This window comes from Sprattus sprattus (assembly GCF_963457725.1).
Source record: "Sprattus sprattus genome assembly, chromosome: 5".
NCBI classification, from domain to species: Eukaryota; Metazoa; Chordata; class Actinopteri; order Clupeiformes; family Clupeidae; genus Sprattus; species Sprattus sprattus.
The window spans coordinates 40,126,018-40,198,106 of NC_137924.1; the positions used below are offsets into that span (position 1 = coordinate 40,126,018).

General features: G+C 42.1%; 4 protein-coding genes across 4 annotated transcripts in view; all 4 read right to left on the minus strand.

Annotated features, from left to right (window-relative positions):
• Positions 1 to 19,252: 19,252 nt before the first annotated feature.
• On the minus strand, positions 19,253 to 20,598 carry LOC308366193 (C-type natriuretic peptide 2-like; the record flags this gene model as incomplete). The annotated part of the gene is made up of 2 exons (XM_080839828.1): positions 19,253 to 19,525; positions 20,476 to 20,598. The coding sequence occupies 2 exons, from the start codon at positions 20,596 to 20,598 to the stop codon at positions 19,253 to 19,255; spliced, it is 396 nt and encodes a 131-aa protein (XP_080695954.1).
• A 3,696-nt stretch (positions 20,599 to 24,294) lies between these two features.
• LOC308366194 (zona pellucida sperm-binding protein 3-like) lies at positions 24,295 to 27,814 on the minus strand (the record flags this gene model as incomplete). Its single annotated transcript, XM_080839829.1, has 7 exons — positions 24,295 to 24,463; positions 24,914 to 25,005; positions 25,757 to 25,868; positions 26,330 to 26,507; positions 26,777 to 26,907; positions 27,299 to 27,399; positions 27,614 to 27,814. The coding sequence occupies 7 exons, from the start codon at positions 27,812 to 27,814 to the stop codon at positions 24,295 to 24,297; spliced, it is 984 nt and encodes a 327-aa protein (XP_080695955.1).
• A 28,502-nt stretch (positions 27,815 to 56,316) lies between these two features.
• On the minus strand, positions 56,317 to 65,222 carry eno3 (enolase 3, (beta, muscle)). Its single transcript, XM_080838332.1, has 12 exons — positions 65,155 to 65,222; positions 61,345 to 61,434; positions 60,589 to 60,684; positions 60,199 to 60,257; positions 59,787 to 59,856; positions 59,524 to 59,657; positions 59,107 to 59,329; positions 58,527 to 58,724; positions 58,192 to 58,393; positions 57,273 to 57,381; positions 56,844 to 56,902; positions 56,317 to 56,552 (listed from the first exon to the last, which is right to left on the minus strand). Exons 2-12 carry the CDS (start codon positions 61,427 to 61,429, stop codon positions 56,486 to 56,488), a joined length of 1,302 nt encoding a protein of 433 aa, XP_080694458.1. The 5' UTR covers positions 61,430 to 61,434; positions 65,155 to 65,222; the 3' UTR covers positions 56,317 to 56,485.
• Positions 65,223 to 68,669: 3,447 nt separating this feature from the next.
• pfn1 (profilin 1) overlaps positions 68,670 to 72,089 on the minus strand; it is a 3,742-nt gene continuing 322 nt past the window's right edge. The window contains exons 2-4 of the mRNA XM_080838349.1: positions 71,989 to 72,089; positions 69,519 to 69,714; positions 68,670 to 69,068 (exon numbers count right to left, since the gene is read on the minus strand). The exon at positions 71,989 to 72,089 is cut by the window's right edge and continues 52 nt beyond it. Of these exons, the coding sequence (XP_080694475.1) occupies positions 68,971 to 69,068; positions 69,519 to 69,714; positions 71,989 to 72,089 (395 nt within the window). The 3' untranslated portion in view covers positions 68,670 to 68,970. The remainder of the gene's footprint in view (positions 69,069 to 69,518; positions 69,715 to 71,988) is intronic.

Here is a 72,089-nt window from a genome sequence, read left to right on the forward strand (position 1 = left end):
ACACTTCAAATGAGACATTAGACTATCATTTTAACTAAAATGTTCTCACTTAAATTTGGGCGGTATATATTATTAATGTCTGAAAAGCAGATTTGGTGGGCTTAATAGGTACGTTTACCCTACTTGATTTGTCTACGCGTTTAAACGAGTACCAGGCTATTACTTGATTTGTCTACGCATTTAAACGAGTACCAGTAGAACGCGGGGCCTCGGGAAAGCAGACAACAGCATTGGTTTTGAAAGCTCAACTTGTTTGTGTTGCATCTCGAATATAATAATATTAATATTATTATTGATAAACCGGTGCGGTTGAAAACTGTCGTTCCACTGCGAGGGCCAGCCCGACGTACACAAATACACCTGTACAAATGCACATTAAATTTCCACTCAAAATACTGTCAAAAGTTTGATTATTGATTTCAAACGCAGCCTCCATTGGTGAAAATGGTATGTAGGTTTGTATAATAAACATGAATAGCCTAGTAATAATAGATAAACTTGACTTTCATAATTTGTGTGTTCCATTTCTGACCACTGGTTAGTTCTAGATTCTATTGACAAGATTTCAGTAGTTTGCATATACGAGGTTAGCCTGGTGACACCAGCCTACGTATTTCCGCCTGAATTGATTTCAAGCTCATACTCAGTCTGGCCCAGCCCCATTGACAATCGTTTCCAGAACTCAAAATTTTGCCGGACCAATCAGCGAACAGTTCAGAGCTGTGACGCAAAACTCCTTGCCGAGTTGCATGTAGTCCAGCCGAGTTTGTAGTTTAACAGTATAGCAAAAATTGCTACGGAGGAAGAGACACGAAAAGCTATCGGAGAAGTTGTCTCAACTCTCGAGAACATCAGAAAATTAAAAGGAGAACAAGAGTATTTTCTTGTAAGTTTTATGATTGGAAAGGACGTCGTAGCTCTTCTCCCAACTCGCTTTGGGAAGAGTTTAATCTACCGAATGCTTACTAAACGTTGCTGATTGGTTAAGGGAACTCCAATGATTTTAAACCTCAAGATAAGCACCCGCCCATCTCGGAAACCAAAATGCATTGGGTTGGCCCAGACTTACTGACGGAATTAAATGGAGTCACAGTCTGGTAACGGCCAGGCTAATACGAGGTAAACCTTGATCTTGAATCTTTGAATCATATCTCTTAGGACTATTATCAATATATTAGCCTATCTATTTGAATTTAAAGTGGAAGCAAAATGATAACCTCAAGCATAGCCTCCATTATTTATGAAGGTTATTATCGTTAACGAAAACTAACGAAAAAACAAAAAAGGTGTGATTTTTTTTGTCGTTAACTGAAATAAAAATAAAACGAGGCTTTATAAAAAAAACGATAACTAACTGAAACTGTATTGTGTCTTTACAAAACTAACTCAAATAAAATAGAATTATAGTGAAAATGTCCTTAGTTTTCGTTTTTGTCAATGTATTTCATAGATGTCAATTTATTTCATACAAAGCCTAGTAGTTCATTTTCCGCTGTACCACTTTGCTGCTATCATGCGGCAAAAGTCGGTAGAAAGCGAGAATCCTATTTGGCAGTGACGTGCAGTGTGGTTCGTGTCTGGTGAGGCACTGACTCCTTCAGAGTTAGATTTACAAACACATATCACCATTCAATTGGCAGCTTGCACATTGACTACTGGGCCCTGTTCGGCGTACAACTGAAGCTAAGATAATTAATTTAGCTCGCGACTGGAGATTAACTAGCTCGCTAATTGAGAACAGGGCAAGCCCGTCTTGCGACGGGCGCTTATTTATTTTAACCTCTCGTTAATTTGTCCAAGGCTAAAATCATCAGCTAAATTGCGCGTGCACATCCTGCTTCAAAAGGCAGGATAGGTCGATCACCAAAACCATGATTTTCTTTTCCCGAACAAAAGTCTAAACTCAAAGAAAAAGACTATTTTTTTTCTCCGCTAAGGCAGGATATGACCATGAACGCGTTATGAAGAATTCAAGACCATAATCATGTCAAAATTCAACACTGCCTCGTCTGTGACAGCAATATAAGAAACTGTCTTTAGGCTGTCTAAGTTGTGATATATTTCATGTCTAATATGTGACTCTGGTGCAATGGGTAGAACTCATGTTTTGCATGCTACAGTTCGCTAGTTCGAACCCCTTTGCTTCACTAGAAATTGTAGTTTTACATCTCCTTGTAAATAGCTTTGAATAAACCGTCTGCAAAATGACTAAATGTAAATGTATTAATAAGAAATGAAATAAATTGAAGCATGAAAATATATTGCGTGCATTTCTCTCTTCTTATCATGCATCCACCTTTTCTACAAAAAATATATGCTGTGAAGTAGACTGAGGTAGACTTTATTAACAGGCTACTGCACAAAAACTAGACACGTTTGCAAAACTATACGTTTGCAATGATGTCAGTTGCATTTGTTGATGACGTATGGTTAATAACATCGTGATTGTGGGACAAGATCTTAAACAACTTTCGCCAATATCTCCGTAATGGAGATGGGTTATGTGCTCAAATCTCCTGGGATCAAAGAAAACGTTAGTAGGCTATTCATGTGCAAACTAAAAATCACGTCTCAGGCTGCGAATGAAAGTTATTTCGGGTTTATCAACCGTACCAATGTCATATAATTATGAGTGCATCGCCGACATTACAAAAAGTGAAGACATGCAATGATCTACGGTGGTGTATGCAATAAATGACTCGAGAAGGTCTTCTAAATTAATTATTCCTTGTCGGGTGGATTGGTAGCGCTCATACAAGAACTCATCATGATGGAAAAATGGATCTTCTTGGCGATCGCAAAGAACTTTTCCTACGCTAATCAAACTTTATGACTCCTTGTCAATGGGATCCCTCCTTTTGTCGTGGGTGTGGCAAGTTTAGCCAGCTAAACTTTGGTTAGCCTGCCCTGGAGCAGGTTAGTGCTAAGCGATTGGTTACCATGGTTATTAATAAAAAAGTTGCTTCAGCGAACTCGCTAAAGGGATGTTGTCTTTTTTTTGCCTGGAATTTAGCTCGCTAAACCGCTTAGCAAGCGTCGCCGAACAGTACCCTGGTTGTTTTCCATAGCAGCATTCTTTACACAAACACAGACAGGTACAAACAGTTGGCAGCTACTAGCTCGTGATGAACTCGTGTGAATATGCACGTAGAATATGAACTCTTTCATAGTTGCACAGGCACCATGGGGGTTTCTTACTTTTCCCATAATCATTTGAAGGCGACTATAGATAAAGCTAATTTCATGCAAATTAAACTCCACGATTTAAAATCATTAAGGTTATTATCGCCAAGTGTCTTTAGCTAGCTTATAAGCTAGCGTAGCAACTTCATAACCATAGCAACCAGGAAACACAACTTCAATAGCTGCAATTTAAGTTTATTTTCTCAAAATCAGCTCACCAATACAAAGCAGTCTTGGTTCAGAGTAGGGCTGCAACGATTGCTCGAGTTACTCGATTACAAAAAATGATCGAGGATTTTTTTTTGCCTCGAGGGTTCGTTTAGTTCATATCATGCTCTGGTGTCACCATTTCATACGGACTTTTATTATTGACGTGCGCGCGCATTCAAAGATTTACGTTCTCTGTAAACAGCAGCTCCGTCAGTCTAGGTTTCAGTATGGTAGTGAGCAGTTTAGTTAAGCACACAAGATTCACATACACGTAGAACAATAATGATGTAAGCACTCGAAACTTATTCGTCACAGTATGGTGGAGAACTATTTTAGGCATTGTGTGCCTACCTTATGATAGTACGTAGTTTCATGAAGTGCAGGGTAAGTTATAGTAGCGATAGCGGGCTAAGCGGAAATTTAGCTATGTTCTGCTCTTATGTTGATTCGATGTAGTAAGGATGGGTTCATCCTTATAAGTTTATATTTCGACTTTTTAATGTATTATGGATGATATCATGTTGCCTAGTGTGTCCACTATCTGTTAATATTAGTTGTGTAATTGTTATCATGTAGCAATAACTCATGTTAATGTAATTCAGTGCAGTGCTGATTTGCCCAGGCTATTCTCATTGAACACACATATTGTACGATCGTACGCATCGTCATGTAATGGAAATTGATGAATTAAATGGAGATAAAGAATACTGCTTTGGTAATCGTGGGTGTTCTAACAGTCACTGCCCGAGCGATACAACCAAGAACCTAGAACCCGCAAAAACAGTTCTTTAACTCATTAACGTTAACAGTTCACCATGTGGAGCCACTTCAATGTAACGTAAATGTTGATGCTAGCTGATTTACGATTGCTAGATACTATGGACACAAGCGTAAGTTTGAATTTACGGTGTGTGAGGTTATTTGTAGACTATACTATGAGTCATAGTGATGCTAGGCATGATGTTACAGTAAGTAGCAGAGCGAGTACAAATGCACCAAGATCTCATGTCATGCACGTCTCTCCTCCCGCACGCGCGGTCACATACACACAGCTGCTGAGTTTTGACCCAATTAAAGTGTTGGATTAAAAAATGTTTTCTTTTGTCAGGAATAACAGCCAATTGCTTATTATAACTAAATTATTGCAGGCTGCAACTGTCTCTAAACCCAATGTACTGGTAGCCTACATTGTCTCTATAACGCTCGCATGGTGTTTCCATGGCAGCAGTCTAAAGTTTGCAACGCAAACCAGTGAGCAGCATTTATCATAGCAAGCACACACAGAAACACACACGAACATTACTCCCAAAACAGCACTATAATGCTTATAATTTGAATGCAATGGGGTTAGTTACTTTGATGACATTTTGGAGGTTTTGATAACGCGATCGCGGCAACTGCGTGATGCTAGTCGGTCGGATACGTTAGCATGGCGGCTAATAATGCGAGTCACTATTGACATGACGTTGTTGAAAACGCAAAATTACTTTAATCCGATTACTCGATTAATCGATGAATTCTTGATAGAATACTCGATTACAAAAATATTCGATAGTTGCAGCCCTAGTTCAGAGTGATCACAACCACTTGTGTGATGTAAAATGGCTTCACATAGACATTAGCCTAAACAATCCTAAGAGAAATAATGGGAAATCAACGCAAGGGCTTACTCTGATATCAATGTAATGTTAGCGAATAAGGGGTGAGAAGCCTCCCCTTCCCCTGGCTAATATTTAGTCTCCGCTGTACGTCCAAAACCAAATCTATTCTTGAGGTTCCAAAAATGTTCAAAGCAATTTGGCTTTGAATGTGACTAGTCGATCGAATTTTCTTCTGTTCCGTCGTTCCGTTTGAAGATTACCTTTTAGCTCCGGCATTGGTCTCCCATTATTGATCACTTCACATTTTGATTGTAAGTCCACATTTGAGAAATGTCTTAGCTTAGCTATAGAATCTTCAATATTCGCTAGAATAAGAGCAACGTGAGAAATGGCATACACCCGACCGGTGGGCTCCTGCACGCCCATTTCATTGCGGCAGATGCACTGTTTCCACTATGTGTTTTTTCACTGCGCTTTTATGTCAGATCAGCAAGACTAAATAGCTTCTACGCATGCGCTCAACCCAGTTTGTGATCGATTGCGCAATCTGAGTTGAGGCACAGCTGGTCGCCGCCTCAACATCTCGCTGTTTCCTTACTGTTTGAACAGGACATGCGCAAATTCAGCGATTTTGATTATAAAAATGCTCCACGATTGGAATCATGCAGGAATTACATTTATAGCACAGATCAGTAGAAAAATATTTATATATGCCTGCCCCACCCCCACTGACCGCACATCCCTGTCATAGATGTCAATGTATTTCATACATAGCCTAAATCTATTTTAGTACACGCCCCTCGTTTTGATTCATGGCGGCCAAAGTAGGGAGAAAGCAACAAAGTCCAATTTGGGATTACTTTTAGGGGGGGTGATAATGGGGGTTAAATAAAAAAAATTGGAATTTGATTACGTCCACTTCAGGGGTGATTCATTGGGTAATTTGGGAGATATTTTGTATAGGGACTTGGTATCTCTTGTGGAAAAAAAAAACCCACCTCCTCCAAAAAACTAAATCTGCACTATACAGCCTATACAAGCTGGCCGCATACCTTGCATTTGGTTCTTGCCTTTGATGTTTTGATTGCTCAGTGTACTTTCTGCAGCTTTAGACCTCTCATCTACTGTATATCATCATGAGGCCTCTGCTCTGACCCTTTTTTAACATTTTGTTTATTAACAACCAGGTAGTACAGTCATAACAAATGAAAATACACAGTTGTGAACTTTTCAACCCGCTGCTCCACTCTGACTCTTCTTTGTCCTAATCTCGATCCTGTTGTGGCTTCATACATATTCAGTGCAGTTCATACAAGTTATCACATAAGTTGTTTCTCAAAGTAGAGAGAGGTCAAAATGGCGTGCAGTCCTTCGACTAGATCTAGAGATAAGGAGTTTGATGCAGACAAAGACTTTCCTCCATCCAAGAAATTCCAGCCAGCCACCAAACTGCCCACACTGCATAGTGTGATAGGGATGTTGAGGTACCACTTGGAGGGGAAGGTGTCCACTGATGTAGCAGTGCGAGAGGTGGCAAAGCAGATATATGCCAAGTACTATCATGACACTGTGTACTGTGTGTCTCTGAGCACTATCCAGAGGAGGGTGGAGGCACTTAGGAAAAGCTTCAGTGAGGGGAGGAAGAGATATGGCCAGAAGGGCAAGGAGAACACAAAGGCTGTGAAAGACTACAAGAAGCTTTTCGAGGAGAAAAGTCAACTCTTCGATGTCTTTGCAGAGGACCCTGTGAGAAGGAAGGCCCTGGAGAAAGAGTGGGGGGTGAGCATGAGTGAGATGGAGTATCAGTATTACAATGACCAGAAGACAGAGAGAAAGATGCTGTGCTGTAAAGGCGTGGATCCTGTGTGGTACCACAGTACCATGAGAGCTCAGAGACTGAGGGAGAGGCAGGAGGATTACAGGAGGGAAAGGGACCAGCAATTTCAATACAAAACCATAGACCAAATCTCTGAGATGCTGGTTGAGGCTGGTGAGATTCCCACCACCACTGCCAGCAGCAGTGAGGATGAGGATGGGAGAATCCACAAGAAAGGGAAGCCTGATGATGAGGAACAGCAGGATGAAGATGTGGAGAGTGCAGCGACTGAGGTTATTGAGATTGAGTCTGAAGGGCACAGGACAAATAAAAGAAAGCTGTTCAAGAAAGTGGCTGAGCCTAAAGATGATCCTCTGCCTTAAGAGTACCAGCACATCAGGATTTCGGAGCGGAAAGTGCGTGATGACTTTTATAAAACGGTGGCCAATCTCTCAGGGAGAGGACTATCACTTATTGAAGCGTCTTCTGCTGTGATCGAGGTTGGAAACACGCTTTTCGCACGGAAGTGGAAGAGCCCTGAAAACACAGAAGAAATCTTTGACATAGACACTGTGCCAACTGACCGGAATATTAGAACAGCACTGCAGCAAATTGAGGCCCAGAGCCTGTATCTCGTGGTGGACAAGCTTGAAGTGGAAAAGCAGAAGGGGAGGATGGTGACACATGCCTCAGACAGCACAACCAAGAAGGGGGTGGGCCAGTTTATGGTGCAGGGACTTCACGTGGGTCAGGAAAGTCCCTTCCCTCTGCCAATCCATGGAGAGACAACTGAGGACATAGCAATGCAGGTGGACATGGGGTTTGAGGTGCTGGCATCAGTGAGAGGAGTACAAGTGCAAGAGGTGTACAAACTTGTGGACACGCACATGACTGACAGCACAGCGCACAACAAGGGTTTTGCTGAGCTTCTGGCAGAGATGTACAACTTGGATGCACCTGCAGGGCAGCTCTTTTGTGGCACCCACACTACACTGGGCTTCAGCAGTGCGATGAACAAAGTAATGAGGCTGTTGGAGGCAGATATGAAGATGGAACAGGTTCTGAAGGGTTTCATGGTGGATCTGGAGATAGACAGCAAGAACGCCAGTCTGGCTGGGCAGGCATTGGACATGTGTCTAAAGTTAGTGGCACCTGAATTCTCCCACAAGCCCTGGAACCGCTACAGGGAGTTCATCCTCTTCCTCAAACAAAGGCAGGTCTCCAGTGTCCTGTTTGCCTATAAGGATAGCAGGTTTGGATGTCTCTTGAGGGCAGCAGCAGTCTTAGTCCACAACTACGACCACCTGGCTGAGTTTCTGAGCCAGAATCCACACATTAACAACCGCCTGGCCTGCCTAGTCAGAGAGGTGATGGAACTCCCCTACCTGAAGGTGGTCCTTGTGGTGCTGATCTGATGCTGCCCCACCTGCAGACTGTCTTGGCCAGACAGAGAAGAGACTATGGCATCGATGAGGAGGCTTTCCCTGTGGAGTACCCAGTGAGTGAGCAGGCTCCAGATATCGACCAGACCCCAGTCCATAACATAAGCATGGAGAGACAATGTGGCAAGGTTGACTACAGATTGAAAAAGCTTGGCACCTTACAATCTGTGAGCAGGTCCATTATTCTGCAAAGATGCCAGCAGCTGAGGGCCGGACAGATTCCCTCCTTCAGGGGATTCCAGGCAGCCGCCCAGGCAAAGAGGGAGGTAGAACTCTCCTGGAGTGAGCACACAAGGGCTAACTTTGCGAAGGGGTCTTCTGAGAGGCAGGAGATTGCTCAGAGGAATGAGAGGAAGAGGCTGGACATGCTGGACAATCTCAAAGCCAAAGGAGGCCCCTTCACAGACAGCAGAGAAGTTGAGCAGTTCCTGGTTGACCCAGCTATGGATGACAAGGGGAAGAAGCAGCGAATGAAAGAGGAGATGAGGTTCACCAGGGAGAGCACCACGCTGCTCCCGAAAGCTGATCCTCTTTTCAGGATCCAAGTTGCCCTGCCCAGTGGGAGGAGGAGAATGAAGACGGCACATGAATTTGCAGATGCCCTGATGTGTTACTTGGGCAGGAGAAGTGACAGAATCACCCTGCAATACAATACATTTCAACAGAGCTTGGACAAGCTATCAACAGTAGAGTAGTAGGACATAGTATGGCCTGTTTTAAGTATTTGTGGCTATGTTAGGCTCAGCACAGTATTAAAAAAAATTAAGTTTTCAACTCACAATAGGTGTACATCATCAAAAAGGCACATTAAAGCAAAAACGGGCATAAAAAACACATGTTATTTTTCAATTTCAAGAGGTGGGTTTTTTTTTTTTTTAGATAGAGGGGTAGTTCCAATGACAAAGTTGCTTAGTTTAGGGGTCTTAATCAGCACCCAAGTGGACATCTTGAAATGTTTACCCCACACTTTATCACCCCCCCCTATTACTTTGATTATGAATCTGTCGAAAATAAAAGCAAGTGCCTTGCAATGGAAAATGGAAAGATATGTAGAGTATTTATCAAGGGGAAAATTCCACAAATCATGTGTGGCTCATGAATGGGTTTAATACATGCTGTTCACATGTGTCTTTAGTTAATTGGCTATTGCATCTTGTGAAGACTGTTTACATATTTGTACTAGGGCCGGGATTCGATTAAAAAAAATAATCTAATTAATTAGAGGCTTTGTAATTAATTAATCGAAATGAATCGCATTTTAATCGCATATAAATATTTGACCTGAGAACAATGAGAAGTAATTTTTTTCACATGGATTATTAGTATACCATTGAATAATGACTGAATACATAAGCTTAAGCAACACAAATATTGTTTATTTTTGTTCAAGTCCAACAGACCAGTGCAATTTTTGCCATTAAGTGTAGCAATACCATATTTAGAAATGTAGTACATTTCAGAAATTCAGGTAGCCTATAGATAGGTAGACCTTCTGTAAACTATAATACTTTGGGTTTTTTAAAGGGGCCATATTATGAAAATTCCACCTTTTTAGTGCTTCTACACGTTAATTTGAGTATCTGGCATGTCTACCGACCCAAAAACTCCGGAAAAAAACAAGTCTCGCGATCTGTTATTGTTCTCGTAGGTCAGAAACGTCATGCTTGAGTGACTGCCAATGAAATCCTTATCATTTCGACGTCATACTGATTTGGGCCCGTCCCCCCATCTCATTCCCCCGCCCCCCCTACACTCATTAAAGATGCGATATTTTTCAATTCACTTCACTCTATTTCTGCCCACCTGGGATTCACTTGGAATAGCGAAGTAGCAGCATGAAGCCAACGACGCCCTCAAGATGCTCTGTGGTCGGTTGTACATTTCAGCACAGATCTGTACATAATCTCCCGGCCTCAGAAGAAACAAGAGAGAAATGGATTGAATTCATATTCAATGGTAATGTGCCGGAAAGAATTGGCAAATGTCTGTTGGTGTACTGTTTTACGAATCTGGGCCAATATAACGCTGGACTGGCAACAAGATTGAAATTGCAAGCGGGATCTGTACCATCTATTCGTTGCAGTTCAGTCGCGGGAATTGTAAGTATCTCTAAGTAATTATTTTGACCGTTAATGTGGGGAGGTTAGAGATGTTACCATTGTTGCGTTATGGGGAAATGTGTATGTAGTTTTCGCTAACAATAACTTGTAACATTAGCGTGTAAGACCTTGCCTCGTAGCCAGCTGGTGTAAAAAGCTTAGTAGTTTGCTAGAATTGTGGCCAATGTGTGGAGGCTTTTTGTAAAAAGCATCCATTACATAGGGAATGTATTTCACGTATGTGTAGAACCTATTTGGAATGGCTGGCCTTATATACAACGGCGGGGAAAAGAGTCTGGAGGCAAGCATTACTTGTGCTTCATCAGCTTACTAACGTTACACTTATTAGCATCAATTTAGCAGCGAGGCTAGCGAGCTAGCTACTATGCTTCCATAGGTCTAAGCGCTAGCATATGGTGACATGTTAAATCGTGAAGGAATATCCGACAATCGTGTAGTGTGAACCGGCCATAAGACCTTGCCTCTGAGCCAGCTGGTGTATGTAGCGTGCCGTATGCCGTTAGTAGTTCGTGGTGTACAATTTAGTGACATTGTGTAGGAGCCAGCTGACACATCAATTGCTAAAGTGGCAAACGAATTTTTGTGTGAACAGTTAGGCTAGCCTATTTAATCTTGGTTAACAGTAGATGGTTCGTTTGTATGTCTATGAAGGGGAATTTGTGTCAAAGTATATAGTGTCTTTACGAAAAATGGTTTTCTCATACACAACATTCCCTTGTGAAAATGCTTTGTGTTGGGGCGGAGGGAGGTGTAAATAGTCCCCTGCAAATACGAAGGCAAATAGTCCTGCTGGTGACATCTTCGACACAACAATGATGGGGTCATACATGTTAAATGGGCACTTAATTGTTCATGAACGACGTGATTAGCAGCTAAGAGACCCACCTGCATTTACCAAAACATGCATAACATTGCTGCTCTCTTATTGTTTAGGCAAGCACCTCTACTCAGGGCACCTCTACTCAGGGTGCTAGGGTACATCACGTGGCCTGCCAGACGGACCCACCACACAAGATGTGCACCGTTGGCACGCAGCTTTCTGTGAAAACACTGCGACCACACTACAAAAGTCAAGGTTTGTTTACCCTCAGTTACTTTGTCATGTCATGGACTGTGTCTCCTTGTTAAAGTTGTAGCAGCATCTCATTGTTTACAATTTCTTGTGACTCCAAGGATACTGAATGTGTTTTATTATAGGCACACAGAAAACTGTTCAGTGCACTGATGTTGGTGTTGGAACCTCAGCTGTGGCCTTCAAAACATCACAGCCATTCCTAACATCGACACCAATTAAGAGGCCAAGTAAGAGACCTCGCTTAGATGTGGAAGAGGAAGAGGACAGTCCTTTTGAGGGAACTTCAAGTATGGACTTAGGAGAGCCACATGACTCTACCATGACCCTGATGACTCAGTCACAGTCTTGACTGAGTCAGAAGATGTGACGTGAGTGACTTAGTATTTAATCTAAACATTTTAATAATCAGATGGATTACATTCATACTTATTTTATGATACATTTTTTGATGAAATCTTTGTCTTTCTAATAGGATGGAATCCAACCCTGTTCATAAGACACCAACATATATTGTCTACGAAAACTGCCTCCTGGAGCTGTTTGAGGTGTGCCCTATGTGTCAGCGGGTGACAGATGTGCAAAAAAGAAGGGTTGGCACATTCCTCTCTGTAGAACAGAAGTGCCCACACTGTGAGTTCTACAGAAAATGGAATAGTCAGCCTATTCTTGGTAGCACTCCTGTTGGGAACCTGCAACTGTCAGCTGCAGTGTATGCCACTGGTGCATCTTTTTTCAAATTGGAGAAGGTAATTGTTAATTGACTTTACTTTTATTCACAACTAAATTCACTGAACATGGAATATTATCATCTGAATTTTCTGAAGTGAAACATTCAATTTCTAGTCTTTTTTACACGTAGTAAGTTTCAATAACTCCATACCATTACATATCGTCATTCAAGGAGCAAAGATGAGACGTCATTGTGTGGTGAGAACTGATAGAAAATCGTAAACAACAACAATCGCCGGGGGGGAGAGGCCATTTTTCCATTGACTGGAAGCCTGCTGTATTTATTGTAGGTTACAAAAAATAAAGAAAATGGCGGCGATTGTTGTTGTTTACGATTTTCTATCAGTTCTCACCACACAACGACGTCTCATCTTTGCTCCTTGAATGTCGATATGGAATGGTATGGAGTTATTGAAACTTACTACGTTTAAAAAAGACTAGAAATTGAATGTTTATTTTTAAGCCTCGAAAGTTGCACTGGGTGCCTTTAATAAACAAAAAGACAAAACATGTTTATTTGTCTTGTCTATTTTTTTTATTTTTTTTTGCTGATCCGAAAAATGATCCGATCCGTGACTCTGATCCGAGGAACGATCCGAACCGTGAGTTTTTTGATCCGTTGCACCCCTAATGTAATGTGAAGTCAAAATTAGGCAATTAATTAGCTAATTAATGATAAAAAACTGAACTGTTTGGGTGATGGTGTGTCGTGACTCATGATATTCTGGGGTCCGTGTAAGGCTTTTAAGTTCAATTTTTTAATCACAGAGGAACACTTGGAATAGCAGCAAATGTGGTGCAAATAGACTATGAGAAGTTGACATAAATGATTTCCTTTAACACTTGTGATTGCTTTAGCCCGGTCTGATTGTGGAGGAAGGGGCTGCTTAAATGCCGCGGTGATGAGCGGTTGTTGAGCCGCTTTCGGTTTCACTCCTGTCAGTGAAACACCGGGGTGATGTCGCTGTAAATGCGTGGCCGTGCTCGATGTGTTTCCACTGCATGTTGTATGGCTTTCTTGTGCCACAGTGCTACTGCCTACACACCGTCACGGTTTTATCCACCAACCTCTTTCCTTCTGCATTCAATTTGACAGGGAAGCCAAAATGCTCCCAAACAGGGGATTTAAATGTGGGGCGTTCAAGTTTTTCTGTTCCTCCGCTCGCCATTACCACGCTGTGTTGCAGGTTTTTCTTTATGTTAGCAATCGCTATGTCAGCTACGTGTTACGTCTGTGTGGTAACCTAGGCGACAGGTTTGTGTGGCAGCGCGAGTATATGGAAACAGACGTAGCACTAGAGGCAGCAGTTATCGTTACAGTAGTCACCGAAGTCTAGCCTACTTTTATTTTCCATGCCCACTGTTCTACATGTTGTACGCTGAGGACAATAAATCACAACGAGCCATAGGACTGTTTGCTTATTGAAAAGGGAACTGTTGCAGACTTTTACCCAGAGCGTGTTAAGTAGCTCTGTCCCTGGAACTAGCAGGAATGGTTACGGCTGTGTGTGGACTGAACATGCGCACGATTTTTTTTTTTTCATAAATCAATCCGTGGATCATGCGTGTGCCGAACCGAAATAGATGATCCGAACGGATCACGGATCAATGATGATCCGTTGCACCCCTACATTACATGCATACACATTTTACATTCTTACACAGTTAGCATTGATTAGCTCATTTCCAGTCACTATGTACCAGGGCCTAGTTTCCCGAACGCTAAAAAGGACTTGAAATCGGTCGTAAGAGGGATATTGCAGAGCGGTTTCCCGACGCCGCACTTACGGCTATGATGATTCTACGATGTCGCCAAAATCCACGTAGGCCGTTAAGATACGTCGTTATCGGGAAACGAGGCCCAGTGCAGCTGGTGGTTTTTAAAGTGAGGGAGGAAGGACTGCGCGCATGGTTGCCATTGGCCCGTTTGTACTGTTGGTGGCATAAGTATGTGATACTCAAGTTGTTTCAGGGTGTTTTGGTGAACTACAGCACAAAATAGCCGGAAGGGATAATTATGTGAATAAAATAAAAAAGTTCACCAGTGGCAGCATTGTACTTTGAAAGCTGGTGGGCAGCATGTCTTTGATGGACTAGTCCAGGCCAGAAGGAAAGGATGCAAAGCCAATTAGTCAAATCAGGCCTACTCTTGATTTGTAAAACTAAATAAAAGATTCTGGGCCAATTGTAATAAGCCTCCAACTTATACAGAACGCTGCTGCTCGTACACTCACCAGAACTAAAAAGTATGAACACATCTCACCGGTACTCGCCTCTTTGCATTGGCTCCCCTTCAAAAGTAGAATCGATTTCAAAGTACTCCTGCTAACTTATAAAGCCCTAAACGACCTGGCTCCAAACTACCTCAAGGAACTAGTAGTCCCCTATTGCCCTCCAAGGCTGCTCCGTTCCCAGAGTGCAGTCCTCCTGGTAATTCCAAGAATATCGAAAACCACAATAGGAGGCAGAGCCTTTAGCTACCGAGCCCCCCTCCTCTGGAATAATCTGCCTGCCTCCATCCGAGATGCAGACACCGTACCTATATTCAAATCAAAGCTAAAGACATTCCTCTTTAGTGCATCCTTTAGCCAAAAGTTATTGCGTCGACAAACCCATCACCTGCTGCGCTAGCCACCCAGATATATCCGAACACAAATAATGTTCTAATAAAAAAATAATAAAAATTTCATCTGTGTGTGTGCAGGTTGCAAGTTGCAGGCAGTGTATGTTGCACTGTGAAAGAGTGCTATAACAGATCTCGGGTGTGACATGCAGCTGTCCTCACTCACCAGAACTAAAAAAGAAAACTTACGACTGATATCTCCATAAATATACTATCAAACTAAATAACAAATGCCAGTATTACTATACATATCTTCTCCCTTTCTCTTTCTCTCTCTCTCTCTCCTTCCATACCATAGGCCTATTGCTTATGCCTATATTAACACTGATAAAATAGCCATATTGCCTTCTGTTAAATCTACTGCCCAAATGTTTCTCCCTATCTGTTTCTGAAATTGATGTCTACTAACATAAATGTTCTCTCTCCCTTATAGCATGTTCCAATCGCTGATGGAAGTGGAACTATTGCTCCTCACCCCCACTATCTCCGCTATGGGACGCTGCTGAAGTCTCTCCACCTGGTCTACCTGGAGAAACCCTTGGCCAATCGCACCCACCACCACTGCATTGCCGTACACCTACTCTACCCAATACCCTATGCTAGCATTTATATACAATATACATTATTGCCACCACTGAAATGTTTCTCTGTCCCTACATCCCTTACCCCTGTAACAGTAACCCTATTGGTACAGTAATCTGGTCTTGCCTGTATTATGTATTTACCACCGGATGTCTGTATACATACTATGTCCAGCGACCAAATGCTGGCTGTGTATAACCCCTGTTGCTTCCTTTCCCCTTCTACCACACAACCCTCCCCCTTCCCACCTTCCTGTCTCCACCTGGCCGACCTCAAGCAGATGGGTCCCCCCTTATGTGCCGTGGTTCTGCCTAAGGTTTCTTCCTGCCTAACAGGGAGTTTTTTCTTGCCCCTGTTGCCATTGTGCATGCACTAAGGGGGTTTAGGCTCTGGGCTCTAGAGGCAATTGTATTGTTATGGTGCTATACAAATAAAATTTAATTGAAATGAATTGAATTGAATTATGAGCAATGTCCACCCAAATTGGTCAACTTTATTCTACAGTTTGAATCAATCCACATCAATCACGTTTTTCATTTGGCCAGTCAAAATCAGAGCCAAAAGTAATTTTCCAAGTAATAATTGTGAGCGGTATTTAATATGAACCATGGGCACGTAAGTGAGAACATATATAGTTACAGCATCGAGACGTTGGAGAAACCAGTGGAGATGGCGAGAACGGATTAATGAACCTGTCCGAAATGCCCAAGACTCAAAATGATGATAAAATATTATGAATATATAAATATTAATAATCCTAAAGCGGGTGGGTATCTTTTGCTGTACCACCAGCATCGAGTAATGTGTTTTGTCAAATTAAATTTTAAATGCATTAACACGTTTTTGACACCTCTCATCTCTGCTTTTTTTTTTCTAGCCGTCTCGTCCATTTTTACATTTGCCTTGCCATAGGCTAATCACCAAAGGGGGGCTTGAAGAAAAAAGCCAGTTATTTTGGAGATGTGAACAGATTAAGTAATAAATGTGTTATTTGGCCATAATTGCCAAAGGGGTGTTTAGAGAAGAAAGGCAGCATTTTATGAGAAGAACCCCTTAACGACAATATGTGGGTCCACTAAATGTGGTCCACTAAATATCATAAAGATAGAGTAATTTAAACCATACCTCTAATTGCATCATAAAGTATTACATTAGCTTTTGGATTCCTTGCAGTCCCAAATCTTAAACAGAATCGAAAAACGGTGGGTAAAAAACAAATGTGTGACAATTTATAAATAAGTATATTCTGTTTCAGAGGGAGGGTTTTGGGAACATAATCTTAAACTCAAAAATACATAAAACATGGGGAGAGGAAAAAAAATACACAACAATATTTCAAAATGTCCTGGGCCCAGTTTCCCGAACGCTAAAAAGGACTTGAAATCGGTCGTAAGAGGGATATTGCAGAGCGGTTTCCCGACGCCGCACTTACGGCAATGATGAGTCTATGATGTCGCCAAAATCCACGTGGGCCATTAAGATACGTCGTTATCGGGAAACTAGGCCCTGAGCAGTCGCGAGATGATTTTTTATTTTATTTTTTCAAATTGGCAAGCATCTCAAATGTAACCATTTTTTGAAGTAATTTAATCAAATTTAAACAAAAGTTGTAAGGGCAAAGTAAGATAGCTATGGATATGGGCCTAGTTTCCCGAACGCTAAAAAGGACTTGAAATCGGTCGTAAGAGGGATCCTTGCAGAGCGGTTTCCCGACGCCGCACTTACGGCCAAAATCCACGTAGGCCGTTAAGATACGTCGTTATCGGGAAACGAGGCTCTGATAGCTAGCTACTGTAACTTTAGCTGACCAGATGGAATCAATTTGTTTATCACCACACGGGCTTTGACTTCGTTTGGTCGGTACATAGTTGAAACTTTTACATTTTGTGACAATCCATGTGAAACTTTTGAGTATCATAAACATTTAGCCATTCGTTAACTGTAGTGACACTAACCGACATACCCGTTTCATCTTCTTTTCCTCAGAGTAGGTTTCCCTCATCTCTCGAAGGGCCTCTACATGGTCATAATCCTCACAAATGTAGTATTCCTGTGGGTGAGCTCTTTGGACCCTCTCTGAGTTTGTCGGTAATCGAACCCTTTGCCTAACATTACCTTCCATGTTGAATTAAGCCTTCTCCGTTTAAAGTTAATAGATTGGGGTCCGTTAGCTATCTACTGACCTTCAGGAAGTTAACGTTAAACTAACGTGCTGGCTAGTTTAATGTCAAGTTCAATGGTTGCCAGTTGACAAACATTAGCTCGAGGGCTCCAAACTTCGAGTTGCCAACTTTAAGGCTGACTTGGCGTTACAATCGGTGACATTGACAAAGATTGACCAAAATAATCGTGAGATGCACTGAAGTCAGTCGATTTTTTTCCCTATGCTAACGCGAGACATAAAAGCGCGTGTCTCACGCAAAATACAAGTTGGCAACCCTGCAAGCCACTCCACCGTTAGCTGTTAGAATTTGAAATGACTCGATATCGAAATCACCAGCCTACGTAGGCCCCTACTTAAATTCCATTGGTTAAAAAGAACCATGTCTATGTAAGGGTAGTGGTTTAAAGGCACCCAGTGCAACTTTATGTAAACATTCAATGAAAAATAAACATTCAATTTCTAGTCTTTTTTACACGAAGTAAGTTTCAATAACTCCATACCATTACATATCGACATTCAAGGAGCAAAGATGAGACGTCGTTGTGTGGTGAGAACTGATAGAAAATCGTAAACTACAACAATCGCCGGTGGGGAGAAGCCATTTTTCCATTGACTGGAAGCCTGATTTATTTGTTACAAAAAAATAAAGAAAATGGCGGCGATTGTTGTTGTTATCGATTTTCTATCAGTTCTCACCACACAACGACGTCTCATCTTTGCTGCTTGAATGTCGGTATGTAATGGTATGGAGTTATTGAAACTTACTACGTGTAAAAAAGACTAGAAATTGAATGTTTATTTTTAAGCCTCGAAAGTTGCACTGGGTGCCTTTAACTAACCCCCATCAGTAGTATGGAGCTGTCCCCATTGTAGTAGGAATGTAACCCTTTCAGATTTTATCAGACCAGTGACCACAGAATAAATAAGTATGGTTCGAGGAAATTGACTTACCACACAAAGATTTATTCAAACGCTGCGTCTCATGTACCAATGGAAGAATTATATCAGTGACCATTTATCAATCATTGGTCATTTCACTTGTGAAAGCAAATCTAGTTTGTTTTTCATTTAGATATTGAATACATCTCAAATAAATAACATGTACACACTTGACACAGTTATTAGGTTTAAACTCGTGTTAAAGTGATATTGAGGAGAGGAGAGGACAGGAAACCATCCACACATTCATCACACATTTCACAGCAGAATCTCTGCCAGGTCAGGTGTTAACATAAACACAACACAAAGCATGAGAAAAATCTCACTGGTTGAAAAGAAAAGGAAAAACATTGGCTGACTCTGGGCCTGATCTGGGGCGACCTGATGACTTTGGTCGATTCAAATCAGATCAACGCCAGGTCCGTTTCAAGCCAGCTGCTAGCTTTAAAAGCTAGGTGTCACACCTGCTATTAACATAAACAGTACTACCTCTAATGAGGAAGAACATACACACACAGATACAGACACGGACACATACCCTAAGGCCTTAAACAAGAAAGAGCCCCTGGTCATAAACAAATACGGTGTACCGATACCAGATTTCAGTAATGGGCTCAGGTAGTGGTTTGAGAAGAGTGCTGTGAAGTGCTGTTTTAGGGTTGTTTTTGAAGCACTCTCTCTCCCACCTTTCATCTTAATTTGTTGGTAAATGAGCTCAGCTTAGATTAGTTTGTCACCATGAAAGACAATATGTTGCCATGCTGTTGTTCAGCAGCCCAATCCACTCATGATTCCAATGCGGTCCATCTTCAAGCCAAAACAGCCACGCGCTGACGATTTCCTACTCCGCCCGTTGAACTTCGTCTGATGACTTAGGAACTTCAGGAAGTGGTGTGGCACGGGGTGTTGCGGAACAGCACTCTGAGATGGGCCGTGTCCGCCATTGGGTGAAAGTGTGGGGCTGTATGCTGACCCCTCAGTGACCTCTGGGCGAGCCTGTAGGAGAGCAGAGATCTTTGGGCCAAATAGGTCTCGCAGAATCTGTGCCGATGTGAGAAAACAACTGTTAGCAGACAACATACACAGAAACCAGCAGACATAGGTTAGCCTGTACCCAAGAAAACACATAGGCATGTCTATTATGGAGCTTGTACTTGTGACACATGAAGGGTATATAATTATACATACATATACATACACACAGGAGCAGATGTATGTTTGTATTTAAACACCCAAAAAAACTACTGTTCTCAAACACAAACAACCATAACCCCCAGATGTGTCTTAGTAGCTTATGACACACTCACAACAGATTCAACTTTTGTTAACCTGTTGTTGTTTTAGTAAAAAACATTTGTTGGTCTAGTTTCTAGTCTTACACTGTGAAAAGTTTGTGGTTTTCCTCAAAGCAGTGTGTGTGGAGCTCTAGAGAAACAGATGCCAATGCAAGAGCTAAATTAGCCTTTTTCATATGGGATACAATTTGCATGTGCCTTTCCAATTCTCCATTCACAATATAAAGTATAAACTGTGGATATTGGACAAGGACTTAATAATCTTGTGAATTGTTGAATCCATTTGTGTAGGTCCTACACTGTAGGATGCCACAGAAAAGCTAATGTAGTTAGATCTTCTAACTCTATGTTCCTCTGACTTTATCTTCTACACTATTATTCTTAAACCCATGGAAACACCAACTTGAGTGATCACAAGTCTTGCACAGCCAAACACTCAAATAGGACAGCGAAGTAAAAATCAAAGTTGAAAATGAATCATACCTCACATATACGGACTATTTACTTCATGTCTATCTATTTCCTTTATTCCCCATAGTGTTCTATGTGCAGTAACGTGACTGTTATTTGAAGGCCATTCTTATTTGATCTACACAATTTATTATTTATTTATTTTCCCAATAGTGAGAGTGTGAACCACCAGCTGAGAGAGACAGTATCACTGAGAATTTAGGCAGATGAAGTTTTCCAGCTCACCTGGCCATCTAATCTCAGTGGCGGTGGTCGGCTCTCCACCTGCACAGCAGCGAAGAAGAGGATGAGGAAGACGATGCACGGCAAACACAAGGAAGATTTGGAGGTAGAAGATGAAGAAGCCATCCTGTTGTCGGTTTTTTATAAAATATGCAAAGGTTTGAGATCAAAATCTTCGGATTTCAATAAGCAGGTATGTTCCTGGTGCGTTGGTCAATGTTCTAGTCGTCAAAGCGCCGGCCGGGTTGCAGGTTCTGTCCTGTATGGGTCAGGACTGGTCTAGACTGAGTGAGTCTGATGAGCATGGGGCCTTAAGAGTAGCTCCGCCGTGATGTCACGCATTCCAGACCGTCTCCCATGGCGATAATGTACCCTCAACCAACTCTTGAGTTTCCCTGTCTTTCTCTCTTATCTCCTTTTTTTCCTAAGCCATTGCTCACCAGGCTTTAGCCTCTGTCCTTCATTCTTTAATTTAATCATTCCGTCCGTTTATTTCGTCTTCATCCTGGGTGTCGGATCTGATCAGTGCACCCAGGTTCCCACGCCTGTCTGTCCACCACATTCTCAGGGCCTTGCATCCTCTGTTGCCATGGAGATAAACTGCCCACGAAAGATGTTGAAGTGTGCATATTCTCCCTGCCTGGTAAGAAAGGTCTTACATATTTTCTTGCAGATGAGGTGTGATCCACAGACAAATCTGAATGCATATATTTGTCTGTGTGTGTGTGTGGGAGGGGGGGTAAGTGAGTGAATGTGTTTAAGGTAATTGTCAATGACACTACAGAAGTGTTCCACTAACATGGAGTGGAATAAGAAACCAAGCTCATCACACAATTATATATATAGAAACACAGAAATATGTTTGGACTGTAAAACACCACCTCAACGATCTCATGCATTTACAATTTTCACCCCCAACCCCCTTTTGTTTTACACGGCCCTCAGAAGACAATGGGAGGCTCACCCCAAGTCCGTCGCGACCTCTGACCTTCTGGGGGGCCGCCCCCTATAAAAGTTCCCCCAGGAAACGACGGGACAGCCCGAAAGTATTTCCTTCGTGCAGGGATGAGACAGTGGGCCAATAGTTCCACGCGAGGAGGGAGTCTCCTTAGAGATGACCAGCAGGTGAAGCACCCTCACCTCACCCTCAACACAAGGCCACAGAGGGGGGATCTAGCTGGTGGGGACACAGAAAGAAGTGCCACAAAGATAAAGTGTGTTTGTTTCCACTAAGAGAAGTTATAAAAGCCAGCTGGAGGTTATGAAAGGTCTTTATCCCTTGTTATTAAGGTTACTTCTACACACAAAAGGCATCGCAGCCACCACACTTCAGAGGACAGCCAACCACATACTGGACTCATCACAGACTTTAAACCGGGCATTGTCTGCTATCTGCAGTGGACTCCAACACAAGACCATCGACTCCATCAGATCTCAGTTCTGAGAGTGAGAGACACACAAACAGTGGCTCTGACAATGCATTTAGTAACTCCCATCTAGTGGTTTTGTGTGCTTGTCGGGTGGAAATGGTCTCAATGGTCAGTCATGAGAGTGAGCTATATACACAACCAAAACAGCAGGTAAACTTAAAGTGAATTTGAAATTAAATTCAGCTTTGCATTACCCTCAAGTACAAAATCTAGGTCTTCTCTATGATCAAGAAAAGCTGTTCAAAATATAATGAAGTCTTTAAAGTGTTACTTTAGTATCAGGTGTTCTTCCCACCACAACGTGTGAAGGATATGAGAAGAATCTATAATCTTTGTGGCACATTCATGTTTAATATGAACTACATATCTAGATCGGTAGTTTAGAAGCAGGAACATACACAAGCATAAAACCTGAGATATGTTTTCAGGAAATTATAAATGCAAGGGGTGTTAAACAGAAGGAATTCCAGAAGTCATACACTGCTGAGATGATTCATCAAAATATTAAACGTTTGAACTTTCATCAAATGTCAGCTCTAACATCAACTGTTCTTTCATCTGCGAATGGTAAACTATTTCCCTGAATCAAGTATGAGTCATACTTCACTTTCAAGTCAATTGTTTTGCAATAACTTGAAACAGTGTGTCGTACCATTACTACGTACAATTGATTAACTAAGACTCGAATACACCAAAACTGTCCAGCCTGAGTGTCCAGCCTGTCCACAGTGAAACGACTTCAGACAACCAATCAGACAGTCCGTCTCTGGGCAGAATTAAGCAAATGCCATTACAGACACCCTGCAACGTCTACCTCATCCACAGTAAGTATGCCGAAACTGACGTCAGAGGGTCGTGTGTGAGTGTTTTATCTAGGCAGTGGGGGGGGGGGGGGGCCGTAAAAGGTTAACCTCAATTAGTCCTGCCATCACTAACTGATCCTTCCCTGTGTGAGAAAGAGAGAGATGGGGGGCAGCATACTTTGATTACATCCATGCAAGTGTTTGTTGAAAAACTGTGTGTGTGTGTGTGTGTGTGTGTGTGTACAAAACCAATCCATTGTGTGTTAGTCTGCCTGAGCGAGTGATAGATGGATGTGCAGTGAATAGAGGGGGCGGGATGCAGGAGAGAGAGGAGCCTCTCTTTCTCTTCCTCCTTCTCTCGTCTGCGTACAGCCTTCCATCACAGCATCTCTCTGACGCACGGAGCGATGACCCCACAGAGCTTTGCCAGCTTTAATTCCAATACACAAACACGCACACACAAAACATGTCACATACAATGTGATGTGTATAACAATTAGCATCTATGTGGTAATTAACTTTGTTGGGAAGATGCAGCAATGACAACAAATACAAACAGACAAATTTCAATCTCTCTTTTCCTTTACTACATTACACACATCCAAGCACGGCATATATTACAAAACCATACATCCAGAATGGCATGTGTACATGGTATTTGTACATCAGAAGAATCAAAATAGAAAATTGGTTATGATGAACAATATCACCAGAAAAGCCCAATTGTGCAAGCTGGCTCACGTGTGTGCACAAATGGACACACACATACACTTACAGAAACAACACACTCACAGGTATGGTACAGTTACTGTATTTGATGCATATGACTGAAGAGGAAACTGAACTATTACTTGTCATTTTACTACAAAAGCCTAAATGCATGCTTAAGTTTTTTCACATGATAAACAGATAAACAAGTAAGCATAACAAAAGTGAAACATAAACCAATCAAAAACATATGAACATAAAACCAATACAGTATATTTTTCCCTCAAACACACAGACAAACAACTGTGTATTTCTGTGGGTGTTAAATTTGTGCTGAAGTTTATGCCTACTGCTCATCACTAAGCAACAAACACTCTTAAACCCAAGACCCCATTCTCCTCTCACACCCCCTACTGCATTGACGTCAGAGAACGGAGGGAGGTGTGTGTGTGTGTGTGTGTGTGTGTGTGTGTGTGTGTGTGTGTGAGAGTCTGACATTGTGAACACGACTGAATTCATGTAAGTGATTAAGTGCGTGCCTAGATATGCATGTTTGTGCTTAGATATACAGATGCACAGATATGGTTCATGAAAGTCTAGCACAGGACCAAATGTTTGTGTGTGTGTGTGTGTGTGTGGGGGGGGGGGTTATCCACTTGTGTGTGAATTAATGCTTGAGCGTCAAGGAATGGGGCCGATTGCGTGTGTGTGTGTAGGTGTGAGTGCACACTAGAGAGAGTCTATCTACAGGCGAGAGAAATCGAGTAAGGCGTGAAGATGCACCAGCTTGTAAAAATAAAAAAGGTGTGAACAAATGTAATGTCTGTGTGTGTGTGTGTGTGTGTGTGTGTGTGTGTATGCATGCATGCATGTTCAGTCAGTCAGCAGGTGTGCGCTTTGGTAAAATCGTCAGCGGACCAACCAAGACCTCCCCTGGGTAATTTTCTTGTACTTGGTTCAAAGGTGTTTCGTCTTTTCCTCAGGCTCTTCCCACAAGATGATGTCTGACAGCAAGTGCACACGCGCTCTCCTCCATCCAACTCCTCCCACCTGTAAGGCAAAAGCCAAACCTCAAGAGTCATTTTATTAAAGATCCCCTGAGGAAGACTGGGTGTGTGTATGTGTGTTTTCAACCTCTGTTCATCTACATTCCCTTCAATGTATTTCAATGCATTTTACTAGAATGAAAGCTCCAGGAGAGAGAGAGAGAGAGAGAAACATACACAAAGAGTGTGATTGTGAGAGAGAGGGCAAGAGAGACAGCTTGTGTGTGTGTGTGTGTGTGTGTGTGAGAGAGAGAGAGAGACCCCCCTCTCTCTCTGACCCCCCTCCCTCTCTGATGCCTGCTTCGATCCTTGTGTAATTGTTTGATACAAAGAGCAGCAGAAGTAGTTTGATGTGTGAATGGTATAATGAGACAATGTCCACCATAAGGGAACAAGTCTGGCCGCAACTGTATGACTGTGCGTGTGTCCATAGAAACACAAATGTGTAGCTCACCTGCTACTGTGTCTGTTGAACTGGCAACTCTTTGCAAGATCATAGGGAGATGCATCTACATCCGCAAGTTGCAGCACACAGTAGATAAAGATCTACCAGCAGAAGCAAAAAGAGAAAGACACTTGTAAAACAGGCCACTATAAGACACTAATAAGTTCCAATTGATACGGTGTACTTGAGAAGCTGTTATGATCAGTTCAGTCTAGATTTAGACATCTTCATCTTTCATTTTTGTTTGCTCTACATTATAAACACTACAAAAAGTCCATGCCAACAACCTACTACAACATCCAGGAGAGAACACATATGGTACTGACATTGACACAGAATCCTGCGTATCTGGACTTTTTTATAGGCTATAAAAGTATACGTGTACTACCGCTCTAATAGGTGTGTGTATTTGTGGTCAAAATTACTTACAGACAACTGGAGTGGTACTGCAGATTTATTAACGATATCGGGAGCATTGTTACAAGCAATCCATGTTCATGAAATGTCCCACAACAATGCCCATCAGTCTCTGGGCAAACCCATGTCTTATACCTAACACCCCTCCCTCGGACTAATACAATGTGGCCACCTCTTCTCCCCAGAGATAAGACTATTTACATAGGATCCCCTTACCTCCAAGCCTTGAGAAACTCTCTTAGCTCATCAAACCTTTCACAACAGGTCAGGCAGAATACATGGCCACACTAAGTTACCAATTCAATTTATGTTATACTATGGAATCCTATACTAACCTACTTAATTAAATGTGAAACATATATTTTTTATCCCACATATTCGCATTTGCATTTATGTGTGACAATGAGTGTGTGTGGTGTGGGTGTTCATGTGCACCTCATCAGTCTGGTGCTGTTGAAACTGGAAGGTCTGGAGCTGCATTCTCACCACATGATTAAGCTCCGTGGACAGGAAACGCGATGAGGAGACTTTACTGTCAATCATACATCTAAAAACACACACACACACACACCTTTGTCCTCACACTTGTGTATGTATCTTTGCAACATCTATGTGTGTGTGTGTGTGTGTGTGTGTGTGTGTGTGTGTGTGTGTGTGTGTGTTTTAGTAAGTAGTAAGATAGAAAGTAGAAAAGGTCACAGTAGATGTGGACTGTGCTCTAGGCAAACCTGCCAGCACTGGATCATAATGGTAACAATAACAGCAATGGTGGTACTGAAGTCCACTTCATTCGTTTATCTTGCTAAAAATGGATTTAACCCATCCATTGCCTCAACACAGTCCCACACAGATTTTGGTTTCACACAGCAGTTCAGGGGTTATCATCTACGTAAAAGCTAGCAATCTTCAGTATACCAACAAAAGAATTATAGCTCATAGTTGTTATAAGGATCGTATGAGGCTAAGGGATGTCTATGAAATACACTGGACAGGCCTGTGCTCCCTCACCCATAGTCTCGGATGATAAGGTGGCTGCTGTCTTTACCCACATCTTTGCTGGGCGTGGCCACACAACTGTCAACAAATAACCTGAGGTGGGCGTGGCTGTATAAGTTGACTGACGCCTGCAGGTTCACCTTTTCTCCCAGATAGAAGACAGTAGATTGTAAGGGAGCATTCCAGTCATCTAAAGGTGACAAACACCAGACAAACACACACGCTGTTCCTGCCTCAACCCTTGGTTTTCTACAGATATAATTGTGTGTATTCATTTAAACTTACTTAATACTGGGATTCAAAAAATATTGTATGCATTATTTTGGTACACTTTAAATGTGTTAATGTACTATTATGTTGTTGAAGTAAAACTGTAACGCTACTCCACCGCTTTCCTGCAGTTCCCCTGAGCCCCACCAGAGGGAAGCACCCCCACGTATTGAGAGCCACTGGTCTTACCTGTCATAATGTTCAATGAGAAGTCAAAGGTGCCCTGCAGCACACGGACAGTGGGTGTCTGTGGTGGTGGAAGGTCAGAGGCTGACCTGATCTCTGCAGCTTCATCCACAGAATCTGACAAACTTGCACCTCTGTGTGAGGCATAGTTTGTGCGCAAGTGTATCATTGTGTGTGTGTGTGTGTGTGTATGTGTGTGAGAGAGAGAGAGATGTAAAAAAAAATGTGTCAGACTGAACAGTAGTGAAAGTGTGAATGGCAGACAATTTATATATGGATGTATGAATTAATCAAAGTGTGTAAATGGGGTTGAAAATGGACTACATGTCAGCATGGCACATAAGGAACAGAAAGGTAAACAGAATATCTAATAATGAATGGGGTTGAATTCGTTTTTCCATAGAAAGCTATTGTGGGAATATCAGGCAATTCAATTCACCTGCACTGGAAATGCAAATACTTAATAAATTAAGTATAATAGCAGGCAGCCTGTGCTGCATATAGGAAAACATTATTGCAGCTCACCGGGTGTAGTGACAGTGGACAGTGGCCAGCCTCGTTCTGGGTTGGCCCAACGCAGGAATGGAATGAACCGAGTGTGTATACACCACCTCAAAGTCTGTTTCCTGAACATCACAAAAAGAGCACTGGTAGTTGGTAAAGTTGGAAAATGGTAAATGGAGGCATATCTACATGTGTGTGCACACACATACACATTCATGTCCGTGTAATAAATACCATTGACAAACGTACACACGAGAGAGAGAGAGAGAGAGTGTATGACAAACGTACGGTGCGTTTCCCCCCGCAGGACAGGAGACCATATTAGTGGAACGTAACGGTGTCCCTCGTCTCCCCGGTATTTCTGCATCCATCACCGATGAAAAGTTGCTCTGCTGCAACCTTCAGCTTGTCGAACCCCCGGTGATCTTTCCGCACCTCGACCAGTAGGTGTTCGTCGTTGCACACAACCGACACAACTTTGCCTCGAGAATGCAGACCGGCCCTTTGCTTCCGTGTGGTGATGCTCTCGCTAGTCATGTCGAGAATTGACCCCGGGACGAGGCCATCTTGGGTGGCATTCGTAGAGTATGGACTGCCTGATTTGTTTTCAGACTGTGCGCTAGCGACGAGAGTTGCAAGAAGTAGCAAGAAAATGCCCAAAGTGTTTAAGATGAAATTGTTGTGAAGATACCTCGAGGACATGACCTGTTTGGCTTCGAAACTGAGCTATTCAAGCTAAAAACCCACTCTGGTTCTTAGTGTATTCTGCTACTTACTCAGCATACCTTGATTATTGGGCGTCAATCTGATAGAGATTATTTCCAAACACTGTTAATGATTTAAGAATATAATAATCAAGTGACTTGTTTGAATATATTCCTGTGAATTATGTGCTTCTGAAAGCAGGAGCATGGCTTTTCTCTCTGTGTGTGTAACTAGAATATTAGGTTCCACTAAGTCTGCATATGAACAAGAGCATGTTTAGACCAGAGGAGATAAGAAAGGAACTGTGCTTCTTCCGACCTTGTGCAAAACTGCCATCCTTGCAAGACAGGGAGCCTCGGACATGAGAAATCCACCACGTGATCATCCCTGCTCAAAGCTAAACTTCTGACTATATAAACTTGGTGCGAAGAGTTTATCATGGCTTCACTGTCAGCCTCGGCTGGGAGGGGAGCCCAATTGCAATTGTTGTTGTTTGTTTGTCTAATAAATATACTTTCATGCAGCTACGGAGTCCTGAGGTAACTAGGGTGATTTTTCACCTATCACAATCTCTTTGACAAACTCTCATTAAGAATTGGTAATTAACTGCCGCACGTGACATGGCTGATGTTGTCTGTTCACAATCGGTACTGCATCCCAAATTGCAAATATTGGAGAGCATGTTAGTCTGGGAAGTCCCGCCCCTCTTCTCCGGCCAATTTGATTTTGCCTCTGAAAAGGGTCTGGCAAAGATTGCACAGCCGTTCATTACAGCATTCTCAGGATCTCTGGGACCAATCATAAACTGGTTTTTGGCTACCTGGCGCGCCATTGGCGGATTTAAAATAACCACGTCTAGTATCAAAAGCGAAACCTAAGAGAAAAGCACAGCAAACTATAAACTGCTCTCGAGGCTGTCTTGGATGATTTCAAAGGCAAGTTTTCTTTGAAAATAGAACAGAAACTTGCTCTGAAACAATTCATACAGGAAAAAATATGTGTTTGCTTTATTACCGATCGTTGTATCGTTGTATAGTATCGTTGGTCTGATTGGTTAAAGGCGTGTCCAATTACGTGAGTGAAGTGGATCTCCATTTAGCAGTTTGCCAGACTAACTGAGCAATTGAAATGCAGTGAAGGGCGGGGAATTCCCAGACAAGAGCGTTGTCTCTCCCATAGACATCATATAGGTAGACGCCGCCTCCAATGCTTCAGCCCGTTGCCTCGGCGAAACGCGTCGCCGCCATATTGTTTCGGGAGCTCTCTGACGCCAGAGGTCTGTCAGACGTTTCAAACAAGCGCAAGTTACCAAGAGCTGCGGTTTATCTGGATAAAAATCACGATAACCTTTTACATTTTGCAACCAATTTCATGGAGTATTCAAGGGTTTATGCTCTACGTGAAGTGTGTGAAAAAGATTTGCCTCTACATTACTTTGAATCTCGCTAGTTAAATCGCACACATTAAATACATACACATCTCAATAGTTGAACTGTAATACAAATAACATAGCATGTATATAATACAATATAATATAATGACTCAGTATAATGTGCAATGGAATAACATATATATATATATGATATATATAATATGGGGAACAATATAATATAATATATTTTAAGTATAGGTATATATTCATATTCCACAAAATCAGGCTGCACCACATTGCAAAACTGAGCACGCTGCAATTACAGACTGGCAACAGTCGAAAAAAGCTCAGCAAGACGAAACTTTTTAAAGGGTTCTAGCCTAGATTAAATTATCAATTGTATCATATATTGTGTGAAATTATATATTGTGTCAATTGCACTGCATAGATCTGAAAATGTTATTAGCATGATTGTATATTATGTCAAATTGTACAAATGTACAAATATATAGGCCTATATATATTATATAATATGAATATATACCTATACTTAAAATATATTATATTATATTATATTGTATCACATATTATATATATATCATATATATGTTATTCCATTGCACATTATACTGAGTCATTATATTATATTGTATTATATGCTATGTTATTTATATTACAGTTCAACTATTGAGATGTGTATATTGAGATGTGTATATTTTTACTGCTATAGAAATATATAGCTTTTTTGTAATGTTGATTTGTGAAATAACTGTGTATTGCCAATTGCACTGTTCAAGGTTTCTTAATGCACATACTTGAAAAGGAACTATTAAACTATGAAAAACACACTGACTGCCAGTTTCTCACTATTTGATGTATGCTCTTTCTCTTAATGATGGTCAATAAGTAGTAACTAAAGAAGCACTATTTCGATAGTTTATAGATCTTCTCAGTATTTTCACAGTGCACGAGCTGTGCCAGAAAAGAGAGCGTTTATCATAGACCCATGCACATGTATGACTGGAGATTTAACTAGCGAGATTCAAAGTAACGTAGAGGCAAATCTTTTTCACACACTTCACGTAGAGTATAAACTCTTGAATACTCCATGAAATTGGTTGCGAAATGTAAAAGGTTATCGTGATTTTTATACAGATAAACCGCAGCTCCTGGCAACTTGCGCTTGTTTGACACGTCTGACAGACCTCTGGCGTCAGAGAGCTCCCGAAACAATATGGCGGCGACGCGTTTCGCCGAGAAGCAGTGGAGGCGGCGTCTACCTATGTGATGTCTATGGTCTCTCCCCTCCCCAGACTCGAAGCCAACGCGGGTTGACATGTCGAGGAAACTGAACCTACACCAACAAGTACAAGACGAGCTGAAAATAATTAAACTTTGACTATTAATCCAGACAAAGTAACTCATTTTGGAGCCAAAAATATAACTTATTGTTAAATATTTTTTCCAGCATAGATCATTTTTTATGAGGTGTCCAGAACAACATAATGAAATGAAATCCTAGTTGAGGAAATATGTTTAATTCTCATCAATCCAAGATGTGCCAATAAGGCAAGGCAACAATACAATCCAATGGTGCTATTTTTCCCCTTTACTCCTATCAAAATGAAACTTTACACAATGAAAGTACCCATGAAAAGTAAAAAAAATAAAGTTACAAGTTTCTTTGAAAATTAATTTGAATATGCAAATGAGCTATAGGCCTACGCTAATCGAATATGCCCAAAATACCCACATAGGCTTAATTCTATCCTTTACTCCTACCACAAACTTACATAGTAAAGTATACATGAAAAGTAACTTTTTTTGTATTACAAGATTCTTTTGAAATTAATTTGAATATGCACATGAGCTCCACACTTATTGAATATGTCCTAATTTGCTCAGGCAGAAACACCATTCATATGACAAATACATCGGCCCAATCTTCATCCAATCATCCTATACTCCCACTGGGTGATGGCAATGCTGCTTTTAGACTGGCCTCCAACCTGAAAACTGCCTGGCTTGGTAGTACCTGCCAGGGGTATAACCCGTGCCGGAATAGTCTTCTGGGTCACGGAGGCACACAACAGCAAAGTAGCAACAAGGCAAGGCATTGCTTTGCTGATAGTGCAAATGATGCACACCTGTTATTCACGTGACCCTAATTATAATTGCAACGAGAAAGAGGGCGTCGTGCCTTTATAAGACTGCGTTAATGTTTCAGTGGAGTTATTTCGAGTTTTGGGTGGACTGGAGAATCTGTGGCGTGAGAAATGAATGTTCTACATCGCTCTTTTTGCTCAGCAGTAATATGGCCTGTGATTCCTGTGTGGCAGCTACATGTTCCAGATATTGACCTGACACTACTTGAAATGAAGTAGAAAGACCCTGAGGTGGAGTTAGTGTATAGTTTTCACTGTCATACAGAAGAAAGATACCATGACTGGGTTTTAATATTTACTGATGGATCGAAGGATCAGGAGTCAGGGGTTACTGGAGCAGCCTTTTTTGTTCCGAAAATGAATGTTTCTGGCTCAAAGAGGACGTCTGATTCGTTGCATGTGTTTACAGTTAAGCTATATGCCATCTTGATGGCTGTGCAGTGGGCGGATCAACTACGAGATAGGAAGGTTTTAATATGCAGTGACTCTGTGTCTGCAGTCAAAAGCCTTGGGAAGGGAATGTCAAAGGGGCGGCAGGATATTGTGTATGACATACTATTGGCACTCAATAATGTAAGCATAAAGGGAGTGAAGGTGTCATTTTTATGGGTACCTGCCCATGTGGGAATCAGATGGAATGAGAAGGTGGATGCGTTGGCCAAGGAAGCGACTCGAAAAGAAGCCATAGATGTTCCTCTGACACTGTCTAAGTCTGAAGGAAAGAGTATTGTGTGGCAGAATTCTCTTATTAAGTGGCAACAGCTTTGGGATCAAGACACGAAGGGCAGACATCTCTATTCCATTATTGGTAGTGTTTCTGGCTCAGTTATGACTTGCACTAGTGGTAAGCGTAAGGAGGATGTTATCACTGCGAGACTGAGAATAGGCCATACATGTCTCAATAGCACACTGTGTGTTTTGGGAAAGCATCAGGACGGACTGTGTTCTTGCCAGCAGAGGGAGACTGTTGAACACGTATTGCTATTTTGCAGGAAGTATGAACCCCATAGACAAGACTTGTTCAGGCGCCCAAAGCGATGTGGGATGAAGGAAGTTTCCTTAAAAAGCGTGCTTGATGTGGGAACAAGTGTGAAGGGAAAGCGTCACTTTTTTTTTATTTGATACTGGGCTGTATGGGAGAATCTAATTCTGTGGGACATTAGTCCAGTAGGAGGCAGCAATGCAACATCCTGGATGCCAGCTGCCGTAAAACTCCATAGAAGAAGAAGTGGAGTTATCCCTTCTGTTGTTATTCATTGATTGTTCAACATGGCTTCATTTGCAAAGGTGATTGTGTGTTTCCTCATTGCTTGTGTCTGTAATGGTAACTTGTGCCCTTGTTTCTGTTAGTTGCATTTTTGTCTTGAAATTCTGTCTGAAATAGTCACTTGTTTGTTATCTTTTGAAAGTTAAAGCCTCTGCAGTTTACCGACAAGGGGATGATGTGGTTGTCACCACAACACCCGATCCCCACGACCAGACTTCATCTTCCCATACTGAAGCTGGTGGTGAGTGTTTTCTGCAATACTTATGGGTTTAGTTCTGTTGGGTCTTGATTGTGTTGGTTAAATGTTGACTTGTATGTTTATCGTAAGGTGGTGCAAGTGAAGATATTGTGGCTACCACCCCAGCACCTAATGCCCACAACCAGACAAACTTCTGCACAAACTGAAGTTACTGGTAGGGTGTTTCTTTTTAGTTTTTGTGTGTGATTTTCAGCCAGTTTGGTTTTGGTATAAAATGTGTAAGTCTGTCCCTTGGCTTCTCTCTGGTCCCCTCACTCATGTGGAATCCCAAGATGGAGCAAGTGAAGATGCTGTGGTTTCTACACCAAATTCCCCAAACTACATCTGCTGAAGCTACTGGTAAGGTCATAGCTACATTTCTGATTTTCAGACATTTTAAATGGCTGTCACCCCAACTCCAAGTCCAGACTGAATCTGCCCAAACTGGAACTACTGATAAGGGAGTTCTGATTTTACAAGGAACTGCTTCGATGGTTCAAACAGTTTGCTCATTAAAAAGAATTATTAACAAGGACTCCGATGCAGAGCAAGGGTCTGAACTTTGAGTGTTGTGGTTTGGCATGGTCACTCGATACATCTTTAAAAATGCAGCCTGGCAGGTCTCTAACAAATCTAGACCTGTAGTCACAAATGTCTGTTTGGTTGAAGTTAATGGATGTTTTTTTTTTGGTTGTAGAGAAATTTGTGAAAGTGAATAGGCTAAGAATGCATGAATATAAAGACAATATCAACAGTCAACATGCTTTGTAAAGTATTTTATCATGAAAAGTGTCATGACCCTAATCATCCTCCAGAGGCCACGAATGATGGGGATCCAGGTGAAACTGAGGTCCAGCTGTCTGATTCTTCAGGTGGGTTTGATTAAAATCACTTGTTGCCTGGATCAAAGCTCTTACATATAGCATCATAAGGTCTGTGTGAGTTATTGTGATGACACCTCCAGAAGGCTCACCTGTGGTGTCTGGCGTCCCAGACCCACCCTCTTCTTACTCATGATGGGTTAGAACACCTGCCACTTCCAGAGACAACAACCAATACACCTCAAGATAGACCCCAACAAGATTATCTCAGTTTTAGTTCAGTTTCATTCACGACTCCAAGTAGTCAACGAGCGCCTCAGCAACATCCACTGGCTCGACCTTTCAGCAGCCTCAGACAACTCCTTTAAAGCTCCTTTGAGTGAGCTCCATCCTTGTGTGCTTACCAACCTTATTGCCCTGCTTCCTCTACCAGTTCAGCAAACGGTAGGTTCTCTACTTTCGAGAGAATATGCTATCTTTGGATCTGGCTTACTTTTCTGTTTTCTGCTGAAAGATGCCCCATGTGAACCGGGATGGACCCGTCATGCAAATCGTTGCTTTAGGGGTTTTCTCCAGCCGCCTATCTTGGTCTGAGGCAGAGGTGAGTAATAGAATATTACTAATTTAAAGAGACAACTTTATGAACATGAATGCTGCAGATTGTTTTTTTGTATTCCTTCGTGTGGATTGATTTAACAATATGCCACATTTCTTCATTTCAGTTCACTTTAATGAAGTGTCTCTTTTTCCTTTCTGATCATGATCGTAATTCTGTTTTCCTTCAGGGGTACTGTGTGGGAAACGGAGGGCATCTTGCATCTATCCACAACATTAACTAAGCACGTTTGGTGGGGGAGTTGTCGGGGAACCTTGACTGCACTTGGATTGGGTGCGGGGGATCCTCCCTGGTAACTTATTGCAGTCTGTCTGTCTCTACAGTGACATTTCAAAATCTTTGGGTGAAAGGGTAAACACAGTAAATGTGGGTTTTTGAGGTAAAGATTAACAAGCTTTTGTTATGTATGTAGGGTTTTACGTGGTACTGGACTGATGGAAGCCCATATGACTATTCCAATTGGGCTGCATGGGAGCCCAATAACCAGGGTGGAAATGAACACTGCATAATGACCAACTTCAACACAGGTACTTCAATGCACTTTTTCAGTTCAGAATATAGTCTGTTTGTCCATTTTCTGGACTCCATCTGTTCATCTCCAATCATATCTCATAAACATTATCCTTTCAGTGCTATATAGGCCTATACATTATAGTTTGTATAACGTAGCCAAACTATGCTCTTCACTACGCATTATGAATTACTAAACATACTCTTGCAAAATGGTGTAACTTGTGAAAGACTTTTCTTTTTTTCTGTAAGTTGATGTGGTTTACAGTTTGGAATCTGTTTGACTGAAAGCTATTGTCTTCTTCTCCAGATGGTGGCGTTTGGAATGATTCTTCCTGCCACATTATTTTCTCGTTTGTGTGTGCCAAGTAGTAAGGCATCTAGTGTGGCGTTCACCGACTGATTTTAAAATTTCATTCTTGCCTTACTTCTAAAACAGGACAAAAGAAGTAGAAGTGCTTTTAGACATCGGTCATGGGTGGTTCATGATTGTAAGATCTAAATGTATAACTGCACTGGGTGAAGGCCAGTGTTTCTGACACCAGACAGCCACTTGTGCAGTCATTGCCCTCGTGTGCTCTACACACTCCTGTGGATGTAGCCAGCCCAGACCATCAGGTGCTGATGTAACCCTTCTTTTTTCAGTTTTAACTTTCACTGTCCCATAACTAATCAATAAACGCATCATCAAAAACCTCTGAGGCATGGGAGCCCTCTGGATTTGGTGTTTTTCATACAGTTTTTCACAGTCCTCAGCTCTGTTTGTTCTTCTTCTCTGACAGGAAAACATCCATGCATATCAAAAGCTAACTAAGTCTGATACATAATACAATTATGGGATTTGATTCACTTAAAAAGAGGTAATGATCAGGTTGACATACATTGCATAGATTAGATACTACTTCTGCCATTTTGCAAGAAAGCTTTTTATACATCCAGACAAAACTTTCTTTGGTTCATGAAAAGTTAGATGAATAAACTACTTATGTGTGAATGCAACAACACTCCCTGGGTGATCTGGCAGAAAGTCCTGGTCCAACGAGGTTCTGTAGACATGTGACCCTGGGCTGCACACGTGCGTTATAGAGGGTTTTTCTGCTGTAGGAACCTGATATACCATGTGATATCAAGCACTCAGGTGTCAGTGTTTGTAACCATCAACAGGAAAAAAGTTCACAAGACTTTCAACCGAAAGTCAAATAGACAATACAATACTGCCAGTTCATCAGCATATCTGATATACCTTTTTAAACTGAGATAAATTACTTATGATGTGAGACTGATTAGACACGATATGTCAAAAACAACTTTAACAGACCAAAAAAAACATTGTGAAATAATATACAGTGGGGAAAATAAGTATTTGAACCCCTGCCGATTTCGCAAGTTTGGCCACTTGCAAAGAAATGTGTGATCTAGAATTGTAATTGTAGGTGTATTTCAACAGTGAGAAACAGAATATCAACAAAAAAAATCCAGAAAACCGCATTTTATAAGATTTATGACTTTATATGTATTTGATGCAAAAAATAAGTATTTGAACCCCCAAGCAAACAGCAAGAATTCTGGCTCCCAATGACCAGGTATGTGCCCAAGAAGCACACAGATTAGTATACCTGATCTCAACTGGTGACCTGTATAAAAGAAACCTGTCCAAAGAATCATACTTCACACTTTCAACCTCACCACCATGGGCAAGATCAAAGAGTTGTCCAAGGACGTCAGAGATAAGGTTGTAGACCTGCACAAGGCTGGAATGGGCTACAAAACCATTGGCAAGCAGCTTGGCGAGAAGCAGACAACTATTGGTGCGATTATTCATAAATGGAAGCAACACCAAACAACTGTCAATCGCTCTAGGTCTGGGGCTCCATGCAAGATATCCCCTCATGAGGTGTCGGTGATCATCCGAAAGGTGCAGAATAACCCCAGAACTACAGGGGGAGCTTGTGAATGATCTCAAGGCAGCTGGGACCACAGTCACCAAGAAAACCATTGGCAACACACTACGCCGTAATTCTTTGAAGTATTGCAGCATTCGCCAGGTCCCCCTGCTCAAGGAAGCACATGTACAGGGCCATCTGAAGCTTGCCAATGAACACTTGAATGATTCTAAGGAGGATTGGGAGACAGGATGTGTTCAGATGAGACCAAAATCAAGCTCTTTGGCATCAACTAGACTTGCCGCGTTTGGAGGGGGAAGAATGCTGAATATGATACCATCCCCACCGTCAAGCATGGTGGTGGAATCATTATCCTTTGGGCTGTTTCTCTGCCAAGGGTACAGGACGACTCCACCGCATCGAGGGGACTATGGATGGGGCCATGTAACTTGGAATATTGGGCTTGAACCTCATTCCCTCATTCCCTCCCATTGAAAATGCAACCTTAAGGATTTGGAGAGGATCTGCAAAGAGGAGTGGACCAAAATTCCTCCTGAGATGTGTCTAAACCTGGTGACCAACGACAAGAAATGTCTGACGTCTGTGCTTGCCAAGAAGGGTTATTCCACCAACTACTAAGTCATGTTTTGCTAGGGGTTCAAATACTTATTTTCTGCATCAAATGCAAATAAAGTCATAAATGTTATAAAATGCAGTTTTCTGGATTTTTTTTTTATATTCTGTTTCTCACTGTTAAAATACACCTACCATTACAATTCTAGATCACACATTTCTTTGCAAGTGGCCAAACTTCTCTTTAATGGCACAACTAAAGTCACGAGACCCCTTTTTTTCAGAAAGCTATATTTCTTAAATACTATATTTCAGATCCAAAGTGATTGTTCCCAAAGATGCACCACACCCTGAAATATATGTACATATTTTAGTTGGAAGCATTACTGTCATGGCCTCGCTTAAAAGTCACTTTAAGTAAAAACTGGCACATCTCACCCCACTCTCCCCTATGCTTACTACTTTATCATTATTTATAGTTCTCTCTTACACAGCAAGGTGAAAAAGGAGAATGCAATCTCAATATTTTCTCGTTTTACCCCACTCTCCCTACATGATTGTGTGCACAATTAATGACTTAATCACAATATGAACTAAATTCTGTAGAACTGAGGAGAAAGAACAGTATGAAAAGGAAGAGGGGGGACTATGAATCATATCAGATGATGATAATTATATTGCATTGTTTAAAACCCTGGAAGAAATATTTGTCTTGATGGAATGATACTGTGATGTACAAGCACACTTATCTATTATTTCTACTTTGTATATTTATTTTCACATGATTTATATGTGTTGTGTTGTCATGTAATCGCGGGTGTGAGTTGAAACACTGTAAGAAAAACTTTTAGTTTGACGCGTGAAAAGGCGTCATGCAGGTCAACCGAGTTCATAGGTTGGGAGATCTCGGAACTCGGAAGGGGATTTAAACCTGTCCGGAAGTATCATGCGGGAGATGATGCCTTGGAGACGTGTTTATGGAAGATGGAGACGGTCGGCGTTTTTGCCACCTGTTCAAGAGAGTTTCAGACGGAGACGTTCAGCATTGTGGGCCACAGGTTTTTGAAACACACTGAGCCTGCGGCATTTGTTTGCCAACGGTCTTTCCTTCAGCACAGGCGGACCGTCGGGAGTGTTGTTAAATCACACAGACCGTAAGCGCAATATTCCACGACGGTCGGATTTACGGATGCCAGTTTACCACACGGATTAATGAGCTGCCTGTTTCTTTTGATGGACATAATTTCATACTGGACAATGGACAATGGCACATTTGTTGGTCTGTATGTTGTAACTTGATGGAAGACAATTTGTTCACGTACTTTTGGTGATGGTTGTGAAATAAGAAACTATTGAAATTAACTATTGAGTTTGAGATTTTGTTTGACGGCAAATCACACATGATGAACACGTGACCTATACGTAACATGGGGGCTCGTCCGGGATCTGTACCATTAGTAATGAGTTTATGTTTGCATTGTGTGTAATACTATGAATCTGTTTGAAAAACACGTGTTTGTGATTTAGCCTAAGTGATACTTTTTGTGATTAGTCATGGCAGAGGCTGTGCAAAAGTTTGTTGTGTTACCAACTGCTTATGAGTTGAAAAGGCTGGAGGCTGATGAGCGAGAAAAATTCGAATTGGAGAAATTAAGAACAGAAAGAGAATGGGCTGCTGAGCGAAACAAATTCGAATTGGAGAAATTAAAAAGAAAACTAGCTGCTGAGCGAGAAGAGAGAAAATTGATATTGCAGAAATTAAGATTAGAACTTGATAATGAAGAAAAAGAGAGAGAGCGAGAGGAAATGTTGGAAATGGAAAATTTTGAGCTGGAAAGAAAGAAACTGAAAACGCAAGTTGAGATGGTTAAACAAGCCATTTTGACAGCTTATGAGTTAGTTCCAGAGGCCGAACCTATTGCTCTGGTGAAGGCTGTAAAAGAAATGCCAATGGGGATTGGTTCAAGTGAATCCTCGTGTTCTTATGAGGCCAAACAGGCTGAGTCGTCCGATCTTCTGAGGGAAGAGTTCCTTCCCGTCGTGTATGAGGAAATTGTTTCCCTAAATGAAAATTCTACTCCTCGACCCATTCGAATTATAAGCGATACTGGGACTTCCAGGTCGCTCTTGTTGAAAGAGGCATTGACCTCCTGTGAAAGTGAAGTCACTGAAATTGGAGACTTTACTCCTGTGCAGGGTATTGAGGGGAGAATTGTTGTTGTGACTTCTCAGAAAATCACTGAGGAGGAGTCTAATTTGGAGACAGGTTTAGTGACTCGAGCTAGGGCTAAAAAGGCCAAAGCAGAGGAGGGCTCAGTGCAATCTAGCACTTTGTTGAAAATCAACCATGATCTTTCTGGCGGCAAGTCCAGTGAGAGTTTATATTTTGATGAATTATCCGACACTTTTTTTGTACCAGTCTTTGAGCAGGACTTGGGCAGTTCGCCGTTAGAGTCAGGTGACGAATATTCACATGTGTCTGTCATGTCTTTATCGAGAGTAGAGCTGATCAAAGAGCAAAGCTGTGATCCTGAAATTGCAGAGTTGAGCGAAGAAGCTCTTTCTGATGACAAGATTGTCAAAGTGCCAGGGGGTTGGTACCCAAAAGATGGGGTTTGGTTGAGGAAATGGCGTCCCCCTGATATCCCTGCCATGACAGTGATGCTGTTGAGCATCCTTTTGCTTATTTTCTTGGCCCTGATTCGGGCTCTTCAGAAATTTAATGTTTTTTGCCATGAATGCCAAGAACCACTGGTTGTAGACTGTACTTTAATCTAATGGAAATATGTAATATGATTGATGACAAATGATGGCTAGACTTGTTTGAAAATTTTGATCTATTAGATCAAATATTTTCCCTTTTAAGGGGGAAGGTGTGATGTACAAGCACACTTATCTATTATTTCTACTTTGTATATTTATTTTCACATGATTTATATGTGTTGTGTTGTCATGTAATCGCGGGTGTGAGTTGAAACACTGTAAGAAAAACTTTTAGTTTGACGCGTGAAAAGGCGTCATGCAGGTCAACCGAGTTCATAGGTTGGGAGATCTCGGAACTCGGAAGGGGATTTAAACCTGTCCGGAAGTATCATGCGGGAGATGATGCCTTGGAGACGTGTTTATGGAAGATGGAGACGGTCGGCGTTTTTGCCACCTGTTCAAGAGAGTTTCAGACGGAGACGTTCAGCATTGTGGGCCACAGGTTTTTGAAACACACTGAGCCTGCGGCATTTGTTTGCCAACGGTCTTTCCTTCAGCACAGGCGGACCGTCGGGAGTGTTGTTAAATCACACAGACCGTAAGAGCAATATTCCACGACGGTCGGATTTACGGATGCCAGTTTACCACACGGATTAATGAGCTGCCTGTTTCTTTTGATGGACATAATTTCATACTGGACAATGGACAATGGCACATTTGTTGGTCTGTATGTTGTAACTTGATGGAAGACAATTTGTTCACGTACTTTTGGTGATGGTTGTGAAATAAGAAACTATTGAAATTAACTATTGAGTTTGAGATTTTGTTTGACGGCAAATCACACATGATGAACACGTGACCTATACGTAACAATACTATTTAAGAAATGACATCACACTCATATACAGTAGCCCACATACAGAGACGCATGCATACATCCCATAGATGTAAAAAATCAAAACTGCTCATCAATGAGAACATGATTGTAAGTCAACTAAAGCTTAACATATTTCATATTAATTTGATTGGCACAATGCAAACTATTGTTTCCTAAATATTTGTACAGAGGAACTTCACCAGAACATTAACTAAGCTTGATTTTCCTGTGTCTGTGAAACCTAATACTTTGTACTCCCAACGTCCAACCATGAAGGTACAAACTTGTTGAAGCATTTGCAGTCATATGTGAATTCCACTGAATGCTGGTCATTTTGGTAAACATACCTGAGGCATTAAAACTGGCTATAAAAGCTGCTGCTGTGCCGTCCTCATCTTCACCAAATCATCCAGAGGCTCTCAGACATTCCCTCATTAGCAGGTGAGCATCACCCCACAGACTCTGCCTTTTCCCTCAAACAACTTTGTAAGTTTTTTCAAATCTTTTTGTATTATATGCTGCCGGGTCATTGCGTCTCTCTCTCTCTCACTCTCTCTCTCTCTCTCTCTCTCTCTCTGGCTCTCTCTCTCCCTCTCTCTCTATCTCTCTCTCTCTCTCTCTGTTTCAGAATAATTAACCACCATGGCGATTCTGCCCATGCTCTCTCTTCTCTATGCTGTGTTTGCACTGAGCATGGCAACAGGTCAGTAGGAGATGCCATTAAGCAATCTCATTATTAATGGATGATTTCATGGTTGAAGAGGATGTTGTGAAAGTGAAAAGGATAAAAATGAATGAATATAAAGCAACAGTCGACGTGTTTTTAAAAGAATTTTGTCATGAAAAAAGTTATTCGTCATCCTGACCATGGTGATCTTCTCCATCCTCCAGAGGCCGTGACTGATGGGGATCCAGGTGAAACTGAGGTCCAGCTCCCTGATTCTCCAGGTGGGTTTGCATGAAATCACTTGTTGCCTGGGTAAACATGTCACAGACAACATATTCCATGGTCTGATTACCAAGGAATTAGGGGGAGCTTGGCTAACTTGAAAAAGAAACTCTTTCAGGTTTAAAGGATGTTCTCAAAATAAAAGGATTGTGTTAACCCTATTCTTACTCCAGAGGTCGTGACTGATGGGGATCCAGGTGAAACTGAGATCCAGGTCTCTGGGTTTGCATAAAATCACCTGTTGTCTGGATCAAAACTTGGTTACATATAGCATCATAAGGTCTGTTGCAGTTATTGTGATGACAGGACTTTAGCATTCTTGTTGCATATGACCAAAATGGAAGTGAACTGTAATTACTTTTTACTTTATTAGGGAATTTTAAGTGACTAATTCTTGACAAAGTCTTTCATGAGCTATTTTGTTCTCACAGTACAAATAGTACAAATCAAAACTAAGTATAGTCATCATAAATGTGTCAGAACCCTTAAAGGTACATTTGTCAGTTGTCATTGAGAAATAGTTTTCTTTATGTTTTGTAAATCTCTAACTAATTGATGGGGCTATACAAACCGCCCTGAGCACACACTGAGCATTTCACAGGTTTTTAATCAGGCACCTTCTTTAACTAGTGTTTCCTTTTATCAGTGTAGACTAACAACACCTCCAGAAGGCTCACCTGTGGTGTCTGGTGTCCCTTCTAACTCATGATTGATTAGATAGAACACCTGCCACTTCCAGAGACAACAACAGCTACACCTCAAGATAGACCCCAACAAGATTATTTCAGTGTTAGTTCAGGTTCATTCACGACTCTAAGTAGTCTGCGAACGCCTCAGCTACAACCACTTTCTCTCTTTTTTAGCAGCCTCAGACAACTCCTTTAAAGTTCCTTTGAGTGACAATCCTCGAAAACCAACCTTGTGTGCTTACCAACTTCATTGCCCCGCCTCCCCTACCAGTTCAGCATACTTTAGCGTCTCTTCTTTAGAGAGAATATGCTATCATTGGATCTGGCTCACTTTTCTGTTGTTCACAGAGCTGAAAGCTGTGGAGGAATGTGCCTTGTGTGAACAGGGATGGACTCGCCATGGAAATCGTTGCTTTAGGTTTTTCTCCAGCGTTCTATCATGGTCTAAGGCAGAGGTGAGTAAAGAAGTATTTTTGACTTAAAGAGCCAACTGAATATGAATGCTGCAGATTGTTTTTTGTATTATTCTGTGTAGAATGGTTTAACAATCTTCCACATCTCTTCATTTCAGTTCAATTTTATGAAATTTTTCTTTTTCTTGTCTTTGCCCTTGATCTTATTTCTCTGTTTATCTTCAGGAGTACTGCGTGAAAGGTGGAGGACATCTTGCATCCATCCACAGCATTAAGGAAGCACGTTTTCTGGAGGAGTTAGGGAAAGGTCGTCCCTATTGATTTGGGGCCTGGGGATCCTCTTTGGTAACTTATTGCATTCTTTCTAATGTGATGTACAGTCGATGGTGGATTGTTATCTACTGACTTATACAGTGTGATTTCAAAACCTCTGATTGAAAGGGTAAACACAAAGTAGAAGTCGGTTTTTGAAAGTTGTGCTTCTGTTCTGTTTGCAGCGCTTTACGTGGTACTGGACTGATGGAAGTGCATTTGACTATTCCAATTGGCATGCATGGGAGCCCAATAACAATAATGGAAAAGAACACTGCGTTTCCACCTTCAAAGATGGTACTTCAACACACTTGACACCAGTATCAGCTCAGAATATAGTCTGTTTGTCCATTTTCTGGTCTTTTCTGTAACTCATTTTCTGTGTACATTATAGTTTGTACAACATAGCCGTACTATGCTCGTCGCTATGCTTTATGAATTACTAAACATACTCTGGCAAAATGGCTACACCTTGTCAAATAGTCTGTTTTCTGTGATCTAACGTGTTGATGTGGTTTACAGTTTGGAATCTGTGTTGATCTGTGTTTAATAGAAATTGTCGTCTTCTCCTCCAGGTGGTGGCGCTTGGAATGATGTTCCCTGCACCAAACCTATTCTGTTTGTGTGTGCCAAGTACTAAATCATCTAGTGTGGAGTTTACAGACTATCTGTGATTTTAGATTTTCTTTCTTTTCAGTAAAAGAAGAAGTTGAAGTGCTTTTAGACATCAGGCATGGGTGGTTCAGGATTGTGATATCTGAATGTATAACTGGGGGAAGGCCAGTGTTTCTGACACCAGGCAGTCACCTGTGCAGTCATTGCCCTTGTGTGCTCCACACACCCCTGTGACTGTAGCCAGCCCAGACCATCAGGTGCTGATGAACTTTACTTTCTTCTTTCTTCAATTCAAACTTTTACTGTCACATAACTAATCAATAAATGCATCATCAAAAAGCAACCTCTGGATTTGGTGTTTTTCCATACAGTTATTCACACAGGCCTCAGCTCTGTTGTGTTTGTTCTTCTACTTTGACAGGAAAATAGTCATGCATATGAAAACCTGGCCAAGTACAATACACAAATTATGAAAATTAATGAACTAAAAAAGGAGGTAATAATCAGGTTGACATATATCGCATTTAAATAGGTTAGATACTGATTCTGCCAGGTTTCAAGAAAACGTTTTGTCTGTGCAGACAAAACTTGAACTGGCATTTTCTTCCGAAACCTTATTGCTTTATCTTGTTTTGCTCACAAAATGTCAGATAAAAAAAAACAACCTTTGTGTGAATGCAACAACACACCCTGGGTGAAAAAAAGTCCTGGTCAAATGAGGTTCTGTAGACATGTGACCCTGGGCTGCACACTTCATTCATATAGAGGGTTTTTCTGCAGTAGGAACCTGATATAACATGTGATATCAAGCACTCAGATGTTAGTGTTTGTCAACAGACCATACATGTTTGTACTCCTCATAGGAAGAAGAGTTAGATGAGTCACTCACTGCCAATGGAATACAAGACAAAAAAACACAACAAGTTCAGTTTGTGTGCAATCAACTGAAACCTTAAAGGCACCCAGTGCAACTTTATATAAACATTCAATGAAAAATAAACATTCAATTTCTAGTCTTTTTTACACGTAGTAAGTTTCAATAACTCCATACCATTACATATCGACATTCAAGGAGAAAAGATGAGACGTCGTTGTGTGGTGAGAACTGATAGAAAATCGTAAACAACAACAATCGCCGGTGGGGAGAGGCCATTTTTCCATTGACTGGAATCCTGCTTTATTTATTGCGGCACCAATAAATAAAGAAAATGGCGGCGATTGTTGTTGTTATCGATTTTCTATCAGTTCTCACCACACAACGACGTCTCATCTTTGCTCCTTGAATTTCGATATGTAATGGTATGGAGTTATTGAAACTTACTACGTGTAAAAAAGACTAGAAATTGAATGTTTATTTTTAAGCCTCGAAAGTTGCACTGGGTGCCTTTAACAGTATGTCAACAAAGTCAAATAGACAATAAAATACTGCCAGTTCATCAACATATCTGATCAAACTTTTTAAAACTGAGATAAATTACTCATGATGAGTGACTGATTATACGCGATATGTCACAAAAACATTTGTGAAATAATATGCTTACTACTTACATGGCAAGATGATAAAGGAAAATGCAAGCTCAATCTTTCCTCATTTTACCCCACTCTCCCTACATGTTTGTGTGCACAATGAATGACTGAATCACAGTATGTAGTAAACGCAGTTACAGTAAGTAAAAGCTAACTCCACTTGGGAAGTTATCGGGACAATTCTGGCATTCATCAAAGTTTCCTTATCTGGGATTCGTTGTTAAATTAAAGAACACTAAATAGCAGTTGTAAATTGGCCAGCTTGGGGTGCACCTTTGTTCTTAAGGGCTGAATTTGTGAGAAATCGTTGGTGATTTTTGTTCACATCAATTCTACAGTTGCATGCCCATATAAGGAGCTGGCAGGGAGTTTATGTTTGCAAATTCAGGTGCACGAGAACGCACGTTCAATTTAAGAATCAGTGCACAGCTGAGAAGACTTTGGCGGTTTAAGAACACATTTCCAGGCATTCATGAATTCGGCGGGATCTTTTCTTAGGTTGGTCTTAAGAAGTTCCTAAGAAGATATTTAAGAACACTGTTACATACCAGCTCTTCTGATACGCTACAAATGAAGCACAGAACAGAATGGGCTCGTGTCTAGGGGGTATTTATTAACAAAAAAGGCTAAATGCAACAGAGAATTTCGATATTCCAAAATAGAACGACGAGGAAGGCCCGAATAGCGTGGTGGCACGCAGTTGAAAGAGAACGTCCTGGTCGACGATCCCGGCCTCAAAACATAACGGGCTCCGCCCATGGCTGACAGGCAACACCTGCACACAATTACAGCAATAGACAAAAGTAATGGCAAATGAAATAAGGGAAAACGGTGACCCCTAAGGCAGGAGGACGCAACAAAGACACAGAAAATATTTGAGAATGAGGTCCGTTGTTTGGCGGCGGGTTCTATGAAGAATAGAACAGCTTGTCGTTTACAACAGCTAGTTACTCTGTTAAGAATTAAATAAATAATGTAACTATTTATGTAATAAACGTATTATATTGTATTACTTTTTGATGGTGACAAGTGATTGGCAGACACCGGGTGCTCTACTCTACTATGATTTATTTTAGACCCTCGTCACTAGTAGGAAAAAAAAGGAAAAAAAAAACACTGAAGGAAGAGGAACCATATCATTTTGTTCTCACAGGAGCTGTGTGATCGATGTTGAGGATGATGATGGTCTAACCAAATGTGAGGCTGTGCTTGGTGATTCCCAGAGGGGGGGAACTAATTGTAAATGTACAATTAAATATAACATTACTAATCTTAAAAAATGATATGATACATATTGTGACATTGGAAATTGCACCATACATCAACTGGGTTACAGGTGCCTCTGATAGAGTAAAAGTGACTAGAACGCTCACAATTCTCTTGTGATGTCGCATTGAAAACAGCCTTCCCCTCTGGTGGTGCATTTGTGGGGATATTCTCAACTAGGGTTATGGTATCAGCTAGGCTGCGTCATAGAGCCCGTCGCGTGTTGACGTATCGAGTGCTCATTTGTCAACGGAGCATTTACATTCTGCTACTTCATTGGTCAGAATCGTCTTTGCTGTCCGATTATTTTGCCAGTAGGACCCCGCAAACAATGAATTACCACTATCGTACAGTAGCCACTTAGCATGCCGCAAACCATTAATTACCACTATCGTACAGTAGCCACTTAGCATGCTAATAGCTACATGATCAAGCTATTAAGTCGTGATTCATTCCCGACACGAAACACTCGTTTTTTTCCTTGTAATCAACACAAAGATCTAAACTAATCATCCGTCGCAATACACATTTAACATTTAGACTTACCTTTAACCAAACCTGATTTTGAATACAGCGGTAGGTGTAGTTAATAGCTCCCTTAATACATCGGTTGGTAGTTTAAGAAAATGTTACTAACGTGTTTTTACGTGAGTGAATGTAACGCCTGGCCAACTATTACCTCTGAATGTCAAAACACGTTGATATTTACAGCAGGTATGCCATCAATACTTTCTCCAATATCATTTCATTTAAATTCATTGTCTTTAATAATAAAACTCTCTGTTTTATAGTACTGTACAAACATTCTAGACAACTAAGAATACTTGTTTACAGGTCATTTTCATCGTTTTTTTAAATGCACATAAACATGGCAGTGTACAGGATCTTTTATTTCAATGTGAGACATGAAGTGTCAGGTGATCGCAGGAAGATAGGTCTTCAGGTGGAGGGTCTCTGTATGCTGAGGATCCCTTGCTCCACTGCACTCTTCCTCACCATGGGTTGATTTAAAAAAAATCTGCATACAGAAAAGGAAGGGATACATGCAAACATCAATTAATATTAATTCAATGTAGTATCTTAGTTTTTAGTAGAAGTAAGATCAGTATCAACATTGAATAGAATAGAGTATATTTAAATTGAGGTGGCAGCTCTCAGACTTCAGTGCTATTGAAAAATAAAAAACAATACTCAGCTAAAGTAAAACAAGTTTGAAAAAAAAAAAACACAAGACATATTACACACCAAAGAGACAAATACAGGTTAGTTTTGTGTATTGTTAAGTGCTATGATGGCTCCTGGATAGAAGCTGAGTGAATATTATATAGGTATTGGAAGGTAGTTTGAGAAAGGGGGGCAATCTAAAGTCTTGCCATTCTGGTGTAAGGAAGATAGGTGCCAGTCTTCGGTTGGAATGTCTTTATGCTGATGTCAGTCAAAATTCAATGATCTGTTAGATTCTGTAGAGCTGCGGAAATGTACAAAGCAAACTGCAAAGCATACATTTGTTTTTAAAACCGGCTGACTAACATAATTCAAACCTGTTTAGTTGAAAGCCCGCTCACCACGTCAAGGTACAGGTTATGAGTGGGGTGTTAGTGAGACAGGACAAGACAAGGACAAGGTTAATGAAAAAAAAAAAAAGGAAGAAAAAAAACACGCTTCCACAACAAACAAATCTTTGACAAAGACAAACACAGGGACATACATAGATCATGCAGGGCAACAGGAGAGAAAACAAGTAACATCATGCATCACACTATTGATATGACATGCTATACTTACCCTACATGCTCCTTTATGATAGAGACATGTTGTACTTACCCTATGCGCACTACTCTGTGGGGATACATGCATTTACATTATCATTGCAATGTTTGCAACCAACAACCTGGAAAAGAAAGCACAGACACAGACAACCTATACACAGACCACACTCTCTACAGGTAGATCAGGACAGCTGCATGCCACACCCGGGATCTGTTATAGCACTCCTTCACAGTGCGACACACACTGCCTGCAATCTACAGCATGGGGGAGAGAGCAGACAGCCTACAACCTGAGCACACACGCAGACCACACTCTCTACAGGTAGATCAGGACAGGCATTTGTTATTTAGTTTGGTAGTGTACTTATGGAGATATCAGTAAGGTTATTTATTTTTTATTTTAGTTCTGGTGAGTGAGGAACAGCTGCATGTCACACCCGAGATCTGTTATAGCACTCTTTCACAGTGCAACATACACTGCCTGCAACTTGCAACCTGCACACACACAGATGAAATACATATTTTTTATTACTATTATTATTGTTATTATTGCTGGCAAACGACCTACAACCTGAGCACACACGCAGACCACACTCTCTACAGGTAGATCAGGACAGGCATTTGTTATTTAGTTTGGTAGTGTACTTATGGAGATATCAGTAAGGTTATTTATTTTTTATTTTAGTTCTGGTGAGTGAGGAACAGCTGCATGTCACACCCGAGATCTGTTATAGCACTCTTTCACAGTGCAACATACACTGCCTGCAACTTGCAACCTGCACACACACAGATGAAATATATATTTTTTATTACTATTATTATTGTTTAGCCTGGATACCAGCCCAAACCCCGCCCACAAAAATATTTGTCAGGGAGATTTGGTCTGGCTCTGGGTTAATTGGGAGAGAGTTTCATCGGTAGGATCAAACCGGACCAATCAAATTGGCAGGGCGGGCTTTATACGTTGATGGACAGATACCAACGCTTGAGTTGAATTAACCGGTAGATTCGAACTCCGACCAAGATGGCCGCGTCTCGGGTGCTTAGTGGGGAATATTTTATGTGAATTAAGCTATCTACACGACTTTTTAATGTCTACATTGACTCGGTTAGTTGTGCATGTGCAACACGAATGTTACAGAGTATTGTTTGTCTTAACTAAAGTTCTCTAGACCATTATTGTTATATCATTGCTAACGTGTACACAAAAAACCCATCGAAATAAACTGTAGCTTGTAGCCTTAATGCTAATTAATTAACGTGAGCAGGCATATCTCAACAGACATTGACAGCGCATTCATTTTGAAAGAGGAACAGAGAAACGCGATTAAGGCATTTGTCATTGAAAAGATGTTTTTGCCGTCCTTCCTAGGGATCAGGTAAAAGTTTAATCTATCAGATGGTAATAGGCTACTACGTTGCTCTGATTGGTTCTAGGTATCCAATTCAGCGATTAGGCATTTTCTTTCCTGGTTCGTTGAAACACGCCCCATAATCACAGCCCAAAGGTCCGGTATCAGACTCATATTCTGACTAGAATCATGAGTATGACATCGTCAGGCTAATTATTGTTATTATTGCTGGCAGACGACCTACAACCTGAGCACACACGCAGACCACACTCTCTACAGGTAGATCAGGACAGGCATTTGTTATTTAGTTTGGTAGTGTACTTATGGAGATATCAGTAAGGTTATTTATTTTTTATTTTAGTTCTGGTGAGTGAGGAACAGCTGCATGTCACACCCGAGATCTGTTATAGCACTCTTTCACAGTGCAACATACACTGCCTGCAACTTGCAACCTGCACACACACAGATGAAATATATATTTTTTATTACTATTATTATTGTTATTATTGCTGGCAGACGACCTACAACCTGAGCACACACGCAGACCACACTCTCTACAGGTAGATCAGGACAGGCATTTGTTATTTAGTTTGGTAGTGTACTTATGGAGATATCAGTCGTAAGGTTATTTATTTTTTATTTTAGTTCTGGTGAGTGAGGAACAGCTGCATGTCACACCCGAGATCTGTTATAGCACTCTTTCACAGTGCAACATACACTGCCTGCAACTTGCAACCTGCACACACACAGATGAAATATATATATTTTGTATTACTATTATTATTGTTATTATTGGCACAGACGACCTACAACCTGAGTAACAGAGGAGGGCAGTACAGTAACAGTAACCTTACATTAACCTATAAGCACTCATCCTCACCATGGGTTGATGTCAAAAATGTACACGCAGCTGCGAGGCCTTGCATTTCTACACATTCTTCCAAAAACATATCATAGTCCTCCTGAAATTCAAATATGAAAAGGAAGGGATCCTTGGCACTACTATCATCTTCTTCCTGAACTGTTATAACTGCATTCTGACGCTCCTCTTCCTCCATGTTAAAATAACTTGGTTCAGAAACATTTCCCTTAAATCTATGTTTCTCCCGGCAGACCCATTCTCTAGCATAACTGATGTCAACAACAATAGATGGGACATCCTTTTTTGCATAGTCATGATCAAGACTTACCCATGCCGCCCCAGCTACAACAAGGGTGTCTTCTTCTGAAGTACCACCCAACATCTCGCTATCCTCTACCCATGCCGCCCCAGCTACAACAAGGGTGTCTTCTTCTGAAGTACCACCCAACATCTCGCTATCCTCTACCCATGCCGCCCCAGCTACAACAAGGGTGTCTTCTTCTGAAGTACCACCCACCGTCTCGCTCACCTCTCTCAATGTAGCCCCAGCTACAACAAGGGTGTCTTCTTCTGAAGTACCACCCAACGTCTCGCTCACCTCTCTCCTATGATATGTCTTCAGCTGTGCCACAGTGGTGCCCTTCTTAAGGGTAACGCCAGAGCTATCCGCAAGTGTTGCGATCCCATTCTCAGACACGGAAAGTACTCTATATGGTCCTACCCACGAAGTATGTATGCCTTTCTTACCCATATTACGCATTCTGCATTTAAGGACTTCATCGCCCTCCTCTATGTGGAAAGACTTTACGTTCTTTCTCTTTCTACCCTCATACTCTTTCTTCTGCTTCTCCTTGGCCGCGGTAATGTTTTTAAAAATTTCTTTGTTTAGAGCGGTCACAGCAGCGATACGCTCTTCTATGTTTTCCTCAACCTCCCCAACTAAAAAGTCTTCAGGTAGTGGATCCTTCATATTGAGGGATTCGGGAAGAATCGGGTCACGACAAAACAATGCATAATACGGCGAAAACTTCGTCGATCTCTGACGAGTTATATTAATAGCTGAAACTATGCTCAAAAGGTGGACGTCCCAGTCATCCTGATTCTCATTACAATATCTAGCTAGCCTAGTTTTAACTGTCATATTGGTACGCTCATCCTGCCCATTTGTCTGTGGATGATACGGCGACGCAATGGCATGCTCAACTCCGAACTTCTCAAATATACCCTTGTTGAGATCATTAACAAACTCGCGACCTCGATCTGTAATGATCTTCCTAACATGTCCATAATCTAAGAGCACACGTGTTACGACATCGGCTACCTCTGGGCCACTCTTGTTAACAAGGGGCCTTGCTATAACCCACTTGGTGAACAGGTCTGTAATTGTAATCGCATACTTCATCCCCGATTTGGTAGTTGCGAGTGGTCCTATTAAATCTATACCCAAAACAGTCCACGGCTGGGACACTACAATCGGTCTTAACACGGGGGCCACTGTTCTAATTTTGTCGCACATCTGACACCGTGGACATCCTTTGACCCATTTACTGGTGTCACTTTGAATAGTCTCCCAAAAGTAAGTGTCTCTTATTTTTTTTATAGTGCCTTGTTCACCGTAATGACCACCTGTTGAAGGATTGTCATGGCATTCTTTAAGCACCGCATCTCTCTCCTCTGCACTCATTACCACTAAACGTTCACGACCGCTACTCATGTAATGAAGCCGGTTATCTTTAATCGCATATTTTTTCGCTGCTCTTTTAATTCCAGCCCTAACTTTCCAACCTTCCACGTCAGGGTGGTGTGTGCCATTGCTCAGGAAATAAAAAATGTTCCAAAACCTGGCAAAAAGAGTCATATTGATAATTAAATATAAGAATGAATTAAATACAAGGACGTACTACCTTAACTTCTTATAGGGACAGGTTCCTTGGCTTGAATATGAAATGACACCTATGGAGAAAAAAAAAAAGTCAATTTAATGAAAAAAGTAACAACATCACCTTAAGAGTGTCCTATCAATTACCAACAACATTAAAAGATGCGGGCAAAAAAAAATGACTAATCGTATAAAACCTGCGAGTGTCCTATCAATTACCATTCATAGGTTAATTCATAGGCGCGCAGTCGCCAACAACATTACAATTTGATTTGCCAATCGAACAAGAAACTGAGATATTGGGGGAAATTAATAGAACATAAATGTACTGTACCCTCGCGAAAAGTGACTAATCAAATCAGACTTACGAGTTAAACGTCTGGCTGGCTCATCTCATTTACCTGCTGCGTCAACCAAAGCTAATGTCATCCGGCTATTTTTTTTTAGCGCACAGTGGCTAATTTCCCTCAGGTAAACTTTGGCGCTCATCAAACCCTAAGCCTAACGGTTGACATGTAAGCCGTGTCATGGCTATCCACTTCAAGTAACAACATTAAAAGATGCGGGCAAAAAAAAATGACTAATCGTATAAAACCTGCGAGTGTCCTATCAATTACCATTCATAGGTTAATTCATAGGCGCGCAGTCGCCAACAACATTACAATTTGATTTGCCAATCGAACAAGGTTTATTCATAGGCACGCTATCATGTTACAACAAAGTAATAGTAATAACAAGATGGTACTTGCCTTTACAGAGGGTCGTATTCGTTAATTCGTAAGTTGAAGATGAAGTCAAAATCGAAGTTCAAAGTAGTCGAGTAAAGTGTAAAGAGTAGCAGCAGTAAATAGAGTCAGCTTGTCTCAGCACAGCAGTTGGCGAAAGGGGCAAATATCGGTTTTGCTGCAACGTATATTAAATGTTCGACAGTGTTCTAACCAATGACTGTCAGTCGAATCCCACATACACCAATAATCATGAATTAGTCAATACTTAATCCAATCATAGAATACACCTCTACTGTTACTGTGCAAGGATGAGCACAAAAGACTTTAAATAGAGGGTCACGAACATTATCTCATTATTACGATGTCTGCGGTACCAGTGTTGTGGTGTGTTGGGGACTCCTGGATATCTTGGCTTGAGAGCCATTGCCGGGCTCAGGGAGTACCCAACCTTTCCCTGCCTGCCCATGTTGAGTGGCTAGGCCAAAGGGGAATGCGGTGGCGGCAACTCATCCCCCTCCTTAAGTCCCAAAAAAGGCTTCGGGTCGCACCACAAGTCCTCCTCATGTTGGAGGGAATGACCTGGGGTACAGCCAGGGCGCAGACCTCATCGACAGGGTCAGGAATGACCTTGCGTCGGTGGTGGCTCTGTTTCCTGGTACCCAGATCATTTTCTCCAACATTTGTGAGAGAAGGGCCTGGATGAGGGGAACTTGTGACGCCCCGGGGCGCCTCAATGTTGCGAGGAAGCGCCTTAACAGGGTGGGGAACTCCTACCTCCGCAGTGTGGGCATGAGCTTCGTCGGGCACACCAACCGCCGTCGCTCTATGCCCGTGTTTCGGAGGGACGGGGTTCACCTCAACCCTGAGGGGAACTCTCTGTTCATGGCCAATATTATTGACGTTGTCAAATTGGCCCTCTGAACAACAAAACGGCCCTTTTTAGGGCCACCCCAATAACCAGTTTCACAGCCTAATGGCTGTGTGTGCGTGTGTGTGAAGGTGTAACCTAAGCTAATGTCATCCGATGTTTTTTTTTTTAGCGCGCAATGGCTAATTTGTGGCTAGCGTAAGCTAACGGTTTCGCTAGCTAGCTTTAGTTAGCTTCCGTTAACCAAACTAACTAAATGGCAGACAAAACGCTAAAAAAAACTTCAATCACATTGTGACTTTGTGTTATTTGCCGCTATACAAACGTGGACTGTGCGTGTGTGTGAAGGTGGCTAGCGTAAGCTAACGGTTTCGCTAGCTAGCTTTAGTTAGCTTCCGTTAACCAAACTAACTAAATGTACCGTGGTTTTTGCCAAACCACGGCAGACAAAACGCTAAAAAAAACTTCAATCACATTGTGACTTTGTGTTATTTACTGCTACACAAACGTGGACCTTACTTGTCACAACCATTATTACTTCGTTTTACCATTGTGCTGGTGGCTTTGACAGGCTGGGGTCCTGTTTAAATTATGTATTTTACATCAGGCTTATATCTTACAGCTACGCTTTGACTGATACGTCAACACGCGACGGGCTCTATGACGCAGCCTAGCTGATACCATACCCCTAGTTGAGAATATCCCCACACATTTGTTGTCACCTCTACCTCCTACTATTCTCTGCATGTGACAGTAGTTTCCTGTCAGTGATAGTATTGTTCTGGAATTGACAGTAGTGTTCTGTCAGTGGCAGAAGTGTTCTCTTTGTGACAGTAGTGTTCTGTCAGAGACAGCAGTGTTCTCTTTGTGACAGTAGTGTTCTGTCAGTGGCAGAAGTGTTCTCTTTGTGACAGTAGTGTTCTGTCAGTGGCAGAAGTGTTCTCTTTGTGACAGTAGTGTTCTGTCAGTGACAGCAGTGTTCTCTTTGTGACAGTAGTGTTCTGTTAGTGACAGTAGTGTTCTGTTATTGACAGTAATGTTCTGTTAGTGACAGTAGTGTTCTCTTTGTGACAGTAGTGCTCTCTTTGTGACAGTAGTGTTCTGCTAGTGACAGTAATGTTCAGTGACAGTAGTGATCAGTTACGATCCTGGCAAGGATCTTCAGGGCCTGGTTCAGGAACATAACCTACAGACCTGCAGTAAACCCTATCTACAACGGTGGCTCTTAAACACTGACTAAACCTTCTCAATGATAATGATCATATTATGGTTATACTGCATTTTCAACTCTGTAACAGTGGTCTGTGAGTTTTCTGTACTAAGGTTTGTCCTATGGTGTTTACTTGCCTCTTTTTTTCTTGTGCCGTTTTATCTTTTGCGTTACCAAGCGCTGTTCTTGCCTTGTGATTCGTCTGCCTCACTTCTGTCAAGAATGATATTTAATAAACTGTTCTTAGGTTTTTGTCTGCTTTTGGGTCCTGCATTCATACCAGCGATGAACATAACATTTTCTTGGAGTATCTCTTCTGAGGCTTAATAGCACTTCAGCTTTTGGACACTTGTTAGAAGTATAGGTTAAAAAAAGCAGAGATATCAATATCCATAAACCCTGCTTTAAGAGAGTAGATTCATTTTACTGTTGTCTACTACCAGCATTGAGCATTGTTTTATTACTAAAAGTAAGTGGCTGCAACCTATGCCAGAGCATTTTAGAGAGGCATGATCCATTTTTTGATACCAACTTTTTAATAGCTGGACACCAGTCCCAGGATCTTGGTAGCTAATGTTTCTTTTGATGCATTTAGAGACTTTCTGCTGTAACATCTGTTCTTAAGTTTCTGTGTGTGTGTTTAAAAATAGTATTAACCTACATATTCTCCTTGTTATATTTAGAATTGAGCCTCTTGTGTTTGCTGGTGCTGGATATCCTATAAAACTGGTGTCCTTTTCTACAGCATCGGGTGCTTGGCGTGACATTCTCCCATTTGTGTGCGCAAAGAACTGAACCATCATGGATCAACATGCGCTACGATTCAGAAGTCAGTGTGCTGTGAAACAGTTATTTAAAAGCAGACCGTGATTGTTTTTATGTTTTAATTTTTTTATTTCAAAAAGTGGAATTCTAATCTGACACTGCATTGGTCGTCTCTCTCCCCCATCCGCGGAGGAGGCTTATCAATCTTGATGTTTGTGTGTTCCAGTGTTGATGTGTGGGAGTTGGTGTGTTCCAGTGTTGATGTGGTTAGAGTTTACATCTTGGGGTGACGGAAGTCCTTGCCGGCGAACTTGGCTTTGGCTCCCAGCTCCTCCTCAATCCTGTAAATGAGAAATTAATTAATTGATTAAATGCAATCAATTAATACAAAATAAAAAAGGGGAATAAGGATGGCATCAAAGGTGGTGTCGGTTCACACTGATACACTGATATAATAATAAATCACTTATATAGCGCTTTCAATGGATCTCGCCTGTCATAACTGCAGCCATTAATGCAAAAAGAGTCATGCATTGTGTGTATGTGTGTGTGTCTGTGTGTCGGTGTGTCTGTGTGTCGGTGTGTGTGTGTGTGTGTCTGTGTATGTGTGTGCGTGCACATGTGTTTCTCACCTCATCAGCTGGTTGTATTTGGCCAAGCGCTCAGACCTGCAGGGGGCGCCAGTCTTGATCTGAGAGGAGAGAAAAGCACAGGTCGATCAGGAGAGAGGGTCATAAGAGGAGAAGTGGATTGGGATGGAGTGAGAAACTAGAGATGAACAGCAGACTGAGTGAAAGATGTGCAGGGAGAGACACACCTGGTGAGAGGCAAACGGAAAGATAAAGAAAGTGAGTTGGAGAGAGAAAGTCAGAGAAGTGCAAAGAATGACAGTGGGAGGAAGAGAGGGGCAGACACAAGGGGAGAGAGAGAGAGAGAGAGAGAGAGAGAGAGAGAGAAAATGTCAGCCATTGGTACAGAGAGACAGAGACAGAGAGAGAGGTAGAAAATAAGCGAACATGAGGAAAAGTGTGGGTGAGTGACGAAAGAGATAAAATATGTACCTGTCCAGTGCAGAGTCCGACTACCAGGTCAGCGATGAAGGTGTCTTCAGTCTCTCCAGAGCGATGGCTGACCATAACTCCCCAACCATTAGACTGAGCCAGCTTACATCTGCACACACACATACACCCACACACACACACTTATTAATCTGGGTGAATGAAGCAGTTTAGAGACTTTTAATGCCCACAACACCAAGTTTGCAAAACACATTTGCCATGTTTTTCACTGAAAATCATTGGATCATACACTTCATTCCTCAGCTGAATGAAGGAGGTCCTATTGTTCACTGATCCCCTGATGCAGCTCCACAAGGAGGCACTATCGAGCCATATGACACCATGTAGATATTTAGTTACTAGATGAAACTCAAAGAGTCAACTTTAGACTTTGCGCTCTTTCTCAGGGGTGGGGGCACTTAATACTGTCCATAATAATGCTCTTGTCTTGCCATTGTTCCATTACCACTTTTGGACATACCATGAGGCCCACGTTTATTAGCACTTCCATTAGAAGTTCTGTACTGCAGTGTGCTCAAAATAAACTATGCTTAAGTGCACAAACTATGCCAAATGTTGGCTCAGTAACCTGGGACGAGTTGGACGAAATTCAGCGCTGTTAAATATCACTGTTGATGCCGATAACCTTAGTCATCTATGGCGAGTCTTTTTAATTAAAGGTCGATAGGATTTTCATCATGGATTTTCATTTCATCAAATTAATCTGCAATGCATTTTTGACTAGTCAAGACCTCAATTCAAGACCGGAAAAAGCGCTGGACAAGCGCTGTGTGTGTGGCCGCTAGCACCCACTTGTGTGTGGTTACTGCAAAGTTCAGAAGGACCAACAGGATTGGAGTATGGCTATGAACATTTCTTACACTGGGCCCCCTGACTCATTCTAGTGAGGCTCCACACTTACGCCTTGATGGACTCTGTGACGGAGCCGATCTGGTTGACTTTGAGCAGCAGGCAGTTGCAGGCCTTCTTCTCCACGGCCTGCTGGATGCGCTTGGGGTTGGTGACCGTCAGGTCGTCACCAACGACCTGGATGTCAGTCTCGGCGGTGAACTTGCTCCAGTTCGCCCAGTCATCCTGGTCGAATGGATCCTCAATGGACACAACTGCATCACAGGCCAGGAGAGATGTATGGAGAGAGAGAGAGAGAGAGAGAAAGTGCATATGCATGGGTAACAGAAAATGGTGTAATCCTTCAAAAAAGCCTTTCCAAGTGTATCCATGTGTGTTTGTTTCTACCGGGGTAGCCCTTGATGAAGCTCTTGTACAGGTCTCCCAGCTTTTCTCCGGAGATGTGCCTGGCGGGGTCGTCGGGGCTCTTGAAGTCCAGGTCGTACTTGCCGTTGCGGTAGAACTCTGAAGCAGCCACATCCATGCCGATGATGATCTTATCTGGGTAGCCGGCCTTCTCAATGGCAGTCTTCAGAAGCTCAAGGGCTGCAGTGAGAGAAGTGCTCCGTCATAAACATGCCAAAATGATCACAGCGCACGCACACACGCACGCACGCACACACGCACGCATGCACACAGCACACACACACAAAGCAGCGGTCACAATTTTTGAATATGACTTATATTTAATAGAAATACTTCTACATTTTTATTTCTATTTTCTTAAAAAAAATAAAAACTATTTAATTCTATTTTGTCTATCGCAATATTTCCAGTCTCTCTCTCTCTCTCTCTCTCTCTCTCTCTCTCTCTCTCTCTCTCTCTCTCTCTCTCTCTCTCTCTCTCTCTCTCTCTCTCTCTCTCTCTCTCACACACACACACACACACACACACTTTCTCGCTCTCCAACACATGTACACACACTAACCCTCAAGGTTCTCCAGGATGTTGGGGGCAAAGCCGCCCTCGTCTCCCACGTTGGTGGCGTCCTTGCCGTATTTGGCCTTGATGACGTTCTTGAGGTTGTGGTAGACCTCCGCGCCGATGCGCATGGCCTCGTGGAAGTTGGCGGCGCCAATGGGCAGGATCATAAACTCCTGCATGGCCAGCTTATTGCCGGCATGGGAGCCACCGTTGATCACGTTAAAAGCCTGAAGGAGGCAGACCGGGGCAAGAGTACAGGGGGAAGACATGGATGGATGGATGGATGGATGGATGGATGGATGGAAGGACGGAAGAAAAAAGGAGTTAGGATTTAGTATGCAGTCTCATTCCACCCTCACCCCATCTGTCTCTCTCTCATTTACCCACACACACACACACACACACACACACACACACTCACAGGCACGGGCAGGATGACGTCCTTGTTTCCAGCGAGGTCAGCAATGTGACGGTACAGAGGCACGCCCTTCTCTGCAGCTCCGGCCTTGCACACGGCCAGAGACACGCCCAGGATAGCATTAGCGCCAAACTTGGCTAGAGAGAGAGAGAAAGAGAGAGAGAGAGAGAGACAGAGAGATGAGATAATGGCTCAGCCCCAGCTGAATGATTGGTTGTTAGCTCTACCTGTAAATATGTGTGTAGTGAGAAGAGTGAGACACCTACATTTGTTCTCAGTCCCGTCCAACTCCAGCATGAACTTGTCAATCTTCTCCTGCTCAACCACACTGAATTTCTGCTCATAGAGAGATGGAAAGGGAGAAAGAGAGACAGATTTTCTTCATATTTTAATGTATTCTTTTTTTATCCTTATATTACGATAATTTACTTTTAATACAAATGTATTTTTTTGAAGGCTGTACACATTACACACTGCACAGTCATGCCAATAAAGCCCATTCAACTGAAAGCGCTAAGGGTCTGGCTGTGACTTCAGATGGTGAACATAACTAATTGAGAGCATTCATGGAGTGCATGTAGCCATGTCTTTTGTTAAGCACTTGAAAAAGTACACTACATGAACAGAGAATTGCAGGAACATGGATATTCTGGTAGGGCTCATGCTAACTGAACACACCTGCTCAATCAGTTTGGCAGCGATGTCCTTGTTCACATGATCGACGGCCTTCTGGGTACCTAAGATTTAGAGCGTACACAGGTATTCAAGAGATGAAGTGTGTACTTGTGTGCGTATGTGTATGTGTGTCCATGTCTTATATGTCATACACATGTGTGTGTGTGTGTGTGTGTGTGTGTGTGTGTGTGTGTGTGTGTGTGTACACAAAGATGAGACGTTTATGTATATGGGTGTGATTGTTAAAATGAGCATACTCTGAATTTGTTTATATTGTGTGTGTGTGTGTGTGTGTGTGTGTGTGTGTATGTGTGTGTGTGTGTCTGTCTGTGAGTGTGTGTGAGTGTGTGTGAGAGTGTGTGTGAAAGTGTGTGTGTGTGTGTGAGTACGAACCTTTGCCCAGGTAGCGTGCCTTGTCCCCATCTCTCAGCTCAAGGGCCTCATGGATACCTGTGGAGGCACCACTGGGCACAGCTGCTCTGAAGCGACCTGAGAGAGAGTGAGGGGGGGGGGGGAGAGAGAGATGGAGAGAGGGAGGAAGAGAGAGAGAGAGAGAGGGGAGATAGAAGAAGAGAGTGAGGGTGGAAAAGAAGCAGGCAGAAGGAGGGAAGACGTGAGACAAAGGAGACTTTGACTTTTAAAACCCTTAATAATTCCATATCTGTGATCCCCACGACTTAAAACAATTACAATACTATTACACGCCCATCCACCCGAACACATCACAGCTAGTTATCCACTGCTGTATAAAATGCATGTGTTCCACCATTAGGCATGTTTTTACCAGAGACTTAAAAAGACTAACATCATCCATATCTTGTCCCTCCATCTTGGATGGGAGGGAGGAGGAGAGAGAGAGAGAGAGAGAGAGAGAGAGGGGAGCAAGATATGAGAGAGAGAGAGAAGAGAAGAGAGAGAGGCGCAAGATAGCAAGGGAAGAGGAGAAGAGGTAGAGGTGGAAAAAAAGGACAGGGAGAGGGAGCAAGATGTGATGAGAAAGAGTAATGAAAGAGAGAGGAAATGGTGGAATATATTCTCTTTCAGGATTGACTCTACAAACAGTACTTACATCACAAGTGATGTCTGCATGTGCATGTGCATGTGCCTGTGTGTGTGTGTGTGTGTGTGTGTGTGTGTGTGTGTTTTTACCTTTTGAGGTGTAAAGGTCAACCTCAACTGTGGGGTTTCCTCGGGAGTCGAGGATCTCACGGGCGTGAATCTTAGTGATGGACATCCTGACTGAAAGAGAGAAATAAAATAAGTGATTACTCTCAGTTGTTTAATACACATCTGTGTGAGTGATGTGCCTCCATGGTGTGAATATGTCTGTGCTCTTGAGATCCCGATGGTAAGACAAATGTTCTTTTTCAAATTACTTTCTTTCTCACCTGCATTGGCAAGTCTGTGAAGCACCATTTTTAATACCAGAAGTACTGTATATCCCTTTAACTACACGGTCCCTCACTGACAACTACAGCTACTTCACCAATCAGAGTGCGTGGTGGAAAGTCATATCTGACCAATGACGATAGGGTCAGGTGAATCACGACTAAGCTTTGCAACGACTCGTACTTTACTCTATTTGCAGTCATTTGGGTGCTCCTGCGCTCTCTCTACCGCCTTCTATCAATAGAAGAATATTATGTACGTGTTTTAACTCGATTTATTTCTTTGTCTCTCGTATTTCCTTGGTGTCCAGCGAATGCATGTTGTCCTCTCTCCAGAATGCCCTTCACGCGATCTCTTCCAGCCTTTCGCTCTGCCGTACATTCGGGTGCGGAGCGCTCTTTCAGACTGTCCCGTAATGTACCTAATAATTACGCACATTTCTCGTATTGTAAAAGGTAGACGTTCAAAGTGGAAGCAGCTAACAACCCGACTATTACATGACCGGCTGTGGCTTCACGTATAACGCATTTTGTGAGAGATGTGCACGGGAAATGATCTTACCTGGGGAAACAGGATGAGTTCTCAACCTCCTATATAAACAAACTATGCTATTTATATAGCGCTTATGTCTAAATATAATTAGACATCATATTGCGTGGTATTATAGTGACCGTATGCGGGCGTAAATTAAGCTCTGCGTGTGTTTAGGGTGGACCTATTATTTAACAGCATAGGCTACAGAGAGCTGTTGAAATCACTGACTTTGAACAATGTGCAACAATGAAGACTCAAGAGAGACCCTGTACTTTCTGTCCCAGTGCAAGAGTGCGGGTGTATCCACACACACACTCATACTCACACACACACACACACACACACACACACACACACACACACACACACACACACACACACACACACACACACACACACACACACACACACACACACACACACTCACTCACACACTCACTCACACTCCCAGCTGTTCAAGTAGGCTCAGCTGCTCTCTGAAGGATGACTCTATTAATAGTTTCACTGGTGGAAATGCACAGAGACTTAGCAAGATAGAGAGAGAGACAAAGAGAGCGTGTGATAGAGCACGTCTCATCCTCCTATTGCAGTCAAGCTAAGTGGAGAAGTCTTACAGAGCCTAGAGACAGACGCCACCACTTCATCAAATGCCCTTGGTCACATCTCATTTGAATTGAACACATTGTGTGTGTGTGTGTGTTTGTGTGTGTGTGTGCACACTGTGCATATGGTCTAAGTCACATTTTTAAACTTTCCTTGACCTTTTCCTAGCCAGTTAGTGACCCTTAACCTTTCAGTGACAGTGTGATGCCCTTTCTGTAAAGGTGTGGCCAGACTGTATTACAGCTGTTAATGACACAGACACACACAAACACACACACACACACACACACACACACTGACATTTCAATAGCTGATATGCTTCGGTGGCTCTTAGAGGTGACCTTCAGGACTTTGATATAGTCATAAGGTGCACAGTCCCATAAGGGTTACATTTACCATCTGACAGTCTCATCAGACAACCATGGGTTGTATCCGTATAAGAGACTGGAGAACATAGTAAGAGATTTGAGCTCTGTCCTGAAAGGTTTTATGCACACCTGTATTTGAATGTATGGCTCTGTCCCTCATTCATTCTCCCTCTCTCTCACACACACACACACACACACACACACACACACGAAAAATCAATAATGTGACAAAAAAAGCATTCACAGACGTCATAGTAAAAGAGACGTCATGTGCAGTGTGTCAGTCACATCTCTCAGACACACGCACACAGACACATGACCACACATTCAGAGGTGTATATCTCAATATGCCCTTTGACCTTTCATAGGGTATAGACAGTACTAAGAGCATAAGATGACACAACTGATCTATGATCTGCTTGGAACTCACAGCTCTGTTACTCTCCCCCCCCCCCACACACACACACAAACACACACTATGATGACACACCATATCTATTGAATGCCCTTGTAATGTTATCTCCATATGGGAGTTGTGTCTCAAAGTCAGCGATACCACCATGTCTTGTCAAAGCAAGTTCAAATAAAGCACTATGCTTTGACTATGGACGGACCATCATGCAAGTCACAGACAGTGCCTAACTCTAGAACAGGATCGCCCCTGACTCAAGTCATACCAGAGTCAATGGCCATCAAGGGACCTTTACCGCATTTTTGGGAAGATTTTTAATTTTTATTGACATTTAAGTTTTATTTATTTTTTCTTACCAAAGAAGATAGAATCAAGATTGAATTAATTAAATCTGCAATTTTGAAACGAGTGGCATGCTTGGGTATTATGGGGGTTTGATGTACAGTTAAGATACTTCAGGCCTTTTCATAGACAAGGTTCCTTACGCCTCAATTTAGAGCAAGTCTTGCCCTTATTTACTTATAGAGGGATAGCGCATAACTGACGCACTTTGTCATCATGTTACCAAGTGACAGAGTACCGACACACTGTGAAGTAGGCTACTATACAGTGACACGTATACCATGGAGCGTCTACAAACTGTGTTTAAGTCCCGAACCTGGTTGATCTTTGACAACGCTGTTACCTTGAAAACCGACCCGAGCTTTGCGCTTGTCCTGCAGGTCCCACCACCCTCCGCATCCAATCACGTCCTCTCTTTGTTATCTCCGTCAACAGAAGTAGGCCTACCAGCATGCTGAATGTTATCACTATTTTGCGGGGATTTTCGTGTTCCTCAGTTAAGCTTGCGCTGTTTTGACCCAACGGAGGTGTGCTCGAGGCGCAGGAGCAAGCAGGACTTTGCCCGTTTGAGGACAGAGACATACACCAGATTCACGGATATAGAAGTGCATTCTAGTCAGCCAACTGAACAGTCTAAACTTGGTCGTTAAATAATAAAACGGTGAATCTAGTTTTTCAGTTTATCAAGGAAGTCCTCGTTGCACATGACTATCACCTTCGCTCACTGACAGTGGAAGTCATTTCCTGCAGAAGGGACTGCACGCAATACGGACCATTGCTCTAAAACTAGCCATTTAGCCTACTTAGAATATCAGAAATAGCTTATTTGAATCTATACATAAAGTAAGTGGTTGTTATGTCCTGCATTTAGAACGCGAGCTCTTTTAGGTGATAGCCATGACCTTGGTAGACTACTTCATGGACTTTTTTTGTCAGCTGCCTTTCGATGTGGCCGCATCTGTACAGAAAGGTTACGACATGTACAGTAACTTATGAGACGGGACGCTCAAGTTTCGGTAGCCGGGATCGTTGTCGCGGAGGGCATTTCTCATAACATTTCATTAATCTTCACTTGTTGAATCTCGACAAGAGCGCACCATACGCGCGACGCTCTCGTGCCCAACAAACCCATAATTGTTCCTGTCAGATGACATTTCTATCAGCGCCTCAAGTATTCAAACCCGAGGTGGTGGAGGGAGAACGTGCAAAAAGTAACGTATAAAACGTGGCAAACAAAACAAAACCAACTGAACAGCATTGGCGTGGGACTAGCATAGCGGCGAGAAAAGCTACAGGAAGTAAGATTATTACCTGAGTGTGGTCTGGACGGGCTGGTTTCGGACCGTTCGGCGGACTGCAGAGTGCACAAGTGTCATTCAACCACGCAATTTATAGACGCCCTCTGTAAGGCAGCTCCGTATATGGCAAGACTGATAGGGGTTGTGTAGCGAGTACACTTCGGCCACTAAAACGTGATGCGTCTCAACGCCAGGGAATCAAGACCACCAAAATGCCGTCTACAGTCTATCTTGGTTGGTATTATTTATCTTATGTAAGAATGGCAATCTTTAGATTATTTAAGACACAGTGAAGGGACTGAGCCAACAGTGGAAAAGTACAAGCTTCTGATTGCACAACAGTCTTTGTTTGAGGAAATTCCCCTAGTGGAGAGAGACATTTATAGAATTGTCCTCCCTGATTAAGGAAGAGCAGATGAAATAAGTATAACATAAGTAGTGCTTCTCTCTGTGATATGGAAAGTGTGAGTTTTATAAGTATTTGTATGTAGGTATAGAATTCACTATCGTCCTTTTGATGGCGCACCATTTGACATCCAGTGAACATGCTTTGCCTTATGTCCCTCTGGTGCAGGCTAGGTCAGAACCAGATCAGAGCCTCATCTGTGCCACATCCATTCTAGACTGGCCACATGATCGCATAACATCATAGCAAAGGTCTAGAGATTTCACGGTCCATCTCAACTGATTATACGATTCTTATCTGCATCATCTATATCTATAAATTGCTGCTAAGTTCTGCTCCCCTCATGCTGCAGGACATGCAGGACACACAGTCTTGAATGGTACCAACAAGAATCAGCTTCAGGCAGTTACATGAGGTTAATATTACATTGGATTATTGTGAGGTTTAAAGCTTCCTATTGCCCCATTATTCGTCTCATAGGCCCGTCCTGATGAGGCGACGCAGTCAAACACAGAGCCAGACAGGAATAAACAACAACAAAGACAGAAAATATATATTTTATTGATAATTTCAAGATTAAAGATTTCTATGGAATTTGTGCTTCGTATCGGAAATGTGTGATAACTTCCCCACTAGAGGGAATCATCAGGCCTCCTGCACAAAGCACAAACACGAGCTTCGAGCACAAACACAAGCCTTGAGATGCAGCTTTGTTTGAGCACAAACACAAGCCTCGAGCCGTGTTTTATGTTATACCCGAGCGCAAAGATACAATCTTTATATCATATGCACCCTCAGTGCCTTGTACTGCACCTCCATCCATATCCTGTGACGATCTGGGAACATGAGCCGTGGCAGGACAGAAGAGCAGTAGGCCCGAGCACGAATAACAGGGCTGTCTAGGTCTTCTTCTGTGTCCTTCCTTGGTGGGATTTTCAGATTTCAGGACAAGCCTACAAAATATTTCAGCTGAGCTATTGCTAACCAGAGATTTTGAAACAAACTTTTCCATACCATTCTCTCTCTCTTTTTTGGACATTTGAAAACACAAAACTTAAACTTAAGATACTGCCTACTGAGTAAAGAATCAGTCTGAGCTTTAGACGGATATGTGGGTTTCTTGTGTCTGTGCTTGAAAAAGGTTGTTTCTTCTCCTGGATTGGTTTTACACTTTTCTCCAGGCAACGGAACAGTCACACAGTCCCTAGCTGATAGGCCTTGACCTCTAGCAGAAAGGTCAGGGTTGACTTTCCAGGGAAATGTGAGATTAGGTTAGAGTTCGAATCGAAAGGGCATCCCTCTTCCATCTCCCCTGGTCTCGACACACACACACACACACACACGCACACACACATCCCTGCATCATATGTCCCAGTTTTGGTCCCTGTCATATGTATGAGCACTCACATTCATTTATCAGAGGCAAATGCACACACAGACACAAGCCAACATTCCTGTACAACAAACACACACTCAAACATTCAGGTCATGGTATTCATGTGTGTCACACACACACACACACACACACAAATACACACTACCTTTTTTCCCGGCCTGTGCTTGCCCCCTACCCTTTAGCATGTTGCTAAAATTAGCGTCATCATTATGCGAACACGCAGACTGAAAGCTCAAACTACTGTTGCACTAGATAGAGAGAGAGAGAGAGTGTGTGAGTGAGTGAGTGAGTGAGTGAGTGAGTGAATGTGTGTGTGTGTGTGTGTGTGTGCATGCATGTTTGACTGCCAACAAAGCCATACAGTCAGAGAAGGACTGGTCATCTGTCAATTTTGGACAAAACGGTAGAAGTCCATGACAGCCATCTGAGGTAAAGTGTAATGAGGTCTAGTGTAATGCGGATGCTGACAATCAATACAAATGTAATGACATTAGTCAGTGGTTGGCTATAAGTAGGCTATTTACTTGGAAACACCTAAAATTCAGGTATTTAAATTCTAGGCTATTGAGGCAGATGAGCAAATCAGTGCTCACTCTCTGAGAAGGTGGTGTTGTATTTTAAATTGATGTATTAGGCTATTTGTTTTCTTTTTCTGTTTTCACAAATTGACAGCCCTACCATTAATATGACTACACTATTGTTATTGTTATACCTTGGCATCTATCAGAATGTGTTTGAAAGCTCACCATGTAGGCCTGACTGGTATTTATAATTAACAGATATTAACACAGCTGCACAAAGACAATCTAATTTGAATATGACTTAACAGACACTAATATTGAACAGACTTTTGAAAATGGCTGCAATCATTGTGTGAATTATTCCCTCCCCCCCCAAACAAACATCTTCAACGTACTCAAATATTCCATTAGAAAATAAAAACCATCCCTTTGCTGGTCCATCATTGACACTTCGGCATTTACACCCGTTTACCACAAGGTGGCAGTATTTCTCCAGTATTCAGTAGCTTTACTGATAGACCTTAAAGGGATAGTTCGGGATTTTTGACATGAATCTGTATGGCATCCCCATCACCAGTGTCATGCAATCACGCTGACTTACCCCCGGCAGCGTCCTGTGAGCAGAGTTCTCATCCAGTTTTGGTCAAGCCGAAAGTAGTCCGGCAGGTTTGCTAGACCCAGCAAAATAAAACGTTTCTCTTCCCAAAACATTATGTGTTCAAAAGAGTGATATATTTGCATCCCAAAAACATGGTAGTGGAAAAAGTCACACCTCGTTATCACTTGGCCCTATTTTCAGTACGCGCGATACCGCAACCTCACAGTTAGGGCCTCACAGGAAAACGATGAAAACTGAGAGTCGATTCACCATCATCTTTGTTGCCATAACCTGGATAGTCGCAAGCCTTCACCATTTTTTTACACTCAGCTTTATGTCAATTTTATCAAATGTTGTGTCAGTTTTCCTGTGACGGACGTTTCTCTCAGGCAACTTTGGCGAATCAAACTTTCGCAAATCAACTTTCGCGAATCAAACAGGTAGGCCCTAGCTGTGAGGTTGCGGTATCGCGCGTAGGCAATACGATTCTGAATCTCAATATTTACATTGTATTCGTTTTGAACTGTGTTATAGCCTACTGTCTATGTCAACTCTGAGGAAAAAGTTGAGAGGCACAAGTGACATCGCTAAAAATGAGACACAGTAAGACAGATGACCTTAGAATTATTTCTCTTTATTTAGAATCTCTTTTTTTGTTTGTTTGTTCTGTAGGTCACGATAAAAAGTAACATAAACAAATAAGAAAAAAAAAATACTACAGCAGAAGGCTAAACCCGAGGAGAACAGATTTAAATGATCCAGTCACATCCCTGCCGAATACTGAATACTGCGTACCGTCAAACCCATGGATCGCACCAGTCAAACATGCATCCATTGTGAGGCCCCAAGGTGATTAACTTTGAGGACCAGGGGCCAGGACTGCTCCAGGGGGACTGCCTTACCCCAGATCAATAAGCCGATTTCCTGAGGTATACCACCATATCGTTGGCGGCCTTGTTCACCAAACCACCGTGTACATCCTTCTGTGCCTTTACAATGATTAGAGCTGTGGGGAGAGAGAGAGAGAGAGAGAGAGAGAGAGAGAGAGAGACTGAGTAAGAAATGGGCATATTTAAACCGGCACACGTATATGTAGATGGACAACCTCTAGATTCTAGATGACATTAAATACATTTTTATCTTAATAGAGACAGAGTGAGTTTGTGTTAAAGTGTGTGTGTGTGTGTTATAGGACGGTGTGTGTGTGTGTGTGTGTGTGTGTGTGTGTCTGTGAGCATGTGTGTGTGTGTGTGTGTGTGTGTGTGTGAGAGCATGTGTGTGTGTTATAGGCCTGTGTGTGTGTGTGTGTGTGTGTGGTGTGTTATAGGACCGTGTGTGTGAGGGATTCAAGACTCCTGGTTGCAGTTGATGCGTGTAACCTTTTTGGGTGCTAACCCTGGATGGACAGCTAGAGGCAAAACAGAGACATTTTTTTGGCCGAAAAGAAATACTGCACCCTTCAAACTCTTGGCAATGCAGACGCTGTAGGAGTTGGCATCATCGTCGGTGGGTTTGGTGCGGATGTCCATCGTCCACAATTCTTCCGTGTTAAGGTTGTCTCTCAGCACTGTGGTCTTATTCCCTGCCAGAGTTACGCCGGATTTGAACAATTCACTGCGGTCTGTCTTAATCAGTAATTTGATCTCTTCGGCCTACCATGACCATGAAGACAAGAGAAAGAGAAAACAATGAGTTGTCTGGTGTCTTAAATTAGATAAGTTACATATGTTTTTTGATTTTTAACGTTTGTTTGTACTCAAGGATGACGTGTGAATTGTATTGATCCCTGGTAACACTGATGACACTGATGACGAGCGAGCGAGATTTTAGGTACTGCTATTAAGAGTCAATCCTGGTAGATCAGAAACATGAAGAGAATAGCTGCCCCCTTGTCTCCTATCTCTCTCCCCCCTAAAATGCAAATAGTTACCACTTGTAGCCCACCCCCGCACACCATCATCCTCCCTTCAGCAAAAAATGCCAAAGAAGGAATGTTGAGCGACTAGTCTGGTCATGTCTCCCCTCTCTCCTGCTCTCGTTGTCCTTGTACACGTGTATGGATCATTCCTCTCTGATCATATCCAACATATTTGAAGTTTCACAACAAAACACTCCAAAAGTTGTTCAAAACACAGAATATCACTGCATAGCTCTGAAAAAACGCCCAAGTCACTGTACACAGGTACAAAATATCTGGGCGTGTGAGGACCCTCAATAAAGCAGAGAATGCAATTCTTGACCACTAGATGTCATCTTACTTCAGATTTCAAAACGTTGCAACTACACGAGATCCAGGTGTGTAAAATACACTCACCAAATATGGAAGATGGGTATGTGTATGGACACAGTTTGGAGAAAAGTGATTCAAACTCAAGCAATGTCAAGCAGCTCATCCACACACAACAATTTGACTAAAATATGGATAACCGATCCTTTACATCAAAAGATTTGTGACATCCGGAGGAAACTGCTTATTACCACAATCCTACTACACAGAGGGCAGGAGCAGGTCTAAAACCCAATGTACAATTAAACATTTCTAAACTCTTGCAACCGCTCTCGCGATCCTAGTTCTACTTCTACAGTGGTAGTCATCCACTGCCTGCGGAGTGAAACATGGGCCACACGGTAAACATGTGAGAAGAACGCCTTTGAAATGAAAACCGCTTCATGCACACGCCTCCCTCCCCATGCACGTATGAACCCAGCCTCCACGCCACCACCTAAAAACGCTACAATGAGGAGGAAGTTCAAGAAAATGTTGGGTACAGCCTGCAGGAGACAGAGACCGTCATAAATAAGAGTTACTGCTCCAATCATCGTGAAGAACGAAAAAAACACAGGCAATGTGTTCATACCCAATGAGTTTCAGGATTTGAAGGGGCTCACGAAGCAAATACTGCACCCCTAACTTTGTATACGGCTCAGGTTGCACAGACCGAATACGTCCCTCCCAAAGTGGGGCACCGCCTACCTGCTCCAACCACAAATTAGATAATTAAGTAACCTAATTCATAAAGTCATCTCCAAATATTTGCGAAGTTGAATGGTTGTGGCGACCTCAAGAACCCCGATCATTCTCAAGTCGCTCAACAGGTGTGACATGCAAAAGTGTAACACATTACATCTGATAGGCTTTGCGAAAAGCTATAGCGCATAGACTAACTGGAGTCATAAAAGGCGGAAGTGAGTAAGATAGGTACCCCCTTGCGCACTTCCTTCATATGCGCGTTTCTTCGGTTTTTCGCTCAACCTCATGACCAAATAAGGGAATCATTCAGAGGCAGCCGCATCCGCAAAAATTGAGTTCAAATTTAAGATTCAGCCAGCTACAGACTGCTTATAAGGCTGACACAGAGAATAGTCTGATGTAGGATGTCTGATGCTCTAAGAACAGCTATCGACAAGCGCATATCTGACAGGTCACTACTTGAGCAAAATTCAGGAAGTGATTGAGTAACTAAACATAAAACCAGTCCATTTCAGCCTCATATTTCCCTTTTACAGACCAACTTGTGAACAGAAGAGATGCACATTGGCTTGAATATTGTCTGTTTAAGTAAGATTAATTCAATCTGCACGATTTGGAAATAATTCAGAGTTCAATTAGTCATGTTTCAAAGCCGTCATGTGTGACGCCCAGCCCATTCTGCAGTAACTTAACTCGGCACAGCCGTTTTAAGATTGCCCATTCGATTACATGCATTTATCGTTCCATTCACAGTCAACTAGCAGTTTTCTATTCTACATTTTACACAAAGGCTTGTTCAAAGGCATTTCCGTCACAGAAGCTTCGCGTGAACTTATAATGTAGCCTAGGTAATTCCGATATGCTATTCAGCTTTACATAACTCACTACCGACTTTACAGTAAATAATGAACTGATAAGATTTGAATGCATAGTGTAGACCTTTGTGTTCACCTACCGTTACATGCTCGAGCTTCCCCCCAGGCGTGCCCGCCCACAGCGATTCTTCACCTGGTGTATAGCCCACGATTGCGGCGTCCATGACAAACGGTTTCTCCA

Excerpts from the sequence above, each read along its gene's own strand:
- eno3 (XM_080838332.1), bottom strand. The coding sequence starts at position 61,429 with ATGTCCATCACTAAGATTCACGCCCGTGAGATCCTCGACTCCCGAGGA. Across the intron at positions 59,330-59,523 it reads ACGTCATCCTGCCCGTGCCT|GCTTTTAACGTGATCAACGG; the intron begins GTGAGTGTGTGT and ends TGCCTCCTTCAG. Across the intron at positions 56,553-56,843 it reads AAATACAACCAGCTGATGAG|GATTGAGGAGGAGCTGGGAG; the intron begins GTGAGAAACACA and ends TCTCATTTACAG.